Source organism: Xiphophorus hellerii, chromosome 9, assembly GCF_003331165.1.
Source record: "Xiphophorus hellerii strain 12219 chromosome 9, Xiphophorus_hellerii-4.1, whole genome shotgun sequence".
NCBI classification, from domain to species: Eukaryota; Metazoa; Chordata; class Actinopteri; order Cyprinodontiformes; family Poeciliidae; genus Xiphophorus; species Xiphophorus hellerii.
Window position 1 is genome coordinate 28,618,357 of NC_045680.1, and position 72,089 is coordinate 28,690,445.

General features: G+C 40.7%; 1 protein-coding gene and 2 long non-coding RNA genes across 4 annotated transcripts in view; 1 reads left to right on the top strand and 2 right to left on the bottom strand.

Annotated features, from left to right (window-relative positions):
* The first annotated feature begins 2,208 nt into the window (after positions 1-2,208).
* rfc4 (replication factor C (activator 1) 4) lies at positions 2,209-21,880 on the top strand. 2 transcript variants are annotated; one of them, XM_032572563.1, is made up of 11 exons: positions 2,209-2,351; positions 2,527-2,654; positions 3,850-3,928; positions 11,942-12,021; positions 12,126-12,245; positions 12,431-12,574; positions 12,653-12,773; positions 14,699-14,824; positions 14,932-15,012; positions 15,220-15,333; positions 21,547-21,880. In XM_032572563.1, the coding sequence occupies exons 2-11, from the start codon at positions 2,539-2,541 to the stop codon at positions 21,637-21,639; spliced, it is 1,074 nt and encodes a 357-aa protein (XP_032428454.1). In that variant the 5' UTR covers positions 2,209-2,351; positions 2,527-2,538; the 3' UTR covers positions 21,640-21,880. The 2 variants fall into 2 exon arrangements, with proteins under 2 accessions (XP_032428454.1, XP_032428453.1); XM_032572562.1 differs by having other exon boundaries at positions 2,217-2,351; positions 2,531-2,654.
* A 34,168-nt stretch (positions 21,881-56,048) lies between these two features.
* On the bottom strand, positions 56,049-56,792 carry LOC116726083 (uncharacterized). The gene is made up of 2 exons (XR_004340542.1): positions 56,564-56,792; positions 56,049-56,479 (listed from the first exon to the last, which is right to left on the bottom strand). It is a non-coding gene; the product is annotated as an uncharacterized LOC116726083 (long non-coding RNA).
* Positions 56,793-62,807: 6,015 nt separating this feature from the next.
* The window catches only part of LOC116726080 (uncharacterized), a 13,952-nt gene continuing 4,670 nt past the window's right edge, over positions 62,808-72,089 (bottom strand). Inside the window, exon 3 of the long non-coding RNA XR_004340540.1 lies at positions 62,808-62,966. This is a non-coding gene — a long non-coding RNA (uncharacterized LOC116726080). The remainder of the gene's footprint in view (positions 62,967-72,089) is intronic.

The window sequence follows — 72,089 nt, forward strand, 5'->3', positions numbered from 1 at the left end:
GGTGCATTAATAACAATAGAGAACAATAAACCCAAATTAATATAAAAATAACCTTAGATACAGAGGGACTGTAGAGGTCACTGTACTTAATGACAGAGTAAGCGCTTTTAGAGAGAGCACAATCAACCAGAATGCAATATTAAAACATGTAATTAACTCTACATATGTGTGTAAACTGGTTTAATGTAAATATTAAAAGATTAGAACTAAGAAATTCTATGTTACGTTTTACGTTTTATAAATGTGTAGGTTTGTAAGTGATAATCTGATTAAGTATTATTTGTTCTCCTTAAAGAGACAAAACCTGAAACCTTGATTATGAGAAGATTATCTCAAAGAAAACAGGCTGAGATTTAATGAGGATCTCACTACCACTAACAACGCGCTGCGGAGAAAGCTATTAACTGAGGTAGCCAGGAAGGAAGGAAAAAAGCCACTTTACTAGAGAGTGGAATAACTGAACGAAAAGAGATACGGCCTCTGTCTTCCTCATTCTCTTTCTCCTCCTCCTTCTTCTATAGCGTTTTCTGGCAGTTTACAAACTAAGTGCATTACCGCCATCAACTGCACGGAGATGTAATTGAGAAATTCACTAAATATATTATATATATATATATATATATATATATATATATATATACAATTGCCCACGCGCGCGCACACACACACACACACACACACACACTAAATCCTCTCACCTAATTTTGTGTCTTTTAAGTATTTCACACCTGTCCTTTTGTACTTCAATCGTATATATGTCTGATGTATGGCAAGCCGTTTTAACATAAATTCGGTTTTGCCGCCCTTACATTTCAGATATCTCAAATTGTTTTATGACTAGACGTTTTAGCAATTTAAGATATCTCTAATTATATTTTGACTAGACAAAATGCCTATTTGAGATATCTCTAAATACATTCTGACTAGAATTTATGTTAAAACGGCTTGCCATAGTCTAGTCGAAATAACGTCAGATTTACCATTGAGTTGTATTGAGACTTCAATTCAAGATATCTACAGTGAATTACTGACTATCTGAAATACACATTTCAGACATCTACAATTAAATTATGACTAGTCATAAAGTAAATTCAAGATATCTCGATTTTAGTTTTGACTAGTCATAATTCTAACTAAGGATGTCTCGAATGACAACATAATTCAAGATATTGTAAATGTATTTTTGGATAGGAGATATGTAGTTTTGACTAGTGAAAACTAAATTATAGATATCTTAAAAGCAAATAATGACTAGACAAAACTAAAATAAAGATATCTTGAATTGTAATTTTGACTAGTCAAAATTCCTTTTAACTAGTCAAGTTAATTTAACTCTAAATTAATTAGAGATATCTTGAATTACACAGCTTTTCTATTTAAGATATCTTAAATTAACATTCTGACTAGTCAGAATCAGATTACTGATATCTTGAATATGTATTCTATATAGTCAAAACGTCCCTCACTTACGTGGCAATTTGAAAGTTTAATAACACAATGAAAAATAGAAAAAACGAATGTTTGAAAATGCACAACTTTCATGTTGAAAATGCTTTGACAATAGCAATTTTAGCTTTTCAAAGCTGCTATTAAGTGCATTCGGTTTGTCGGAAATGAATAAACAGGAAATTCTTTGCAGATTTGAGAAGCAGTCTTATAGTTGATGAAGTTTTGCGTTCTCCGCATATCCAACATCAAGTACACCTCCGAGCTCTTTCTACGTTGTGGCATTTACTGACAATTTTGTGCAGGAAACATAAAATTCTGCAGGCAACTATTTGGACAGTACAAATGGCCTTCCACACAATTCTTAATTCAGATATCTAAAATTGTCATTTTGACTAGTCATAATTAAGTTCAAGATATCTTAAATTGTAATTACGGATGTGTCCCATCAAATGACGTATCCAGTGTCGTAATTTGAGATATCTCGAAAGGAATTTTGACTCGTCAAATGTAATTGAAGATATCTTGAATTATTATTCTTACTAGTCAGAATGTAAATGCAGATATCTTAAATTACCATTCCGGATAGTCAAAATGTAATTTTGTCTAGTCAAAATGCATTTTTAGATATCTAGGATGTAATTACGGATAGTCAGACGAAACCGAATTTATGTTAAAACGGCTTGCCATATCGGTGTGCTATACGACGCTGACGTCAGCAAGGAAGCGAAAAAGTTTCGTAGGCTTTGATTGGAAGTTGGAAAGTGACATAACCGGAAGTTTTGTTCAGCGCCGTCCGGAGCGGGAACGAGGAGTTGTTTTAGCATAGAAACTGCTGCTGCGACAGGTCGTTGTTTTAAAGCCAACAGCGTATTACATCTTCTGTCCGGTCTGAAAATCTATTGGTAAGATTAAAGGTTATTTCTGGTCTGCTTACTAGGTTACTCGTTTGGGTACTGATACGACTGAAACAGTCAACAAGCTACCAGTGCTCTAGTTAGCAGGCTAAACGTTTGTTAGTATGCTTAGGGATCTGGAGGTCGGGTTTATTTCACAATATCCTGTCTGATTTTACCTGAGTCAGAAGGAATCATGCAGGCCTTCCTGAAAGGAGCAACTATCCAGAGCAGCAGACCACAGAAGGATAAGGTGACAGCGGGACCCAGTGCTGAGAAGAAGGCGAAGGCTGTACCCTGGGTGGAGAAATAGTAAGTCTTCAACTTCAAGGTTCATATTTCACTCTGGGGCTGAATATATCCCAAAAAAAATTACTTTTAGTTGTTTCAAAACAATAACGTGTAGTGACACATGTCAAACTGCAGTGTACATGTGTCAATACCAGAATTTTACATATACAGTACTGTACAGGAGACAGAACGTTTTATTTTCTGACTGACAGGATGGGCAGGATGTGTTGCTTTGTGTTTTCTAACGATCTGGATTCGTTAGAAAACACGATCCCTATACAGACTATCTAGTCCTACATAGTCTGTATAGGACTAAATCCATCCATCCATTTTCTTACACCCTTGTCCCTAGTGGGGTCAGGAGGGGTGCTGGTGCCTATCTCCAGCTAATGTTCCGGGCGAAAGGCGGGGTACACCCTGGACAGGTCGCCCGTCTGTCGCAGGGAAACAGAGACAGACAGGACAAACAACCATGCATACACGCACTCACACCTAGGGAGAATTTAGAAAGATCAATTAACCTGACAGTCATGTTTTTGGACTGTGGGAGGAAGCCGGAGTACCTGGAGAGAACCCACGCATGCACAGGGAGAACACGCAAACTCCGTGCAGAAAGACCCCGGGGAAGGAATCGAACCCAGGACCTTCTTGCTGCAAGGCAACAGTGCTTAGGACTAAATTATCACGTTTATATTTTGCACATCTGGATCTTACTCATCTGTTGTTAAGTTTCTTTCTGTCTTCTAATTCCCCATTCAAAAAGACTGCAACCTCTTTAGTCAAAAGGTTATAATCTTTTAACAAACAGATTGTGCAAAAAGTGGACAATAAAAACTAGTGGAGCCCAAGCTTGTTTCTGAGACTAAAATAAAGGAGTTCCCTCCATCAGCTGTCGGTAATTCAGATTTTGTAAGAAAATTTTAAATGGTTGTCTTGTCACTAAACATAGGTATTGAGTAAATTAGTTTCACCTTCTGAGACATGGTTTACTGCTAAGTGAAAGTCTTTAAATTCCACATATCTGTTGCAAGCTCTGGAAAACAAAACTGAGCACATTTGGCCGCCATGGATTAAATTTGGTCCTTTTTAGATTTAACATAAGGTAGCTGGAGCAATCTAGTTCCACTGAGTGAATTGCAAAAGAAATTAAATGAGTGTAACTAATTGGGTGATTACATATCAGTAGGTTTGTTTTTGTGTATTTTTCTAACTCCAGCAGACCCAAATGTGTTGATGAGGTGGCCTTCCAGGACGAGGTGGTCGCAGTGCTGAAGAAGTCACTGGAAGGAGCAGATGTAAGTGTCAGCCTAGCCCAGTGGTGTCCAAAGTCGGTTCTCAAGGGCCAGCATCCTGCATGTTTTAATTCTCTCCTTGGTTTAACGCACCTGGATCAAATGATGGCTCATTAGAAGACCTAAGAAGAACATTGACATGCTGAAAGGTTGTTGTTGTTGTTCTTCTTCTTCTTCTTCTTGTTTTATGGCGGTTGGCAAACAACTTACAGGTGCATTACCACCACCTTCCAGGTTGGAGTATGGACCACACGCTTATACCCTCCCCATAATATCCGTCCTTCTTAGAAATCTAAAAATACTCTCAAATATTATATCTCCTGATGATTTCTGAAATATTTCTTCTAAATCTAATTTACAATTATTCATCTCATTAACCAACATCTCTCTCTCCCTTACATACTTATTGCATTCTAAAAATACATGCTGTATTGTTTCCATCTCTCCACAATATTTACAACAACCTGTACTGTGTTTATTAATTAACTTAAGAGTACTATTCGACCTTGTGTGCCCAAATCTGATTCTGGAAATAATATCTTCTTCCCTTTTATTCCTATTACCTTTTCTATACCCCCCAACTCTTTTTTGAATTTTATAATAAAATCTCCCTTTTTCTCCTCTATCCCACTGTTCTTGCCATTTTTCCTTCATGTACTCCTTAACAACACTTTTTATCTCATTCCTACTTATTTTAATATTTAACTCAACAATTTCCTTATTAGAGGCTCTCTTAGCAAAACTATCCGCCAATTTATTTCCTACCACACCGATGTGAGCAGGAATCCAAATTAATTTAATCTGAGATCCTTTCGTCTTAACCCTGAAAATTATCTGAACTATATCCTCTATAATATCTTGCCTAACTTCCGATTTCATTCCTTGTATACTAATTAATGCACTACTGGAATCTGAACAAATTACAAACTTTCCTTTTCCTATTCCCTCTATCCATTCTAAGGCTATTAAAATTGCCATTAATTCGCCTGTATACACTGTTAGTTTATCACTAATTCTTTTATGTTCCATAATATTTAAATCTGGAGCAATAAATACTATCCCTACTTGATTATTTGACATTTTTGAAGCGTCTGTATATACTTGGATATATTTTGAATATTCTTTATTAATATAATTTTCCACTTCATTCTTTTCCATCTCTCTTCCCTTTTCCAATAATTTTAAGTCAACTTCAGCCTGTTCTAAAACCCATGGTGGGATGGCAGGAGAGACAACTACCGAACTAACTTGAACTTTATCAATCCCAATTTCTTTTATTTTATTTAAAATTACCCATCCAAAACTATTCGTATTCTTCTTTTCTTTTTCCTGACAAGGTTTTAGTGTTAAATATGGAGGATAATTTTTACTATGACCTTTAATATTCGCCCAATATATTACTGCTATTTGTTCTCTTCTAATCTTCATTGGCATCTCACCCATCTCAACCTGTAGAGCCGAGACTGGAGTTGTTTTCATCGCTCCGCAGCATAATCTTAACGCTTGATATTGTATTTTGTCTATCTTTTCCAATAACTTACTTGAAGCTGAATTATATAAAATACATCCATAATCAAAAATAGATCGAATTAGACCAATATAAATCGTTCTTAATGCTTTCCTATCAGCTCCCCATTCTCTGCCTACTAGACATCTTAAAATATTTAAAATTCTTTTACTTTTTACCACTATCTTATCTATGTGCATTTTCCATGTGAGTTTTTTATCAAACCATATCCCCAAATATTTAATTTCATCTCTCCTTTCTATTATACTCCCATAAAATTTAAGTTCCACATTACTACTCACTCTCTTATTTGAAAAAACAACAAATTTAGATTTAGATGTTGAGAACCTAAATCCCCATTCTAACGCCCATGCTTCTATATTATTTAATGCTTCCTGCACTTTCTGTTTTATAAATTCAATGTTCCTTCCCCTTTTCCAAATGACACCATCATCTGCAAATAGCGAAACACCCAAGGATTTATCTATATTACTAAAAATATCATTAATCATTATATTAAATAACATAGGGCTTATAATACTCCCTTAGGGAGTTCCATTTTCCACTTGATACTCTGAACTAATTTCCCCTTCTATTTTCACTCTTAACTTTCTTTCAGTTAAGAAATTTTTAATCCATCTAAACATTTTAACCTTTATACCTGTTAGTTTTAATTTAATCAGCAACCCTTCTTTCCACAACATATCATAAGCCTTTTCCACATCCAAGAACACTGCTATCACACTCTCTTTATTAATTTGAGCTCGTCTAACTTCATGTTCCAAACATATTGCTGGATCAATCGTACTTCTTCCTTTTCTAAATCCAAATTGGTATTCCTTTATCTTCCCCTTGGATTCTAAGAAATATACTAACCTATTATTTACAATTTTCTCCATAACTTTACCTAAACACAACGTTAGGGCTATTGGTTTATAACTTTCAGTTATACATGGATCTTTCCCAGGTTTGCATATAGGAATAATAATAGCTTCCTTCCAGTTATCAGGCAAAACTCCTTCCTCCCAACTTTTATTATACAGTTTTAACATTTTTTCTTTACTCACCACACTAAGATTACTCAACATATTATAAGTGATTTGATCATTACCAGGTGTCGATTTTCTAGAATTCCTCAACCCATCCATCCATCCATCCATCTTCTTCCGCTTATCCCAGGTCGGGTCGCGGGGGTAGCAGCTTCAGAAGGGAGGCCCAGACTTCCCTCTCCCCGGCCACTTCTTCTAGCTCTTCCGGGGGAATCCCGAGGCGTTCCCAGGCCAGCCGAGAGACATAGTCCCTCCAGCGTGTCCTGGGTCTTCCCCTTGGCTGCGCCTAGAAATTCTGTCCATGAAAGTGATGAACAGAATCGGTGACAAAGGGCAGCCCTGGCGGAGTCCAACTCTCACCGGAAACGAGCCCGACTTACTGCCGGCAATGCGGACCAGACTCTGACACCGGTCATACAGGGACCTGACAGCCCGTATCAAAGGGCCCGGTACCCCATACTCCCGGAGAACCCCCCACAGGGCTCCCCGAGGGACACGGTCGAACGCCTTCTCCAAGTCCACAAAACACATGTAGACTGGTTGGGCGAACTCCCATGCACCCTCCAGGACCCTGCCGAGGGTGTAGAGCTGGTCCAGTGTTCCACGACCAGGACGAAAACCACTCTGCTCTTCCTGAATCCGAGGTTCGACTATCCGACGGACCCTCCTCTCCAGGACCCCTGAATAGACCTTGCCAGGGAGGCTTAAGAGTGTGACCCCTCTATAATTAGAGCACACCCTCCGGTCCCCCTTTTTGAACAGGGGGACCACCACCCCAGTCTGCCAATCCAGGGGAACTTCCCCCGATGTCCATGCAATATTGCAGAGTCGCGTCAGCCAACACAACCCTACAACATCCAGAGCCTTAAGGAACTCCGGGCGGATCTCATCCACCCCCGGAGCCTTGCCACCGAGGAGCTTCTCAACCACCTCAGCGACCTCGTCCCCAGAGATTGGAGAGCCCAACCCAGAGTCCCCAGGCTCATCTTCTTCAAAGCTGAGCCTGCCTTCAAAGGAAGGCATGTTGGTGGGATTGAGGAGGTCTTCGAAGTACTCTGCCCACCGGCCCACAACGTCCCGAGTAGAGGTCAGCAGCACACCATCCCCACTATAAACAGTGTTGGTGCCATACTGCTTCCCCCCCCCCGAGACGCCGGATGGTGGACCAGAATCGCCTCGAAGCCGTACGGAAGTCTTTCTCCATGGCCTCTCCAAACTCCTCCCACGCCCGAGTTTTTGCCTCAACAACCATCCGAGCCGCATGCCGCTTCGCCTGCCGGTACCCATCAGCTGCTTCCGGAGTCCCACAGGCCAAACAGGCCCGGTAGGACTCCTTCTTCAGCCTGACGGCAACCCTCACCGAAGGTAATGGAGTCTGAGTGGACCGTGTTCCGTGCCTCCATTGTCGAGGCGGCCGATCGGAGCTGTGGCCGCAAGGTTGTCGGTGCCTGTCGCGGTGGCAACCCTCGAATTCCTCAACACTTTATCTAATTCAGCTAAGGAAAATTCCTTATTAATATAATCATCATAATCCTCATCATTTTGAATTAATTCTATATTCCGCTGTTTGGTAGTTTCACGTCCTAATTTTTCCCTATTACTTAGATTCTCTGTACTATGTATCTTAGCAAACATCTTCCCTAATACCTCAGCCTTACTTTTATTATCCATAATATTATTTCCATTCTCTTTAATTATTGGGAAAAAAAATTCTTTTGAATTCCCTGACATTTTTTTAATAGTATTCCAGACTTTATCTAATGCTGAATTCTTCCCCAAAGATTCACAATACTTTCTCCAATAATTTCTTTTAGCACTTTTAATAACTCTTCTAACTTCTGCCTGTTTTCTTTTATAATTTATCAAATTCTGAAAGCTTATCATTTTTTTCAATATCTTAAACGGTTTGTTCCTCTGTTTAATAACTATTGAACATTCTATTGTCCACCAAGGAACTATTTTTTTCTTTTTCCTATTCCCATTACTTTTGGGAATACTTAATTTGGCCGAATTTATTATACCCTTGCTAATTTCAGAATTAACCTCATTAATTGGATTATTTATACTGTATCTACCTTTTCCAAGCATTCTTCACTCATAACTCCAAACATACCCCAATTTGCTCTCCCAAACTTCCACCTTCCCTCAACTTTTAACTGCTCCTGCTTCATAACTACCCCTATATTAATGGCGATTGGGTAATGATCACTCCCCATTGTATTTTCTTTCATTATTTCCCATCTGCATACATCAGCAATAGATTGAGACACCAATGTCAAGTCAATAGCAGACTCTTTGCCTCTAACAATATCCACCCGAGTGCCTTCTCCATTATTTAAAACAATCAATCCTTTTTCTTCTATGAACTCTTCTACAATCTCTCCATTATAATTATCTTGATCACCCCATAATGTGCTATAAGCATTAAAATCCCCACACCACACTGTTTTCCCTCTCCAATTTTTTAGGACTGCTACAAGTTTTGATTTTTCTAATTGCTTACACGGGTTATAGAAATTAATTATTTTAATACTCCCTTCATTTGTCCATACTCCAGCAACAATAACTTCTAAGTCTGACACTATTTGTATTGGTATTTGAATAAATTTTATGTTAGTTTTGATAAAAATAGCACACCCTCCTCCAGTTTTACTTTCCCTGTCTTTACGTAGAACTGAATAACCGTTAATACTAAACTGTAATGATGGCTTGAGCCAAGTTTCTTGAACACATACTATATCCGGTTTTGGATTTAAATTACTAATGAAACCTTTAAATTCTTGACCATTTGCTATTAAACTCCGAGCATTCCACTGTACTATTAAAATTATGAAATTGTTTGAGACGCTTCAAGATCAGCTGACCCTTCACCTTGTCTTAGCTCATCATGTATTTTTTCCCAAGACAAATCTTTTACCTTAAAAAATTTAGTAGCTGCTTTCACTATAATTTTAATCTTCTCAGTTTTATTTCTTGCTGGAATTAATTTATCTAACGTAATATTTCCCTGATCATTATTTGTCATTACTTCCCTTTCCTGACTTACATTGAAATTACTATCATCACTTCTCACCTGTTTCACAGCCTCAGCATAAGTTACTCTCTTTTCAGTTCTAATTTTTTGAACTTCAGCTGCCTCTTTCCTTATATTGCATCCTGCATATGCTGCAGTATGATTTCCTCCGCAGTTGCAACACTTGACAGGATTATTTCCACATTCCCCATAAGGGTGTTCTCCTCCACATCTGCCACATCTCTGCTTCCCTCTACAAACATTTGCAACATGTCCATATCTTTGACATTTATAGCATCTAACCGGTGATGGAACATATTGTCTTACATTATAACTCAAATATCCAACCATTATCTTATCAGGCAGAACCCTATCTTTGAAGACCAATAGTACAGATGTACTATCCAATTTCTTTCCATCCCTAAAAGCTTGTAGTCTCTTAATTTCTGTAATTTCTCCTCCTTTAATCATTTTCTTCAACTCTTCCAAGTTTTCTCCTATAGGGATTCCTGAAATCACCCCTTTTACCCCTTTTACCTCCCCCACCACCTTTCTTTCTATCACTTCCTTTTTACACACCATTTGTAGCTTAAGAGCTTTATTTCTTTGTTCAGCATTTTTACATATAATTAGTAGACTCCCATCTCTTATCACCTTAGCCAGCTCTACCTCTCCAATAGCTTTCATAAGCCCATTCGACAAACTAATAGGACTTACCCCCATCAAATCCTGTCCAGTTTTAAATTTTAATATTACTTTAAATTCTTCCATCATTGCTTTCTTTCTTATTTCAGTTGTTTCTTCTTCATCTTCAAAAGATCTTTTCCCACTACCCAATCCTTTTTTTCCTTTATCTCTCCACCCTCCCCCTCTTCTATTTTCTACCATTGACCAACCTGTATCCATATTATCTTCCTCCAAACTTCCCCCACTACTACTAGCCATCTGATCCACTCACAACCCAGACTATGCCACAAACCGCTTCTTTTTCCAAACGTCAGCGTTTCTTCTCCAGAGCTCCTGTCCTTCTCGTCTGTCGTCAGCTGACCTCCTATCAGCAGCTTTACAGCAGCAAGCTACACCGAAAGAGTGTCTTTTCCTCCTGTGCCGCTATAAAGTCTTGCGATGTAATTCCGATCAATTTAAATCAGTAAAATGTCGGTAATCAGTTTTTAGTTCCTCTTCCGATTCCTCGCCAAGAACTAACGGAAACCTCCTCTGGCGTCAAGGTTGTTGTTACCAGCAGAGAGGGAACTAAAACATGCAGAATGCCGGCCCTCGAGGACCGACTTTGGGCACTCCTGGTCTAGTCTTTTACTAATTTCAGTCTTCCCAATAAAAAGCTAAATCAAGCTTTCCTTTTGGTATGCAGTGAACTTTCTTTTTTTAATTGACATTGGCTTATTGATAGCTTTATCATCTGACTGTCACCTCACCACTCAAACTTCATAGAAATGAATGGAGAGGGAGCAGCGCTGTCTCTGGTCACTGTGTGACCATTACCTTATTTACCTGCCAGGGTCCTGGTCTAATACCACAGAGCGAAGCATAAAGCCCGGTGAGGAGGAGTGAGCCAGAGAAAAGCTGTTTTAAAAGCTGAACGTGACAGCTTTTATTTCCCAGCTGCTGTCTGGCAGGGCTTGGGATTTGAACTGAATGACCATGGTGAATAAGTGAACCTGTGGGGGCGCAATATTGTAAAACAGTAGCAATTAAACAATAACCAACATATCTGCACCTAAAATGCACCGATGCATGTTTGCTTGCTTGGGGGTGTTCCTATTGACACTCACTGGATTGCAGTGGCGTTTCTGATATGGGCGACAGGGGCAACCACCCAGGGCAGCATGTTGTTGAGAGTGGCATCCTTTACCCCCTGCCGTCAACTGGACAGTCTGAATGTGAACAGTGCCTAATGCAAACCCAGTAACCCCCCTGCCAATTTTTTATATTTAAAAAGTCTTCCAGTTTCAGTGTTAAATATTCTTTCAAAATTAGTTTATTGTTCTCTAAGAGGGTGCAATTGCATTATTATGCAATTTTTATATTATTAATAGCAATATTATCGTTTATCGCAATAATTTCTGGGACAATCACCCAGCAAAATTTGTTATTATGACCGATGTATTTATTTATTTAAAAAAAAAATAAAACCCACACATAAAACACATTTTCAATTACTTTGAACTCCGATGGAGAACCTAAGGCTCCTGGGTCCTCCTCCAGTCTGGACATGCTTGTCTTGTGGGAACCAGTCCTTACTCTCAGTTTCTAGTACAACTTGGGACAGAATTAGCTGGGTGTGATAAATTGATTATGTTGAATTAAAAACTTGCAATTTGCCACCAAATCCATGAATGTTGACTGAAAACCACACAGTGGTGAAGGAGCACATGTCTCAGGATTAGCTTTCATCTTGAAGTCACGTGATTTCTGCTTCATTTTAGCTTCCAAACCTTCTCTTCTATGGTCCTCCTGGAACAGGAAAGACTTCCACCATCCTAGCTGCTGCCAGAGAACTTTATGGGTGACTGATCTGTTTTTTTGGTTTTTTTAACTCACTGCAGTACCGGAATGTTCTTTGTTCTGTTGTTTTGATTTTGAACTCCTTCCTGTTGTGTCTCCCATCAGGCCAGAGCTGTATCGACAGAGGGTGCTGGAGCTGAATGCTTCGGATGAACGAGGAATCCAGGTCATCAGGGAGAAAGTGAAGAACTTCGCTCAGCTCACTGTGGCTGGGACTCGTCCAGAGTGAGTCTGAACTCCTGCAGAATTTCATCTCTGTGCTTGTTTCTTTGTATCAGGCACTTACTTGAATTTGAAGAGTCTGTTACTTTGTCTGTGTGTCTATCACGAATGGTATGAAGGTTTTCCCATATATATTAAAAAGGCTCAAACCCATGACATTTCCAAGAACTATGATCTTCTGTTTGCAGCGGAAAGCCATGTCCTCCTTTTAAGATTATCATCCTGGACGAGGCAGATTCCATGACGGCTCCAGCCCAAGCTGCTCTCAGGCGGACCATGGAGAAGGAGTCCCGCTCCACCCGCTTTTGCCTCATCTGTAACTACATCAGCAGGTGTGCTGAAGGTCAGCCCTCTGCAGTGCTGTGACCTGGCCCACCTGACTCAAATGTGTTCCTCTCTTTATTCCTCAGGATTATTGAGCCTCTTACCTCCAGATGTTCCAAGTTTCGTTTCAAACCTCTGGCCAGTCAGATCCAAAAAGAACGTCTGCTGGAAATCTGTGATAAGGAGAAGCTCAAGTACACGAAAGAGGTAGGAGATGAAAGCTGGATTTGTTCTGGGTCCATGATTTGAGAGCAATCAGACTAGCAGATAGAGGTGCTAGGATTTTATTTACAAACTCAACCATTTCCTGAGCTGGTATTTACTTGCATAAGCACACTTCCGCTTCCAAAGGCTTTTCCTGTTAGTGTTACATAAGACCTTATGTATTTGGATGTATAAATGGATTCATGATGGGGTTGTGTTTCAAAAGAGAAGAGGATGCTGCTATGTTTTACCCTTGCACTGACTTGATCGGCATTTGCACAGAAATCAATCTTAAACTGTATTAATTACATTTTTTTATACGATACCTTTTCAAAAGAAGGCTGTTTTATTTTACAACTGCAGGTTGTGTTTTATTGCACTCCGTTTGTTGCCCAGATAAGGGGCACGTTAAGCACGTTCCGTGTTGGGGTTTTTTTTCGATCACACACTTTACTGTGATTATTTACAACTGGGAGCAGATTTTTCAAGTTCCAAAAGAAAAAATATCTTTCCCCGTCGAATCTTCATAATAAAAATGACATCAAAATCAGATTTTTTTTTTATTGCATTTATTTAATTTTATCAATGCAACGAAACATAATACATTCATATTGTAACGGGAGGTAAACTTAAAGCACCATCGTACAACAGAGTAGTCACGTGGTGCGTCATTCCGTCCAGGACGCACTGCAGGGAAAATAAACATTTAATTATGAATACTCATGAATGTACGCATTTAGTCATTTTGATAATAGGCTAATATAAACACTTAAAGCCTGTTTTGCCTTCATTATAAGGCTTTTAATTTTTTGCAGCTCCAGACAGATTGTTTTTTTGTTTTTCTTGGTTCAATATGGCTCTTTCAACATTTTGGGTTGCCGACCCCTGCTCTAGGCCTTAAAAGCAATCTTTCTTGTTTTTCCATTTGTTTCAGCAGGCTGAGGAGGTTGGTTATGCGGCATTATTTTGGTCATGTGATAGAAATGTATCACATTCTTATGGGTAGAGGTGTTTAAGTAAAGCAGGATTTTTCAATGTAGATGTAGATGAATGTAGATGTTGTGTCCACATTTACACGGCGGGGAATGTGCACGGAAATGTATATGGTATTGATAAATATTGGTTATCAGTGACAACAACAGTGCGAATATCGGATATCAGCCCAAATTTCCATATTGGTCCGTCAATAAAAATGACACATATTCAGATTTATCCGGGGAGTTTTTTATCACCACCATATACATCAAAGGTCACCTTGTTAGCTGTTGTGGTAGCCATCAGTGCAGACCCAGACATCTTGACATCTCGGTCATGGAGCAGCAGATGAAAATGGCCTTTAATAAATTATTAAATTAAAAGCTGAGTTACTGCAGTTACTGTAGATGACTAGAGCTCAGCAGCACTGCTGTTATCTTCAGTTTAGTTCCACAGTGCTTACTGCAGATTCCTGCTTCAAGCTTTTATTAGCTTATTTCATGGACTCAAATTACTTAATTGCTTGTTTTGTTGCTGCTTGTAAGCTTTAATCAAAACGGGTCTCTCTTGTAAATAAAGATCAAAAAATTAGAAATAAAAAAACTCAGCTAACGCTGTCTGGCGTGTGGAAGCCTCAAATGTTGAATTCATGCTGTTATGCTGCGAGAGTGGACCAGCTCTTCTTATCTGGCTTCTCCCTTATTTGATAGAGACCTAAACTTCCCATAGTTTTTCTACTTGCATTCTTCTGTCTCTTGATCGCAGCTGTTGTAAATAAGAGGATGTTGTGCAACCGCAATAACTGTGCCCTGGAAATATGTGATTGTGTGTTGGGAAACAATTTGGTGATTGAATGTGTGAAGTGATATAAAATGAACATCATGAGTAAATTTAATATTGAATGTACATCAAGACCTTCTCTCTCTTTTTTAACATGGCTTTGCGTGGTGTAGAGCATCGCAGCGTTGGTGCAGCTTTCTGAGGGGGATCTGAGGAAAGCCATCACGTTTCTTCAGAGCGCAGCACGTCTCAACGCTGACAAGGAAATCACTGACCAAGCTATAATTGAGATAGTGGGGGTGAGTCACAGAGGAGAGAAATGATGGACACCTTCATCAGCTGTACTTTAAACATTATGTATGATTGAAACATGATTGAATGGTTCCTACACACATCACTTTTATAGGTCGTTCCTTCCAAAATGATTGATAATTTGCTCCAAATCTGCTTCAGAGGAACGTTTGAGAAACTAGAGGTCGCAGTGAGGGTAAGTTATTGCTTTGTCATCACATTTGTGTCCTAAACACTGTGCCTTGTTGACACAGACAAGTGCTCCAGTTATTTGACATAACCAAACCAGAATGTTTTTTTTTCTTCAACAGAACATTAGGTTCTATTGTTTGGTTTTGTTCTGCTGTCTTTCTGTAATGCACTTGCTTTGTGTTTCCTCTTCTGTGTCATACTTCCCTATTAGAACATGGTGAATGAAGGATATGCAGCCACACAGATCCTGAGTCAGCTCCATGACTGCATCTTGGAAAAGGACATTACTGACAAGCAAAAGTCAGCCATCTCTGAAAAGATGGCGGTGAGTGTCTTCTATGGACTTTAGTTCAGTTTGAAATAAAGATGAGAACTCCTTTATAGGGTTGAAACGATTCCTCGAGTGATTAGAGTACCTCGATTATTAAAATTCCTCGAGGAAATTTTATCTGCCTCGAAGCTTCATTAATTTATGTTTTATTATGTAATGCACCGTGTTCCGGCCGGGTTATTATTTGCGTTGCCCAGCGCTCTGACTTCCGCCTGAGTTGTTGACGAAAGCTAAGTGTTAGCAGCATAACATCCAGTTTTCAAGTACGGCCTGGGAGGATTTTATTGATTGATGATAATGTCCGGGTCTTTGTCGTTTTTCGGGGGATCAATAAGCATCCTTAAAATGACTGGCGCGATGCCTGGAGTACCGCAGCTTTTCTCCTCCCGGAGCTGCTGCCTGGTGGTGGTTCAGAGTGAATGGCGGGGACGAGCGCTGCAGGTATATTTATACAGGTGAGCAGATAGACTGAACACTGCGGGTGGTTGCGCATTAGATAATTAACGTTAGTGTAGCTTTACGGACGAACCTGAAAATTTATTTCATATCATCCCAGTCTCAACACATGGCTGGTGGAGCTCATCATGACGGCACAAAGTTGGTAAATGTGCTTCTGTGTGTGACGAACAAAGATGTCAAATCCCGTCGCTAACATAAACACAAAAGCTATAAATGTCTGGGCAAGGTGAGAGTTCATCTATTAAATTGACAGAAGATGAATACATAAAAAAAAGCTGGAGTATAGACATTTTTTATAAGCGTATTTGTGAGCCTTCCTCTTTATTATTGAATTGAATATAATTTCTGATTTTTGTATAACTTTTCTTCAGGTTAACTTGGAAAGTGAGCTGCTATTGTTACAAGTTAATTTTCTAAACTACAGAAAAGTTATTGTTAGGGAAGCTCAACTGTGAAAAATTGGACTGATGTTGATATGTGATAGTAATACTCCTGTTAAGTTAGATTTACCAATGTTTTATTTTATCTTTTTTTTTTTATTCGATTAATCGTAAGAATAATCGATAGATTACTCAATTCCTAAAATATTTGTTTACAACAGCCCTACTCCTGGTGCTGTTTCTTTATTATACAAATCGGTCATAATAATTAGCATGCTGAAATAAGATGAAAAATACACCAATTAAAGCAGGCAAATTTATTTGTACGGCACATTTCAGCAACAAGGCAATTCAAAGTGCTTCACATGATGAGAACATAAAACATCAAGCACATAAACGTTTTACAGTGACATAATAAAGGAAGGTAATAAAAAAACTGTAAAAGTTCCAGTTATTACTAATCAAATGCAACTTTCAGTTGAAGAAAGTTCTGATATACCCACATGGATTTCTTTTATGTACCCACTTGATGCTTGAAGTGGCTTTGGAGTCACCTGGGGCCTCATACATTAAAGAGTGCACAGTTTTCTCACTAAAACTTGGCATACAGACAAATTTTAAAAAGTGCGTCGCACAAAAAATCCAGATGTATAAAGCCGTGTGCACGCACGTGGCTGTGCACCTTTCCTTTATAAATCCCAATTTGCGGGAAATGGAGAGCAGCTGCTGGTCCGCCCTGTCGCCACCCATAAATACATATGTAAATTAGCATAAATACCCGGAAGTCTGCCACCAGGTGAAGCTATAACCATGGCAACGTCCTTGTTTGAAGCAGTATGAGTATTTATAATAATAATATATATATTATATATTTTATTTAAAAGGTTCTTTCAGGGCACATAATGTCACCTCACAAAAATAAAAATAATACATTTAAGGTGGCAGCCTCCTCCATGGGCTGCCACCTTATCGTGGTGGAGGGGTTTGAGTGTCCCAATGATCCTAGGAGCTATGCTGTCTGGGGCTTCATGCCCCTGGTAGGGTCACCCAAGGCAGACAGGTCCTAGGTGAGGGACCAGACAAAGAGCAGCCCAAAGACCCCAATGATGAAGGAAAACTTTGGACTTGGTGTTCCCTCGCCCGGACGCGGGTCACCGGGGCCCCACTCTGGAGCCAGGCCTGGAGGGGGGGCACGATGGCGAGCGTCTGGTGGCCGGGCTTTTACCCATGGAGCCCGGCCGGGCTCAGCCCGAAGAGGAAACATGGGCCCCCCCTCCCATGGGCCCACCACCCGTGGGAGGGGCCAAAGGGGTCGGGTGCAGTGTGGGATGGGTGGCAGCAGAGGGAGGGGACCCTGGCGGTCCGATCCTCGGTTGCAGAAACTGGCTCTTGGGACGTGGAATGTCACCTCTCTGGTGGGGAAGGAGCCGGAGCTAGTGCGTGAGGTCGAGAGGTTCCGGCTAGAAATAGTCGGTCTCACCTCGACGCACGGCTCTGGTTCTGGAACCAGTCTCCTTGAGAGGGGCTGGACATACTTCCACTCTGGAGTTGCCCAAGGTGAGAGGCGTCGGGCAGGAGTGGGCATACTTGTTGCTCCCCATCTCGGCGCCTGTACGTTGGGGTTTACCCCGGTGAACGAGAGGGTAGCATCCCTCCGCCTACGGGTGGGGGGACGGGTTCTGACTGTCGTTTGTGCTTACGGGCCGAACGACAGTTCAGATTACCCACCCTTTTTGGAGTCCTTAGAGGGGGTACTGGAGAGTGCTCCTCCTGGGGACTCCCTTGTTCTGCTGGGGGACTTCAACGCTCACGTGGGCAATGACAGTGAGACCTGGAGGGGCGTGGTTGGGAGGAACGGCCCGCCCGACCTGAACTCGAGCGGTGTTCTGTTGCTGGACTTCTGTGCTCGCCATGGATTGTCCATAACGAACACCATGTTCAAGCATAAGGGTGTCCATATGTGCACTTGGCACCAGGACACCCTAGGCCGCAGTTCGATGATCGACTTTGTCATCGTTTCATCGGATCTGCGGCCGTATGTCTTGGACACTCGGGTGAAGAGAGGTGCGGAGCTGTCCACTGACCACTACCTGGTGGTGAGTTGGCTCCGGTGGTGGGGGCGAAAGCCGGTCAGACCTGGCAGGCCCAAACGTGTTGTGAGGGTCTGCTGGGAACGTCTGGCGGAATCCCCTGTGAGACGGAGCTTTAACTCCCATCTCCGGCAAAACTTCGAACACGTCCCGGGGGAGGTGGGGGACATGGAGTCTGAGTGGACCGTGTTCCGTGCCTCTATTGTCGAGGCGGCCGATCGGAGCTGTGGCCGCAAGGTTGTCGGTGCCTGTCGCGGCGGCAACCCTCGAACCCGCTGGTGGACACCTTCGGTGAGGGATGCCGTCAGGCTGAAGAAGGAGTCCTATCGGGCCTTTTTGGCCTGTGGGACTCCGGAAGCAGCTGATGGGTACCGGCGGGCGAAGCGGCATGCGGCTCGGGCGGTTGCTGAGGCAAAAACCCGGGCGTGGGAGGAGTTTGGAGAGGCCATGGAGAAAGACTTCCGTACGGCTTCGAGGCGATTCTGGTCCACCATCCGGCGTCTCAGGGGGGGGAAGCGGTGCAGCACCAACACTGTTTATAGTGGGGATGGTGTGCTGCTGACCTCTACTCGGGACGTTGTGGGCCGGTGGGCAGAGTACTTCGAAGACCTCCTCAATCCCACCAACATGCCTTCCACTGAGGAAGCGGAGCCTGGGGACTCTGGGTTGGGCTCTCCAATCTCTGGGGACGAGGTCGCCGAGGTGGTTAAAAAGCTCCTCGGTGGCAGGGCCCCGGGGGTGGATGAGATCCGCCCGGAGTTTCTTAAGGCTCTGGATGTTGTAGGGTTGTGTTGGTTGACGCGACTCTGCAATGTCGCATGGACATCGGGGGCAGTTCCCCTGGATTGGCAGACTGGGGTGGTGGTCCCCCTGTTCAAAAAGGGGGACCGGAGGGTGTGCTCCAATTATAGAGGGGTCACACTCTTAAGCCTCCCTGGCAAGGTCTATTCAGGGGTCCTGGAGAGGAGGGTCCGTCGGATAGTCGAACCTCGGATTCAGGAAGAGCAGTGTGGTTTTCGTCCTGGTCGTGGAACGCTGGACCAGCTCTACACCCTCGGCAGGGTCCTGGAGGGTGCATGGGAGTTCGCCCAACCAGTCTACATGTGTTTTGTGGACCTGGAGAAGGCGTTCGACCGTGTCCCTCGGGGAGCCCTGTGGGGGGTTCTCCGGGAGTATGGGGTACCGGGCCCTTTGATACGGGCTGTCAGGTCCCTGTATGACCGGTGTCAGAGTCTGGTCCGCATTGCCGGCAGTAAGTCGGGCTCGTTTCCGGTGAGAGTTGGACTCCGCCAGGGCTGCCCTTTGTCACCGATTCTGTTCATCACTTTCATGGACAGAATTTCTAGGCGCAGCCAAGGTGTTGAGGGGATCCGATTTGGTGGCCTTAGGATCTCATCTCTGCTTTTTGCAGACGATGTGGTCCTTTTGGCTTCATCAGATCGTGATCTGCAGCTCTCGCTGGAGCGGTTCGCAGCCGAGTGTGACGCGGCCGGGATGAGGATCAGTGCCTCCAAATCCGAGGCCATGGTCTTGAGCCGGAAAAGGGTAGAGTGCCTTCTCCGGGTCAGGGGGGGTGTCCTGCCCCAAGTGGAGGAGTTTAAGTATCTCGGGATCTTGTTCACGAATGGGGGAAGAAGGGAGCGGGAGATCGACAGGCGGATTGGCGCAGCGTCTGCTGTCAAGCGGGCGCTGTACCGGTCCGTCGTGGTGAAGAGAGAGCTGAGCCAAAAAGCGAAGCTCTCGATTTACCGGTCGATCTACGTTCCCACCCTCATCTATGGTCATGAGCTTTGGGTCATGACCGAAAGAACGAGATCGCGGATACAAGCGGCCGAAATGGGTTTTCTCCGTAGGGTGGCTGGGCTCTCCCTTAGAGATAGGGTGAGAAGCTCAGTCATCCGGGAGGGACTCAGAGTAGAGCCGCTGCTCCTTCACATCGAGAGGAGCCAGTTGAGGTGGCTCGGGCATCTGGTCAGGATGCCTCCTAGACGCCTCCCTGGTGAGGTGTTCCGGGCACGTCCCACCGGGAGGAGGCCCCGGGGAAGACCCAGGACACGCTGGAGGGACTATGTCTCTCGGCTGGCCTGGGAACGCCTCGGGATTCCCCCGGAGGAGCTAGAAGAAGTGGCTGGGGAGAGGGAAGTCTGGGCCTCCCTTCTGAAGCTGCTACCCCCGCGACCCGACCTCGGATAAGCGGAAGAAGATGGATGGATGGATGGATTTAAAAGCAAAAAATCCAAATAAAAAATAAGGAGATCGTGCAAATGCCTGAACAGCAGAGTGTTCAGCCGGGATTTAAAGACAGACAGCGTGTCAGAGAGTCCTTTGAGTGGGGAATGTGGACGTTTATTTTGTAAATGTACATCTTATGCACATGATTCCACTATTTAGAATAGAGATGTTTTCTGTCCATAAAGCGTTCACAAAGCGGGTGGCTCGACTGAAGGATGACTGCAGCTGGACCGGTACCGCATGGCTCCTTATTTAAGTTCTGCTCAAAGCTCCAGGATTATCAGTCTGGATTAATCTAAATACTAATTAATCATCAACATTTCCCAGCAGATCATTATGATCTCTGATCAATCGCTCCCTCTGAATCCTTCCATTGGCGATGTTCTCCATCAAAGCCAAAGCGCTCCACAATTACGAGGTTCACCTCTCCTCAGCTACTTGAATACGTGTGATTGTCTACTTACCTTGATCACTTTAAAAATAATCAAACCTGACCTGTTTGGAGTTAATCTGCTGATCCAACCCTCTTTTCGTTTTTTAGTGAGAATGAAATTACCCCATAGATGCATTCCATGCACTTCGGCATACAGACCAATGCGTTACATCTTTGAGACAAAAAGTGAGGGAAAGTACTATTTACATTCAAATGAGGTTTTCACATCATTTTATTTTTATTTTCTTTATGTGTTATGTTATTGTCTGAGGAAAAATGCGGTTCAGTTTCACCGTTTACGTTTAAACAATAAAATAAAATCATGAAAAAAAACATCAGGTTTGATGCTTCTTGGTCTAAATAACACTGAATGTAGACAGATTTCACTGTATTTAGGTGAGTTTTGACGCTTTGTAATTTGATATTGTTCACAGAAAATGTGTACGTGGCTGCTGTACATATTTACGCAAACTTTGATGCAAAGTTCATTTTTATACATGCCATCTTGTGATGAGTTACTGTCTGGATATTCAGTAATCTGATTAAACTGTGTCATGACTGTACAATGAATTTAATTTCCTCTGGATTTATTGGTCTGTTTGCTCTGTTGCAGGTTGTAGGAAAGTGCCTTGCTGATGGTGCAGATGAATACCTGCAGATGCTGAGTTTGTGTTCGGTGATCATGCAGCAGGCTGGTCAGAGCTAAAACTCCACTGAACAACTTCTCCATACAGAAGGAAAAGTGTCATCTTGTTCCAAGGACCAACAGCTGAAGTTCCCTTGTTCTGAGTCAGTGTTTCACATGTTGGGCCAGATTTACCAGACTGTGGTGGTTAGTGTTAACTGTTTCTCTCTTCTTAAGGATATTCAGTTCAGACACATAACTTCTTCCCAACTTATTGTCATATTTTTGGAATTTAATAAATCATGTTTTTTTTTGTATTCCATATCCTCACTTTCTTTACATTTTCCCCTTACTAATTTGCTGCTAAAGTAAGGAAGTATTCCACAGTTTTGAGTAGGGACTTCATTTAATCATCCTTAGTTCAAACTAACCTTAAGTTTAGAAGTCTAGACTGAAATGAATTTTTTTTTTTTTTTTTTTTTTTTATATTGGGATCACCTCAGATTGAGATACTTGTTAAAAGCACAATATATAGACTAGTAAAACATCTACTGAATCTTTCACCACTGATCAGATTCTTTCAGAAATAGTTTGAAAAACTTTGTAAAACAAAAACAGGGATTCTCAGTGGGACCGTTGGTAGCACTGTGTTGCTACTAACTGTAGCAACAGTATTACAAGGCTACTGTTGCCTTGTAGCACTGTTGCTATAAGTTATTGTGTAACCTACAGAACTAGACTTGGGGACCATTTAAAGACTTATGAAAGTGTTTTGAATTAATTAGGTGATTAGAGTGTGGCACCAAGTGCTTTCAAAATATTACAATTTTCTGAGCTATTGAATTTGGGCTTTTCATTAGTTGTCACAAAATAAACATTTGAAATATATCAGTCTGTGTGTAATGAACAAATATAATATACAAGTTTAACTTTTTAAATGAAAGTACTTATTTTAATCAACTTTGTCATAATCAAATTTTATGGCCAGCACCTTTTGATATGTCCATTCTAATTCTGGGCTGCCTTTGACACAGCTGATCATACCATAGTGGCTTATAGACTGGGGACTATCTCATTTTGTGTAAAAGTGGTTCACGGGGCATGCTGTGGTGGCGCAGGGGGTTAGCACGCCCCACGTTTGGAGGCCTTAGTCCTTGACGCGGACGTCGCGGGTTCGACTCCCGGTCCCGACGACCTTTGCCGCATGTCTTCCTCATCCTCCTTCCTGTCTGCCTACTGTCGAAAAAATACGAGCCACTAGCGCCGCAAAAACTCTTAGGAGAAAAAAATAAACTGGTTCACATCTGAGTGGGCAAAGACAAACTACATAGTGTATTTTGGTAATTATAAATTTGGGGATCATCAAGGGTTTATTCTCAGAACACTTTTATTCAACTTCTATTATATGATCTGGATCCCTATCTCAGATTTAAGAGAACATCTACCATATAAGATGCGGCTGACACACAACTTTATACTGTGTGTTGTGATACCTACTGGCCATAACATAAGTATTTTTTTCTGACCACCAATTGTTCAGTTTATTTATTTTTGTGAGGATGGTGGAGAAAATACCAGAGAATTTGAATGTTTTCTCAGTTCATACCTCGGTTCTCGGCAGGCACAGAGCATCTGGAAAGTATTTACAGCACTTCACTTTTTCCATATTTTGTTATGTTACATCCTTACTCCGGATTGAAATTTCCCAATCCCATGTCGACCCCGCCGAGCTCACGGGAATAGATGTAATTTCCATTTAGTGCAATTCATTTTACGACCACTAGAGGCAGACAAAGTCCTTCAGATCGGCTTTTGGAGGTTTCGTGATTCTTCCCCGCTGCTATTTCCACAAACGTGATAGGCGTTGGTTTCTGCGAAAGATGTTTGTGCAGTATCTCCAGTCTTCTTTCTCTTAAAAGGAAGACTTTTGAAAAGGTATGCCTATTTAAAAGTTATATTCAGGTTTAATATTCATAGGCGCAGCAGATGGAAATAATATTAGACCAAAGATTGTGCTTAAACAAAATGTCTCACTTTCACATGAAATGTGGATGTAGATGTAAAACTGTATCTCATGGTTAAGTAAGTAAAACTGTATCTCATGGTTAAGTAAATGTAACTGAGTAAACGTAGCTAGTTACTAGTTGACGGTTGATTCAGAATGGACTAATTGTAAATTGTAGGTAATCACTTACCTGAAAAGACACCAGGTGGCTGTTTACTTTAACCAGCATGAGCAGGTTGGTCATGATAAGGGGCAGAGAGCAGAGGAAATTTCACCTGAGCTACAGTCCATGGGCTGGCTATGATGGAAAACAGTAGGACCCTCTCTGTGGGCTTCCAGCTGTACTTGCATCATGGTGTGAAAATATCTGGTCTTATATTGGTGTCAGAATCAAACCAAACAAGGTTTCCAATTATGGTTTTAAATTTGTCTTATTCTTTATCTTTTAATAACTAGTTGGAAATAATACAGTGGATTACTAATTATAATTAACTCATTTCACATTTGCTTTGGTATTATAGGTAGTAAAAACTATTTTTACAACATGGTCAGGGATAAGGTGGGCAGAAGAACAAATTGTGAATTGTTTCACCTTTCAATTCACTTAATTGAAAAGTGAAACAATTTTCAATTAAACAATTGGAAATTGTTTAATTAGTGAAACAATTAACAACTAATTCTTAGTTTCTAGTGAATCCTCACTAGAGCCTCCATTTTCACCTTTGGTTTTTAGCGCAACAGAAATGAATCAATGATTTTGAAATTCTCTGTGTATGTGTTGGAAGAGCTGCCCTCAGCTCTGCACCACCCTAACCGTATCTCATGCTGTGTAATTTGTTTAGAAATTCAAAGCATTCTAGCCTCCAGTGATTCCAGGCTTATCAGTCAGTGTCAGACAGTGTGCACTTTAATAAATAGATTACAGCCAGCGCACAGCAGCACCGTGGTTGCACAACTTATGTAAACACCTCATTATCTTACACACAAGGAAGCATCAACCATATCCCATAAATTACTGTGTGTTTGTATGCCATAAAGACTTATGGCATACAACCCAGGGTGCTTGCTCTCTGATTTTGATTCAGAGCATACACCACCAAAAGTCAACATGTTAACCATATTCAAAGCTATGAATCTTTACAAAGAACTGGTAGTTCTGATGAAAGCAAAGCAGATCCAGGAGCATCAGTAGGAAAGATTTATTCCTTCTGAGGATCCTGTCAGAATCAAAGATTGTGTAAAATCTGCTACAAATGTCTTAAATGCAGCCAGGATTAGTTTCCTTAAAGGAGAAGAGGGGTTTTACAATACTTCTACTTACAGACCCTTCTGCCATACTGTATCTCTTAAAGCTTATTAAGAAACACCCAAAAGATTTGTCAAAAGTTGTCCTGCACATTTAATGCAGACTATGAATTTGTATCGGTTTCCTCTTCTTGTACAGAGCATTCACAAATATTTATTAACATGGCAGTTGTGCCATCAAGTAAATATTTTCTTAAAGTTAAGATTTGGCTAATGATTTAATGAATGGCCATTTATTCATTCATTTTTTCAATGTTTAAAATAATATGTGATGTGTTTGGGAAAATGACAGATTTTAACAGATTTTTTTAAAATGGAAAATGGTGGATCATTAAGTCCTGTTGTCTGTATTTTTAGTATGCTCATGGATATTGTAGACAACTCCTGTAGATTTTATGAGCTATTCTTGTAAAAACCCCTATCCATTATTTTGTAAAGGTTAATAGTAAAATACAGCAAATTACAGCAGTAATCTATTCTGTATGCCCTCAGTGTCATCATACTTATGTTGAACATCAAATGCTTTAAACATGGTGTGCTTCAAAGATCAAACACTAACACATGTTGAATTGTCTTCTCTGTTAAATGCTCCCATGAATGAAGCACTTTACAGTCATTTGGTCAAATCCGCACATGCTTCAAAACAGGCAGTTTTTTTATTGACTAACTTCTCATAAGAGTCCCGAGAAAAGTCTGGTGATGAACACTGTGGACATGAAGTGTCTGTCGACTAAGGTCATTGTAACTCGCCTGGACTGACAAGCCACTGACATGCCCTGCAGCGTTCTGCATCTTCAAACACATCCTACTTTTAAAGTAAAGTTCCAAGGAGCTTGAATATTGACGGTGTAATTTGCAACACCTCTTCAGCCTGCATTTGCAGAGGATAAGATGTAAAGTTCATACCCAAATCTCAATCATATTTAAAATGAATAAAGACCAAACAGAGGAGAGGGTTCTCTTGGTTTCCTTTGTTTCTCTCAGCCGTATTTTTGTCACATCCCCGACATGATCAAACACATTCTATTACTGAAAGACTGCGAATCCCAATTTACATTCTGGGTTCTTGACAAATAAAAAGGGGGGCAAAAAAATCTAGTTAGGTAGAAAGCAACTGACATTTTCTGTTTGATGCCAACAAAACACATCTTGCTTACACAGGAAGCATGTCCAACACAAAGCATCACATGAAAAATTCAATCAGTTTTGTACAGTGTTTCTTGTTCTGTCAGCAACTACAAACTGTGTGTAGTGTTTCAAGTTGAACGTAAATCTGGGCCATCAGATCAGGGTGAAATATAGTTAGTGAATATTATTAATGATTCAGTTTCTTTTTAACCATCCCATCTAGATTCACAGTGAATGTGATTTTTGATGGGATTGAATTTAATTGATTGTATTGGTTGATACACATTTACACCAAAACACATTCATCTCTGGAAATCAAGCACCTGGAAATTACACCAATAGAAATTACAGATCAGCATACAGCTCTGGAAAAGATTAAGAGACCACTTAAAATAATCAGTTTCTATGATTTTACATTCTATAGGCATAGGTTTACGTAAAATGAATATTCTTCTTTTATTCTATGAACTACTGATAACATGTCTCTGAAATTCCAAGCAAAAATTTAGCATTTATTTGCAGAAAATGAAAAATGATAAAAATAATGAAAAAGATGCAGTGCTTTCAGACCTCAAATAATGCAAAGAAAACAAGTTTATATCATTTAGAAACAACAATAGTAATGTTTTAACTCAAGAAGAGTTCAGAAATCAATAATTGGTGGAATAACCAGGTGTCATGAAATGCGATGTAGAGGTGGTGAGGCAGACGCTGTAGACCCAGGATGCGATAAATAAATGATTTTAATAATGAATGTCCAGAATAACACAGTCCAACATGGTCCAAATGACGGACAGCACGGCCGAGCGGAAGCCAGGGCTCAACACCGGTAGCAACCGTTACACAACGGACGAGACAACGGACTGGGTACACAGACGACAGGCTACAAGCCAAATGAGATGATGACCCGACACAGGCACAGGTGACACTAAATACCCAGGAGATAATCAGGGAATGAGACACACTTGGGGACTAATCAAAGGGAGACAGGACAACACGGAGACACAGATACACAGGAAACTCAAAATAAACACGCAGAAAAACACAGATCCTGACACCAGGAGGTTTTCAATGGGGTTTAATGCAGTGGTCTATTCATTGTTTATACAGCTGTATATGTGTGCTAACTATGAAACATTATGATGGTGACACCACAGAGAAAGGGACATATATGTCTGTTATTTTAATATTTAGAGTAAAAATAGCTAATAATATTACTTGTAATTACACTTGCCTGTAATTGTAGTTACTTGTGATTACAACTAATTGTAATTAACACAATTACTTGTAACTACAAGTAATTATTACATTATTTCTTGTAATTACTTATTATACAACCAACTTGTATAATTACAAAACTTATCCATCCATCCATCTTCTTCCGCTTATTCGGGGTCGGGTCGCGGGGGTAGCAGCTTCAGAAGGGAGGCCCAGACTTCCCTCTCCCCGGCCACTTCTTCTAGCTCTTCCGGGGGAATCCCGAGGCGTTCCCAGGCCAGCTGAGAGACATAGTCCCTCCAGCGTGTCCTGGGTCTTCCCCGGGTCCTCCTCCCGGTGGGACGTGCCCGGAGCACCTCACCAGGGAGGCGTCCAGGAGGCATCCTGACCAGATGCCCCAGCCACCTCAACTGGCTCCTCTCGATGTGAAGGAGCAGCGGCTCTACTCTGAGTCCCTCCTGGATGACTGAGCTTCTCACCCTATCTCTAAGGGAGAGCCCAGCCACCCTACGGAGAAAACCCATTTCGGCCGCTTGTATCCGCGATCTCGTTCTTTCGGTCATGACCCAAAGCTCATGACCATAGATGAGGGTGGGAACGTAGATCGACCGGTAAATCGAGAGCTTCGCTTTTTGGCTCAGCTCTCTCTTCACCACGACGGACCGGTACAGCGCCCGCTTGATGGCAGACGCTGCGCCAATCCGCCTGTCGATCTCCCGCTCCCTTCTTCCCCCATTCGTGAACAAGATCCCGAGATACTTGAACTCCTCCACTTGGGGCAAGACACCCCTCCTGACCCGGAGAAGGCACTCTACCCTTTTCCGGCTAAAGACCATGGCCTCGGATTTGGAGGCACTGATCCCCATCCCGGCCGCTTCACACTCGGCTGCGAACCGCTCCAGCGAGAGCTGCAGATCATGACCTGATGAAGCCAGTAGGACCACATCGTCTGCAAAAAGCAGAGATGAGATCCTTAGTCCACCAAATCGGATCCCCTCAACACCTTGGCTGCGCCTAGAAATTCTGTCCATGAAAGTGATGAACAGAATCGGTGACAAAGGGCAGCCCTGGCGGAGTCCAACTCTCACCGGAAACGAGCCCGACTTACTGCCGGCAATGCGGACCAGACTCTGACACCGGTCATACAGGGACCTGACAGCCCGTATCAAAGGGCCCGGTACCCCATACTCCCGGAGAACCCCCCACAGGGCTCCCCAAGGGACACGGTCGAATGTCTTCTCCAAGTCCACAAAACACATGTAGACTGGTTGGGCGAACTCCCATGCACCCTCCAGGACCCTGCCGAGGGTGTAGAGCTGGTCCAGTGTTCCACGACCAGGACGAAAACCACACTGCTCTTCCTGAATCCGAGGTTCGACTATCCGACGGACCCTCCTCTCCAGGACCCCTGAATAGACCTTGCCAGGGAGGCTTAAGAGTGTGACCCCTCTATAATTAGAGCACACCCTCCGGTCCCCCTTTTTGAGGGTGTAGCACTTCCGTCATTGACGTTACAGCAAACCCTCATTCATGTAGGGACAGTGGAGAGGAAAAACTCCCCTTCAACAGGAAGCGACCTCCAGCAGAATCGGAACCAGTCGCAGTGTGACCTACTGGAGGCTTGAGAAGACAGAACAGAATGCACAAGAAGAAACAGAAGAGCTGATGTATGTATGTATTTTGTGGATTTCCTAATAGTAAAGAATTACAGTAGTCCAGCCCTGATATAATAAATACATGGATCCAATCCACATTTCAGCATCACACCTGGACAGGATATTGCTAATTTGTTCATGAAAGTAAAAAAGTTAATAGCAGGAGAGGGAGAACAATTAGTTGATGGCAGCATTATCTCTACTGATATTCTCCTCCAGGAAAGAATCACAGCTTCTAAGGAGACATAGTAAGATAAGTCAGAGAAAACAAAGACAATTGAAATAACAAATAATGCAAATTATTCTTCTTCTAGAAGAAGAAAGTGAGTGTCCTCCAGTCACCTAAGCCTCAAGCAGCATAACTACAGGATTAACTAAGTCAGTCTAATTATCAGCTTTATGAAGAAAAAAAAACTTTTTAAGCCTAGTCTTAAAAGTTGGCAGAGTTTCTGACTAAAACTGGAAGCTGGTTCCACCGGAGAGGATTCTGATAACCAAAGGATCTGCCTCCACTCTACTTCTTGAACCTCTAGGAACGAGCAGTAAACCTGCAGCCTGAGAGATCTCTGTTAGGAACATATGAACCAATCAGAGCTCAGGTGTATGATGGAGTTTGATTATGAAGGGCTTTATATGTCAGAAGGAGAATCTTGAATTCTATCCTAATAACTAGGAGCCAATGAAGAGAAGTGTCATGATTTGCGGTGTGAGGTGGTGAGGATATGCAATGAACCCAAGCTGTTGAGTGAGAAATAATGATTTAATAATCCAAAAACACAATAATCCAGGCAGCACAGATGAGTGGAAGGCTAATGCTCACAACTGGTAGAAACTGGAACTAATGAATAACTGACAGCAGACGAAACGACAGACTTGAGTCAACAACTAGACAGAAGGAACAAGGAACACAGGTGGGATTAAATACACAGGGTAATCATGGAACGAGACACACCTGGGAACAATCAAAGGGTAGACAGGACAACACGGAGACTCAAGACACAGAAACCCAAAATAAACACACAGAAAAACTCAAATCAACACAGAGAAAACCCAGTCCTGACAAGAAGCTAAAATAGGAGAAATATAAATTCTGCTTTTAATTTTCATCAGAAAATACTACAGCAAATGCTGCCGCATTTTGGATCAGCTGAAGCCTTTTAATTGTATTTTGTGGATTTCCTGATAGTAAAGAATTACAGTAGTCCAGCCTTGATATAATAAATACATGGACTAGTTTTCAGCATCACACCTGGACAGGATATTGCTAATTTGGCAATATTCCAGAGATTGTCAGAGAAAAGTAAGCCCTAGAAATTTGATTAATATGGGAGTTAAAGGACATGTCCTGGTCTAAAATAACACCAAGATGATCTACTGTATTACTGGAGGCCAATTTAATGCCATCCAGATCAAGAGATTGAATAAGAAGATTCTATTTCAGAGGTTCTGGTCCAAAATCAGCAACTTTTATCTTGTCAGAATTTAAAAGAAGAAAGTTTAGTCATCCAGGTTTTAATGTCCTCAAGACATGCCTGTAGTCGTCCTATTGGGTTGGATTCATCAGGTTTTATGAACAGATATAATTGCGTTTCATCAGCATAACGGTGAACATTTATTCTATGTTTGATGATTTTTCCAATTCAATGCATATATATATAATAAAGAGAATTACGTTCCCTAGACACTTAAATGTTCACGCTGTTCTAAGAGAATATTGTGATCAACTATGTCAAAAGCAGCACCAAGATTTTCAAAACCAGAACAGACACAAATCCATTTGCTGAGGCCAACAGAATATCACTTTTTACTTCCAGCACTTGTTTCAGTGCTATGCTGAGCTCTGAAAGCTGACTGAAACTCTTCAAACAGGTAATTAATATTTAAATTCTCACATACTTGATTAGGAACTATTTACTCAATGATTTTAGATAGGAAAGGAAGATTAAATATAGGTTTGTAATTAAGTCATCTTGACTGAGAAAAACTTTAAAAGATTATGGTATATGTCCATGTACTACAGATAGGTTAATCATATCAACAATGGAGGCAGTAATCAAAAGAAACACTTCTTTAAATAATTTAGCTGGGAACAGGGTTCAACATGCATTTTGAAGGTTTGGAAGAATTAATATTTTTGACAACTCAGAAATCTCAGCTGATTCAAAACAGTTCAAACACATATCAAGTTCTATAGTGACATTTTGTGCTGCATCACTTACTTAGGATGAAGCAATCGTGTTTGGGAGGATGCCAATAATTTTATTTCTAATAGAATCAAATCTATTTAAGAAGAATCATGTTGCTGAGAGCTGAGGGAATCGATAGCTCACTAGAAACAACCAAAGTGATTTACCATCATGATTTACTGAAACAAAGGTAAATCATGGTGGAAATCTCTCTGAAATTGTTTTGCTGCAGTAAGTTGCAGAGAGAATAGTAGAAGGCCATTCCATGCATCAGGTTGTCATAACAACTTGTTACTTTGCAGGGGCTATGGTCAAATGCAACAGAAGCAATAATCCTTGCGCACAGCTTTCTTACTCATTACATATGTCTGGTGAATGCAAAAAGATGTTGAGCCTCCAGCCATGAAGTACAACAGCAGGCTGGAATAAATATCTGATTCAACGATGCTCTGTCTTTACCAGCAGGAAGAGGAGGAACAACAGGAAGGAAACACTGTGATGTCATGGGGACCTTATAACTGCACAACTAGGACAAAATCATTCTCTCTTTTCACCTACAGAGGCAAATGCTCAAACAGGCCTCCACCTTCTCTGTCCATCCTCTTCCCTCGGCCTCGAAAAAAGAATGCCTGCTGCTTGCTCAGTGGCTCTCAACATTGTGTTTAACAACATATCGTTGAACACTATGATGACGGCAGTGTCAGTATGATGGTGAGTACAGAAACCAGACTGAAAGACGTCAAAACGGTTGGTTATTGTTAAGAAGCCATTTAACTGTTGAAACAGATTTTCAGTCATTTTGCTGATGAATAGAAGGTTGGCGATCAGTCTGTAATTCTGTAGTAGTGATTTGTCCAGATTCCCTTTTTCTTTTACCAGTGGTTTGATAACCACTGTTTTTAAAGCCTGGGGGGAAACACCTGATGAGCAGGTTGAATTAACTATTTAAATAAGATCAGATGCAATGACAAGCGGGAGTTTCTTAAGGAAAATTCTGGGTAAGATAAGACAGTTGAGGGATGAGTTTAACTGGTGAATATGTTCTAAGCTTTTATGGTTAAGTTGGTGGAATTGTGTCATTTTCTCTGTATTTGTTTTGACTAAACACAGGATTGTTGTTGGATTTGATGTTGATGTGCAGATTAACCCTCTAATCTTTTGAATATTTTCTGTTTAAAAAGTTGGCAAATGCATTACAGGCCCTGCTACAGTGAAGTTCAGAAGCTGCAGTCAGGAAGGTTAGTCAATCTGTCAACTGTGGCAAGCAAGCACAAGTATTGTTAATGTTTTTGTAAATGATTAAAAAAATTCCTTTTAATGTTTTAGTGTTGGTGATATCTGCTCATTCCCTCTTCTAAGATTTCTAATGAACCTGGAATTGAGTTTTCTGCCATTTTTGTTTAGCCCATCGACAATGGCTACTCTCACTTCTTTTAGTGGCTCACGGCTCCACAGAGATTTCTTCCTACTTTAGTTTAATTGGAGCAATAGGATCAATGACATCTGAAATTTGTGAATAGAAGCTATCTATGTCAGTGAGTTTCAGGATTAAATTGCAGCTTTCAGGCAATCAGCCGAGATATAATGAGCAATATTACTTTGCATAACTCATTCATATCTCATTTTCCGAATTAGTAGGTACATTAGATTCAGTTGATGATGATGTGGAAATTTCATTAAACTGACTTGTTTACTATACGCACCATCACCAGCAATGTTATCAGTCAAAATGTAGAGATGTGTAGCCTGCCAAGTAAAAAAATGGATGCAAGTGTAGAATTTGGAGAAGAAGGGTCCAAGCAGAGTAAATTTTATGAAGTACCTCCTGGGTGTCTTAAATTAAACCCAGTAAGGCTGCATGCAGATTTGAAGTGAAAGTGAAGTGAAGCTGTGATGATAGTCCTGATAGTCATGATAGACGCATGTGAGAGAGAGATAAGGAAATGAGAAAACCTGTGAAGCAGCAGAGGAAGCAGGCAGGAAGAGAGTTGGACATCAAATTTTTTAGACATCTAGTTTTGTTCCCCCAAAGTTTCAGACTGCGAGGCCAGACGACGTCTTTTCCTGACGTCTACTTTAGGTCTACTTTCCACCTCCACACGGCCGCTAACTTTAGTGCAAATGTGGTGGTTGTAGACATCTTTTCTACATCAGATTTAAACTAATTTCAGACATTGCAATTACAAAACTGTAATGTGCAAAGAGACATGGACTTCTCAGACACTGACATTCTGTGTATTATTGACACAGATATTTAACTTTGAGAGATGAACTAAGGATTTTGAGGAAGAAACTGGCTTTTATCCATGCAGGTTTGATGTTTGTATGAATTGTTTTGAGAAACGCACTTTTTGTTTTGCAAATGTTGAAAATTAATTGAGAAATGCACCAAATCGGCTGAGAAAAACTGTAAAAATAAATTTTACAGCCCACATTGGATCTATACCTCAAAAACAAAAATTCACCCAAAAATGTATTTGCTTCTTTTTTATTGATATCACAGTTGATAAGTTATCTTATACTAGCTTTGTTCTTGGTTGTTTGAATTGTTTTGGAGTTTTTCAGTATTACTCTGTGTTCCTTCTCTTAGACTCATCTGACACCTCACAGCACTCTATGAGGTGCTGTGAGGTGACATGGCCTACATGTCAATGTCATGTAGGCCACTCTTAGCATCTGCACTGGATCAGCACTGTGATGTGGTGAGCCGGTTGAAAAAGCAGAATGGTTGCAGTACAGTTCAGATTTTCCCTGACTGAAAGCAAAGTCCTCCACAGCAACAAATGGGACGACATCAGCGATTTTAGCACAGTGATACAGTATCATAGGTTTGTCTGTGGGGTTGAGGGCCTTCATGGACCCAACGATCCCCCTACATGGGTGTGATTATACAATCCACCAAAATGTTTTGGAGTGGAACAAGCGGATGATGGCTCGACAACCACAATGACAGTGGTGCAGTGGAAGAAAGCTTTCCCCAAACCACATCCTGGCGAGGAAGGAGGGTGACATCCTGTCTGAGCCTAACTGTTCCAATCTTGTCAGGTAAAGAAGAGTTTGACCACCAAGAAGCACAGTTCAGCAGCTGTAGAAACTCTTCACACTCTGGGTTTGCAGTGTCTGATGTAATGAGTTCCCAGTACCTTGAATCAGTTCTCATTCTTTGAATAATATGTCGAAGCACATTGCTCCCAATGTTGAATTCATCATGCTGCCCAGGTATAAAAAATGTTGGCATTGTAAATCTGAAAGCATAGATCTCAATGTTCAACTCATAGATGCTCCAAGGCTGTGTGAGAAGGCCACCACACCCAACGAGCACCACATTCTCTGGGACTGCAAGAGGGATCAAATCAACACTGGGGCTCATAGTTTGCTCTCTGCCTCCACACTCAATGTGCATGACATACTCCCCGAGTCCAACATGCCCCTTTGTGTAGATCAGCGACTATCTGAGACTGAGGCATAAAACAAATCACTAGCCCTCTGACCTCTCTGTGATCCCAAGAAAACATATAAAAAAAGCACCCCTTCACTTCCGGAATGCAATGGTTCAATTTCCAAATAAGGTATGAGACTGCCAGTGGTTTGTCACCACCCTTTTCTGTTTGCTGCAGCGAGGTGGACTTGCAAGATCCCAGCTCTCTGCTAGCGGGCAAAAAACCTGCTTGCCAATGATGGCGACTTTATCTGCCAAGTTGTCTAAATCTTAAATGTACACAAAACAAGCACAATGCTTTGCTGACACTATAACTACTAAACCAGGCCCAAAGTTTCACAGGTCAGTAAAAAGTTTTAATTTTAAAATATATCAAGGGAATTGGAAGTAGGTCAGTTATACCTTTCTCCAGAAACTCTGAGTCATTTATACCAGCAGAACTGACAAAGGCTCCAACAGCTGATCTTTACTTTAACGAGCTAAAAATAAATGCCCTAAGCTATACTGCCTCAGGTACTGACACCACTGATCCGGACCGGACCCATGGACTCCCTAAACAGCAAAGCTCTTGCCAAACCAGACATGTTTCATGGAGAAACGTCAAAGACGAGCAGCGCTAACGGAGCTATTACTACATGAAATAGAATACCTGTGAATGTGAAACCACAAGACCGGATGAAGTTCGGACACTATGCAGCTGTTGCTGAACTGGTCACAGAGTTATAGAAGTACTTATTAAACAGTCCGACCAGAGGTAAGTGTCTTTCATTGTTTCATTTACAAAGGCAGCAGCAGCAGCAAACACCACTTTCTATGGCCAGCTCTGTCCTCTTCCTCTGTTTGGTCCTCCTCATCATCATTACCTCTTGTGATTTATATAGTGTTGCCACCTTTCAGAAATCAAAGTAAGGGACACCCACCATGCACGTGTCGCCTATATACTCTCATGGATGGGACATCCGCTGCAGTGATAGACATTATTTTATGGCAGTTTTTTTTGCTTTTAAAAAGTGATCCATAGAGCAATTGTTCATGCATAGAGGTCGGTTAGAGTATCCCAAAATTGTACTCTAGTCAGAGTAGCATACCTTACATACATTTAATTAAGCAAGTGTAAAAAGTATTTGGTAAACTACTCAAGTACTGAGTAACTGATCATAACACCTGATTTAGTATTCAACATGTATCCTCAGACAACCAAAAGTATAAAAGTTATGTGCAAATTCCGGTATTGTAAAGAGTTAGCTCCCATCTAGATCGGCCCCTGGGCTGCAGGTCTGTGTCTGGTGCATAAATGACCACTGAACACTGAATTCATAAAATATATCAACATTTCAAAGTAAAACATACAGAAAGTCCTAACAAACCTTTTAAAGTAGGAAATATTTATGTATTTACTGTTAATCTATTTGTATGATTTGTTCTTTAAATGGCCATTTATATTATTTTGGCTAATACTACTATACTTTAAAAAAGCAAATAATCGACCATAACAGTCTACTAAAAGCACAATAAGAAACTTTATCATAGCTAAATGTTCTGCACCATATCAGCCTCAGGAGATGATTGGGGGATGAAGAGACTGATGTCTGGTTCTTTAGGTTTTGACGGGTCTGCAGTGTTCCTCTCTTGATCCATTCTGTCTGATATCTTACAGCACACCGCGCCAGGATGGACACATTTGTTTTAATTGCCTGTATTCATCCTCACTAACATTGTTGAACCTGCAATTGCATCTTCCCTCTCACATCTGTGTCTTTAAGAGAGGTTTTGCTTCTAAAAACAGTGGAGTATCGGGTCGAGGATGTTTTAAAAAGACGCGGGTTGATAGCAGCTCACCGCGGCTGCGTAGTGTCCGTCTCTAGGCAACCACAACAGCGTCGGTCCGTAGTGTTCTTGAGATCCTTTAGCTCCCGCCAAAGGATCCCAAAGGATCCTTTGGACCTCCCTTGGACCTTACCAAACTCCGCCCACAACCGACCTAGAAAATCCCACGTGGCCGCAAGTCTCACAAACAAAGCCTCGCGGCGTGTTGTTTCTATGTAAACTGGCGTCTTCCACTTCGACTGATTCTCTGCAGTGTATTTCTGACTCGATTAGTGCATCATTTCTACCGGATTTTCACAATATATCAGCTACTACAATGGACAGAGGAACTAAGAACTTCATGTCATCTTTTTTGGATGAGATCAAGGTGTTTGAGCCGCGCGATGCCTCCAACATTGTTCATGTCACAGCAAAATGCTTTCGCTCGATGAGGAAAACGGCAGATCCACACACCCTCTACATCAATATAGCTGCGGACAAGATCACTGATGACTATTGTTCTTGCAAGGCTGGGTAAGTCGGGCATTCATCATTTTGTAGGTTACTTTTGAAATCAGTGGGTGATTCCTGTGGTTTGTTGGCAAATGTTTGAGTGTGCCTAGGCCTGATACACTGTACTTGGTGCTAGAGTGGCTAACACGAGTAACAGTTTAGTCCAAAGCCTTTTCTGCTAAAATAAAATCTTTAGTGTATGTCAGATACAGTACACATTGCATATTGATCTGTTTAGCTAACGTAAGACTGTGTAGCAGACAGGCTTCAAGGTGTAGAAGTTGTATCAGTACTGCCATTATGCTTAATTTTTTGACATTTTATTGTAAAGACAATAAACTTCAATAAATCAGTCATTGTAAAACATTAGCTATGTATTTTTATTTTACTTTTTTTCAGAAAAAAATATTACAGTACAAGTCAACTCTGCTATGGACAGCATAGACAGAGTGAAAATATTCTAACAGAGTAAATTATTTTTATTTCATTACATAAGCTGTCTTAATACACTAATACTTCAGATTGAGATATTGCTCTTAAAAATACACAAAAAGTGAAAGAATAAAAGTGTGCAATAAAACACAAATTTATTTATTTATATTATACTGTGAACACTGGGCACAGGCCGAGGTTCAATCTGCTAGTCAAACTGGAGAAGTCCAATGAGTTCTGAGACGTCCTGGTACACAGGTTAAACCCAAGGATGAAAGAGAAATTATCAAAAACTCTAATAGAAAATACATATACGTTTCACATTCAGCAAAACCATATATTTGTTGGGTTTCTGACTTGTAGCATCATCTTTATAGCAGTTAAATACTGGCATTGTGAAGCTGAGCTGTGAAACAAAAGTACAGCAGCTCCAGCTCTGACTAACCTTAGCTAACCTTTCCTCACAAAATCCTCTGGTCTTTAATGCACTTTCCCCCTAACTGCGGTTTCTAATCAGCTGTATCTTATTAGAAAACACAGTATGAAAACATTAACTACACTAACAATCAGCGGTTACTTTGGGCCAATTTATCTACATAGGAAATATTTCTCTGTTGTTTAGAAGCTAGTTTCTGGCTGCAAAGCCAAGTAATTCTGCTCGCAAAAATTACGCTATTATTTCAGTGATTCTTGAGAAGTGGGACAAAATGGGTTTAAATTTTCCCCCCAAAATTTTACTTATTCCTCAAACTTATGTATTCAAATATGACAAGTCATGTTTTGGAAATGTAAAGAAGTTAAGGTGCAGGCTCCCAGTTGTAAAATTTTTTTGAAAATTACATTTTTAATGGACCTCATCCAGAACTTTGTCAACACCATCTGACAAAAATAAATATAAAATTATTTTTTAATGACCCTATTAGTGATATTTTTACTCCGTTTTACAGACAAGTGCTTCTCAAGAAATACAAGAAAAATTATTTAAAACAAAAAACGACATAAAGTCCATCTGACAGAGTTGACAGTTCATGACGGAGTTGACAGAACTGAAGGTGGTGACAAACTAGTGAGTAAAAATAAATACTTGATACATGTGAAGTAATGCCATTTATGTAAAATACATTAAAATGAATTAACTGCACATTTTAAGTGAGATTTGTCAACACTATCACTGAAAGAGTCAGACTGTCAGTTAAAAACTCTGATGAAGTTGACATCTGATGGAGTTGACAAAATGCCAAACTACCTCAATTTATATGATGTTATTCTGAAGGAGGCCATATTGTAGCTCATCAGGTCCATGAAATCTTTACAGTATACCAAAGTTAAGCATTTATTTCACAAAATGTCATAAAAAGTTTGTAAATTGTCAGTTACAACACATCATGGTTGGGACGAACAACTTAGGAATAAAACAGAAGAAAAAACTAAAGAATAACATATACTAACCAGAGTTGCCTAACCCTCTTGGCAAAGGAAGAGAAAGGACGAGATAATAGGGTCCTCAGAAGTTCTGATACCCCCCAATAATGCCTGATTTTGTTTACATTCTTTTTATATCTGACGGTGTTGACAAAAACGGGGCAAATTTCAGTTGGGTTGGAAAATATATAAAAATGATTTTTTTATAACATTTATTGATACTCTTATAATTATTTATTTGAATACTTATTGTTGTCATTGTCAGGATCTGTGTTTTTCTGTGTTTATTTAGAGTTTTCTGTGTCCTTAAGTCTCTTTGTTGTCCTGTCCTCCTCTTGATTGTTCCCAGGTGTGTCTCGTTTCTGTGATTACCCTCCCGTGTATTTAACTCCACCTGTGTTCCTTGTTCCTCGTCGGGTCCTCGTCAATGTCTAGTCTAGTCGTCGTCAGTGTTTCCATGTGCCTGCTGCTCGTTGTTTGGACTGTGCTTATCATTAAAATCATCATAATTCATCTGACCTGGGTCCGCTGCGTCTGCCTCACCACCCTTCACCGCACCACTCCATGACAGAAGGACCCGACCATACCGATCGGTGAGGCTGCTATTATGGACCCAGCTGGAGTGAGGTTACCTCCTAAAGGGCAGAGCGGCCCGAGGCGGAGGTCCGGCAGGGAGGACAGGGCGCTGGCTGAAGCTCTCGCCGACCTGCAGCGGGAGCTTTTCCGGGGAACAAGACTGGTGTTGGCACCCCCCGGATATGGCCCCCGTCGATACCTCCGTCCGGGAAGCCAGCGACCTGAGCCGCCGGTGGAGCCGGCCCCTCGTCGTTTTCCGGAAACTCCTCCTCCGCTGTCTGCCCGGAGACAGCGACGTGAGCTGCCGGCAGACCCGGCCCCTCGTCGCTTTCCGAAGCCGCCACCTCCGCTGCCAGCTTGGAGACAGCGACGTGAGCCGCCGGCAGACCCGGCCCCTCGTCGCTTTCCGGAGGCGCCACCTCCGCTGCCCGGTCGGAGACAGCGACGTGAGCCGCCGGTGCACCCGGCCCCTCGTCGCTTTCCGGAGCTGCAGCCGGTTCCCAGGCTTCGCCCCCGCTCGCCTCCGCAGCCGGTTCCCAGGCTTCGCTCCGGCTCGCCTCCGCAGCCGGTTCCCAGGCTTCGCCCCGGCTCGCCTCCGCAGCCGGTTCCCAGGCTTCGCCCCGGCTCGCCTCCGCAGCCGGTTCCCAGGCTTCGCCCCGGCTCGCCTCCGCAGCCGGTTCCGAGGCTTCGCTCCGGCTCGCCTCCGCAGCCGGCCCCGAGGTTTCGCTCCGGCTCGCCTCCGCAGCCGGCCCCGAGGCTTCGCTCCGGCTCGCCTCCGCAGCCGGCCCCGAGGCTCCGCCTTGGACTTCCTCCAGAGACTCCCTGTGTTCCTCCAGAGACTCCCTGTGTTCCTCCTGAGACTCCCTGCATTCCTACCGAGACCCTGACCCTCTGCGTTCCTACCGAGACCCAGACCCCCTGTGTTCCTACCGAGACCCAGACCCCCCAGCTCTGCTTTGACTGGGCTGATTGCTCATTGCCCTCACCTGCACTGAGCTGGTCCCTATTTAAACAGCTGCTCATCACCAGCTCAGTGCGAGATCGTCTGTTGCCACTGTCACAGCTTTCAAGCCTTGTTGTCTCATGTTCCAAAGAGTTTTCTGGTTTCTGATTCTGCCTGTTTTTGACCACAGATTTTTGCCTAATCCTTCTGCTGTTGAAAGTCCTGTTGCTGAACCCTGCCTGTCTCTGACCCTGCCTTCTGGATTCTGGATTTTCATTGCCTGAGACCCTCCCGTGCATGACCCCGGACCGTTTCACGACTCAGCCTCTGGTTGGTGGATTTTGTCCCTGTCTCTGTTTCTCCCCTGAGCCACCCCAGACCTCCCCTTGTCCCTACCCTACCCTCCCCCAGCTGGACTCCTGACCTCTGTGGATCCCCCACCCCTGACTCCACGAGTGTGACCACACCCTTCTACACCAATTACTTTTGGTGAAACATCCTCTTGTTGTGGCTGCGTTTTGGGTTCTGGCAGTGTTGTATAAAGTACTGAAATCTCAGAGTCAAGTAAAAGTATAAGTACCTCTCCAAAATACGACTTTGGTAAAAGTCCAAGTCACTGACTGAAATGTTACTTGAGTTAAAGTCTTAAAGTATCTGAAACTTCTTGTACTTAAGTATGGAAATTACTGTAAAAATGGATGTACTCAAGTAATGTAATGAAAAGTACAAGTAAAAAGTAAAACAAGGCAAATGCAGTTTGAATGACTTTTTTTTATATTTTGGTAAACTTGTCAAATACACTTAAAATAATGTACACAACCAAGTGCAGGCAAAATTAAACCTGCTAATAAATTGTTCCAGTTTTAAAGAGTAGCACATGTTAATGGTTTGTGGTTTTGAACTTGCATGCCTTTCCTATATTCGTTAAATTTAGTCTAAATTGCTATCGCTATGGCTTCTGTCCCCCCTTGAACAGAGGAGTCTAGGTAGCCTGCTACAGTCAACATTAAGCCTAAGCTAAATACACCACGTGTGGAACTGAAACAATGCCAAACAAAGTTCATTTATACAGGTAACGTTATGCTCAAGATTTCACAATAGTGCCTAGTGACCAAGCTATAGTTACTGAAACAGGAGGATTATAACCATTTCATAAGAAGTTACCTCGATGTGTTTCTTCAAGTTGGACGGGGAGTTTTTGTAAGATAGAATTTCCACATCTTCGGGCAGGAATAACATACACTGCATGCGCTAGGACGAATCTTTAACACCCACAAAAGAGTGTATTGTGTTTAAATAAGGCCATGGGCTCTCATCACCAGCTGGTGGTTCCCCTGGAGCCGTGTCCGACGTAGTTGCAGTCGTTGTGGTCTCCGTCTCCTCCTCCATGTGGCTGCTGCTGATTGCGAGACTTGCTTTGTGTTTAATGGGAGAAGCAAACAGGTGTATCCTATTGGTGGTGATGAACAAGCACAGGCTAGTAGGCTACCGACTTTGTTGCAGTCAATCAGTAGGTGGGGTCAAAACACTTGCGTTTCTCTCTCTCGCTTTTTTGTAACGAATAACTAAACCACACATTGAAAATGTATCGGAGTAAAAGTATGCGATTAAGTTCGGAAATATAGTGAAGTAAAAGTGAAAGTCATCAAAAATTTTCATACTCGAGGAAAGTATGAAGTACTCCAAAATATACTTAAGTAAAGTAGTGAAGTATTTTTACTTCGTTACTATACAACACTGGGTTCTGGCTGATTCTGCTTTTAACATTACAAAAACAGCTGAAACAAGTCCACACAGCACATGACTTGGGGAGCTCTGATCGCTCTACTGTGATCAGAGCTACTGCGATCAGCCAAACAAGATGGCGGTGACATAACGTAGGACTCAGCGCTCAATGAGGCATCTATAGTACTATTAATGTCTATGCCCGCCAAGACAATTTAGTTGACCTTAATAATTCCTGTGTTTTATTTTGGTCATTATTGTTATAATTAGTGTGGATATGTGTGTAATAGGCGTGTCTGTCAGACATTTATAGAAATACGAAACAAGTCGCGTTCTGTATCGGTTCAATACAGGACGCAACATTTAGCAGCCAAATACAGGACGATTCTGTATTTTACAGCAGTGGTCCCCAACCACCGGGCCGTGGACCGGTACCGGGCCGCGGACCAAATGGTACCGGGCCGCGCAAGAAATAATGAACTACTTCCGGATCTTTTATTTTGAAAATCCTAAACCGGATTTTACCGGTTACGTCTTGCGCGTCAAAATTGAGCCAACTTGCAGCAGAATGAGTAACTAGAAAATTTCGGAAGAAATTTAGCCGGGGCCTGCCAAGGCGCGCCCGTCGGGTTTGGGCCCGGCGTCGTTACGCCACAAATTGGCATCGACGCTAAAGAACGCCGCAACGTAATCAGTGGCACGCGGAGAACCACAAGAACGTTAAGTAAGGCGGACGTGCACCATTCAGTACGATTTAAAATGTTGTCAAGGCTTTTATTTTGGAAGTTTTGTTAAACTTCATTTCAAAGGGCCAAACTAATCCCATGCGTAATAGTCCTTGGGTTAAAATAGTTATATAATGCTCAAAACACAAGTAGCTGATGTAAAAATATTCAAGGCTTCTATTTTGAAATTTTCAGTATGCTTCATTTTAAAGTTCTGAACTAATACCACGTGTAAGAGTGCTTTGGATGAAAAAGTCAAATAAAGCCAAAAAGAGCAATTACGTCATGTAAAAATATTCAAGGCTTTTATTTTGAAATTTTCAGTATGCTTCATTTCAAAGGGCCAAACTAATACCATGTGTAACAGTGCTTTGGATGAAAAAGTCAAATAAAGCCAAAAAGAGCAATTACATGATGTAAAAATATTCAAGGCTTTTATTTTGAAATTTTTGTTAAGCTTCATTTCAAAGGGCCAAACTAATCCCATGTGTAACAGTTACTGAGTTAAATCAGTTATATACAGCCCATAGCAGCAATTAGTTCTAAAGGCCAGTTCAGTCCTGATCTGTTTCACCTGAGCGGTCCACTATAGTTAGAACTACAGTGATGCGTATTTGTAGTCCTAACCACCAGCCAATAGCCTCTTGAGATCCGTTGCTATGTTAAATAAGTTTCACACCAAGGTGTGAAGTGTTAGTGAAAGAGCCTGAGAGCCTCAGAAAATCCTGTCGCATGACTTTGCTCTGAAGCACCGTGACAGAAAACCGTACGGTCTAGATAAATTTCGAAAACATTTTACCGGAGCAGACAGGCGTATCAATGTCAGGACCGATTTTGTTACTAATCGTGCGATATTTGTGGGCGTGATGGCGATTTCAAAATTATTTTGGGCTCAAAAAACCTGTTCATTTCTCACTCAAGCCGAGATGGGCTCTCACTCTAATTTTAGGAAAAATGAGAAACTTTGGGTCGCTTAGAGACAAATTGTGGACAAACCGTAACTGGTATCGACGAGCCGTCTTCACTTTCGAAGAGATCACAGACGTATCTACAAAATGAAATTTGAATGGCATTTCTAGGTGAATTTGTGACGACACAGAAAATCCTCAAAAATAGGGTATTTCTAGGATTTTTCCCATTGACTTATAATGGGGTTTTTTTCGTAGTTTTTTGCGAATTATGTCGCCACGTTAAGCCCAAATCCCACCAAAAGTAATAGCTCCAATGGCGTGAATTTTCTGCACGTTTTGATACCTCATTTGTAGGTGTGCACCCAGCGGTATGAGTTGGACCAATTTGATGTCATTTACCCAGAATGCATTGAAACGTGAACATCATGGCGACTTTACTGTGACAATATTTTATTAAAATTTATAAAAACTAAATAACCTACAGTATTATTACTGTATTGCTTTTACATCTAAAATATTTCCCAAATAAAGTCTATTGTTACAACTAATCATGGATCCGTTCAAAGTCACATGGTAATGACGGAGTTCTCAAAGGTGTAAAGTCACCTTTAAAGGGACAATCTGAATAACAAAAAAAGTGTGTTATAACAAAAGAGAAATACAACCCTGTTAAAACAGGAAAGCAACAGTGGATTAGACCTATTACAAGCAGGGTATGCAGAGTTCTGTCTCTAAATGCGCATCATGTTGAACCTGGGAGAAAATGGGCTACACCAGATTACATTTGGTTGACACACTTTGTACCAAACTTAAATAATGTCAAACTGTTTCCTTGGACAATGAATTCACAGTACCTCAATATTCACCGCCATCACCAGATCTCAATCTCAATCCAATAGAGCACCCTGGGATGTAGTGAAATGGAAGATGTGTATTATGAATGCGCAGCTGACAAATCTACAGCAACTGCAAGATGCGATCATGCCAATAAATATGAGGATTTCTTTTCTAACACCTTTAAACCCATGCCAAAAGTACATGAGAGAGTTCTGAGTACATAATGGTCCCCAACCCAGTAACACAAAGAAGTTATAGAAGATTTTTTTTGGAATTATAAGCCTCTTTTACACAATATTTTTGTTATTTTTCTGTTATGATTGCATGGCGAGTTGCATCGTATCAGTCAGACCATCTGTTTGAACCAACTGTATAGTTTACTGCAAATCTGCCTGGCTGACTGGGCAGTCTCGCAGCTTGACTGATTAAGGTGTTATTCTAGCTACAGCTATGGGAGCATGGACTTTTTGGCATAAAATGTTTTAGTCTTCATACACACAACCGCACACTCCACCTCTTATTGCCTGAGTAAGATTGATAACCAGGTTGGCTTTGTCTGGCATGTTGGCTCCAGTCAGTTGCCTCTGGCAGTGTGTTTGTGACCTTGTTTTTGCTACAGTGCAAGGGTCATTTTACTAACAAATCCTACATTGTCGGAAACGGCCACTTATGTGGCCAAAAGCTCAGATTCCAGAAGAAGAAGTGCTGTTTTGGGGATAGGGGTTAGGTTTAGGACTGAGGTGTGAGTAGAGTAGAGCTTTAGGGTTAGGCATGCACTGGTAATTGATTTTAAACACGTGACCCTTATGACACGCAAAATTCAGAAAGGGGTCCAGAAGTGGATTTCTATTAGAACAGTTGGAACAACTATACATGACACAGACTTTAGGCATTTGGAGCTGGACCAACAGAAGTAAACAGGCTGTATTTACTTCTTGCCCCACGTCTGCATTGGGGCACGTCAGTGCTACGTCATCTGAAACCCAACAATAGTTAAGCTTAAGGTTAGGGTCCGGGTTAGGTTATAGAAATGAATGAATAATGAATGGAAGTTAATACAAACTCCATATGAAGATAGAAAAACATACTGTGTGCGTGTGTGCGTGTTTGGATAGTGATGGATTGCATTGTTTTAAATTAAAATAGGAGCTGGTGGGATAATGGTTTGATCAAGTATTTCTAACTGGGAATAAAAGCTGCAGCAGAAAAGCTGAACCATGTAACTTTTTTCTTTCTTTTCTATTCTGTTCTTCCTTTCCAAATACCAAGAATATCTACCTGAACCGTAGAGATTTTGTAGATAAACTTTCTTAACTGTTACTCATGTCTGTGAGGGATTCTGCAAGTAGGTCAGGAAATTATCAACTGTTTTAACATTATTAAAGATTAATATGCTAAACTGAGCTCTTGTTTCTTCAGCTGAGAGCAGAAGAAGCGCAGTTATAAACATGACAAAGACCTAGATTGTTGTTAAAAGTACAGACTCGTTTAATCAGCAAAATAATCTCAATGACCTTGCAATACAACTTTGCAAGCTGTGCACATGAAACTAGCCCTTGAGTTTTAAAAACTGGACCCATAACACAAACCATGCTGTCCACTTGCTGACACTATGTACCATTTTGTGTCTTTTTTTCATTGACTTTTTTTAAATAATTTTGCGTTGATTATGGATGCACAGTTGATAGCACTGTAGCCTCTCAGCAAGAAGGTCCTGGCTTTGAATTCTGGCCCAGTGTCTTTCTGCACAGAGTTTGTGTGTCTGATGGACAGATGACCTTTGGGTTGCCCTGGAGATAGGCACCACATGTACTGTAGTTAGATGCAGATTTACTGTTGAAAGTGTTTTGTTTCAATCATTTAGGTAAAATTTTGGTATTACAACAACACAATTGGTTTTAGCAAGATTATTTAGCACCCAAGCTAGTTTGAAGGCACCTTTTAGGGTGATCAATCAGTTAATGTTTTTGAGATTTTTCTATGATTGTTCTTCTTACATAACAATAAACATTAAGTGTTTAGTTTTTAAGTATTACACAACAGATGCCACTGTATCAGTGTTATTTCTTTTTGCATTTCTACCATTGATGAAGGAATCTGGATTTGTTGAAACGTCTCTCAGGAGCCCACACACAAACATGCAGAGAAACAGAATCCCTGCTTACTGAATGGATCTGCACCTGACTACAAGGGAAATCTGACACTGCTACTGCAGTAACTAGGGAACTACACATGATTTGCACCAACGTCGGCTCACTAACCTTTCAGTGATGAGAAAAATTAATCTTCATTGAGGCTGAAGGAATGTATTTGGCCAAGTTACGTTTCCAGGTACATCAACAGTTCACTGTACTATTGGCTGTCCAGAAATAAAATAGATTTTTCTGTTGCTGTTCAGTTCAGTTTTTATTTGAAGCAAACAAACAAAAACATGAGAAAGGATTTTTTGATTGTTTTGAGTACTAAAGCACACCCCAAAGTCAACATGTGCGGTCAGACACTTCACTGCAATTCTAACACAGAGCAGAAAATGAACATCATCGTTCACAAATTCTTCAGTTCACTAATTGGGCCGTTGAAATTCCCCTTCAATGGGAGAAAGCCCAGATGGAGCACTGAATGAGAAAGAGAATTGAGCAAAATTGTGTATGAAGTTGATGACCAGGATAGCGGGGACAGCGTTGCATGAAAAAGTTGTAGGACAATGGCCCTCGAGGACTGGAGTTGATGAGCCCTGTTCTAAATAGTCATCAAGTAAAACTTTGCAACTGTAAAGTTTTTATATGTGGAAGAAATAAATGGTAACATACTCTGTCCTCTAGTGTTTTACTCCTGTTCATTGCAATATGATAGCTACAGCTTGTGAATCTGCTCCCAGTAGGATTACTGCTTGACTTTATTGTATTCTTAAGATTGTAACATCTGAACTTTCAAAATTCAAAAGATGTAAAGCTCTAAATATTGTAACTCAAATTCGTACATGTTAATTAGAATACCAGTGTCTTTTTATTTTAAACACTATGAGAATAGCTACGCTACTGTACAATAGAGAAGATTACATTTGCAGCAGAAGTCAAGGCTAGAGGACATACTAACTTTGTGGAATACTTTTGGCCCATCTCAACTCATAAATGATTCAATAATCTTTCTCAGTCATTTCCATTTCAATCCATCTTAAGCTGCATACCCAGACAAAAACACCCTATTATTGTTTTATGTCATTTTACGCAGCCAAGCTGAATCGTTATGCAAGCTTTTCAGGAATATTTGAGAAGGTTAGATCAATCTTGTCATAAGTCAGGCGTCAGATTGGCGCCACAGACTCAGCAGCAGCATTTAAATCTTCTTCTGTCAGACCTCACTAAATCGGTAAGACATCATTAAGTACCTGCTTTGAAATGCAATTATTACATGAGATCAAATTAGTCCAACAGACCCTAATGTAATTACATTTATACACCATTACCCTTATAATATCAAATTTGGCTCCAAGTTAAACATAGGTGGTTGCAGGTAATTACATCATGCATCTCTTTCAGCATTGTTTGGGATTACAGAAACAACCACTCTCTTCTGGTCCTAAGGAAACAGACATGAAATGATCCTCACAACAGCATCTCACTGCCTTGGTGAAAATATACAGTATGTACAATTTTTGCATACTTGAATTCAGATTAATCATCAGTATACTTCTGTCATGAAGTGCGGTGAAGAGGTGGCGAGGACCCAGGTTGGAGTGAAAGAATGATGATTTTAATGATGAATACAAAGTCCAAAATCCAGGCAGCACAGAATGAACGGAAGGCTAAAGCTCAAAACTGGTAGCAACTGGTAACAATGGACATCTAACAGGTTTGATGCGACAAGACAAGGACCCAACGAGGAACAAGGAACACAGGTGGGAACACGGAGGGTAATCAGGGAAAGAAGACACAGCTTGGACTCAATAAACACAGAACCCTAAAATAAATATACAGAAAAATTCAAATCACTACAACTTCAAGTTTGTTTAGGATTATTTAACTTAAATTTTTTTAAAATTTGGAACAACTAGTTTTGCACTTTGTGTGTATTTTAATTGTATTTAAATACTAGAAAATCACAATTTGAAGTGCATTAAGTACCACATGCTTTTTTGGAACTACTAAAGGTATACTTGGTATATTTTAAGTATACGGCTTTTTATGTAATATAAACGTGTTTGATTAATATATCTTAAGTGTACTATTTTTGTGAACAAATTACATATGAAAATATACTTATAATGTCTTCTAAATATGTAAGCATTATATATTTTATATAATAGTACTGTGTTCAGGGTATGTTCCAATTAAACCGGTTTATTATAATTGCTAATAAAGTACACTTTAGTTACTTATCAATGTCTTCCATTATTCTGCTTTTCCATTTTGTACATTACATGCTTCACCACACTACAGTACTGAAATTGTGCTAGGCTACAATAATATTGAAAGATAAATTACACAAGGAACCACTTAACACACTTTCTAGGTAAAAGTAATTTTTTTTTTTATTAAAAAAAAAAATTGCAGGATACAGGATAAAGTACAGGATACTTTATTCACAACTTTAGTCACAACTTTACGTATTGTAAATATATTAATAGTTCACTAATGAACAATTAACACAATAAACAAGAACATTCCAGTGTGACATTTGTCATTCAAAAAACAGAAACAATAAAAAAAAATCACTTTGAACATAAACTTAAATCCTTTTGCTTCGAAACCATCAGAAACCATTGAATTTGGAAATTCTTGAAGAACAACATCTGCAGAACAGAAACATAAACATTTTCTTCAATTTTGACCACGTTAGACCATCTGGCAAAGAACATTATATTTCAAAGGATTAGCAGGATCAGGGTGGCAAGCCAATATAACAAAAACATTTATGTTAATGTTATGTTACATTCTAAAAAAAAAAAAGTGTGTAGAGGAGCTATCTCCATGAGTGTAGTGTACTCTAAAATTACACTTTTTAGAGCACACTCTAAAAGTATATTTGGGCTGTACTTCATCTTATGGACTTATTTATAATAATCTCATTTAATTCTCTTTCTTTAATTATGACAACTTACTTTCATGTGTTCAATTAACTTATAAGTTACACATTTTTAATTTAAAAGCACTTTTTACTTTGACTTTACTTGAAACAATTCAATACAATGCTGTGTTCGTATCCTACGTTTGATGTCATGATTCAAGCTTCACCAGGGATAGATCCTGTACCAATCAGGGTGCTGTGGTGGTTCAGGGGTAGAATACAACCCACATAAGGAGGCCTTAGTCCTCAACACAGCCATCGCAGGTTCAAATACCCGCCTGTTGACTTTTGCTGCATGTCTTCCCCCTTTTTCTAGTGAAATGTAACTATGCTGCACACACCTGCACAAACTGAACATTTTGAACTAAATGCTAAAGGTTCAGTTGCAGACCCAGACTGATAAGCAAGTGCTTTTTATTTAGTTATTTAAGACGTCACTTCTAGTCATTATTTATTTATTCATATTTTGGAGGAAGATACAGACTTTTGTGAGTGAGGAGGAAAGCTGACAATGATGAAGAGAAATGCTTATGAATAAAACATTAAATTTACTGGGAGAACCGTGCATGCATGAAGATGATTTCTTGTTCTTTTTCTGAATGGAGGTCAGCTGAGTGAGGAATGACATGTTTTATTCCTTGCCTTTTGCAACCTTCAAAAATATTCCAACTATTAAAATGCAGTTTTAATATTGATAACAGAGTCCACAATGTATCAATGGCTGATTGGTACTAACCCAATTCTCTCTGAGATGCGTTCTTCTTCAGAACCTTTTGTTCCCCAATGTCTACAAAGAAAAAGGGAAAAAAAACACATTGAACTTGTGACTTCCAGCAGATAAGACAATCACATACTTTCAGAGCAGAATGACGGTTTGGGATTGATGAAATAGAATACAAGTGTTAGATGTGAAGATTCTGCTGAGTGAGTTCAGAAAAGCTGCAGAGCCTTGTCGTCCTCCGAGGCCGATGCCATCATGCCTATGGAGCATGATACGGTGTCAGGATCAGTCCCATTTAATCTTCCCAAGCAAAATTCAGCATTTTATGACTTGTGGCTAACTAATTTATTAAAATGAACTAGCTAAAGAAACAATGTGTGAATGGTAGGTTGGAATAGCTGCACGTCTTTTTAATATATATGTAGTTGCATTTGTTCATGTGCGTGTCTGAGAGGAAAATGTTAAAATAGGTCAGGCACAAATGTCTTGATTTGCAAAGCAAATGTAAGGCAGTCTTGTTTAACTGTTTAGAAATGTATCTCAGTGCTATTGTTCAGAATGAAGTCAATATTTTTAAAAAGTATTTATATGTGCTTTTTACATGTTTATAAGAGCATCTTTCTAAATGTCAGTGGCAGTGTGAAACTGTCAGTATTTAGAAAAACAAATTCATATCTGAGACCAAACTTTTTGGAGGAAGGTATTTAATCTCAATAGTGACTGGATTCAATATCATAATGTTTTTCCTTAAGGATAATGCCAAAAATATCCATACCTTACCCTTCGCCTTTCATACAGCTGCAAGTTTGTGTTAGTAAGACATACAGAAGTTTCAGCAATGGCCTTATTCATTTATGTCATTGACCTTCATTTGTTCTTTACCTAAACACTTAACTGCTTTACAAGAAATCTTTTTTTTGCCAATCCACTGTGGGGAACATCAGGTACTAATGAACTGCAAAACTGTCATCCTACTGTGCAGATGCTTGTTTGGTGTGAGTCTGTCTCTTGTGTGGGGCATGGCTGGCAGATCATTTCTGCTCAAAAGGAAAAAGTATGAGGAGCAACATCAAATTATTTTGTACATCTGAAGTGGTAATGAGTTTCAATTGCTGTTAGATTTTATTTTATGCTCCAAGTTACTTAACCTTGTCTCTCTGTACTACAGATCTTGAATCTCCACATCTCCCTCTATTGATCAAATCCGTCCCTCACGGATTTTTGTGCAATTCTATGGTACCTGTTAGTGTCTAGAATTTACAGGGTTTCCATTACACGCAATGACCCTCAGTCACTCGCCATTTTTCTTCCTGCACGGGGTTCCGTACACCTCTTTCACGGAATTTCGAGCAGGGACTCCGCCGTCCCTTACGGATTTTTGTGTGGAAAAATACATGCCATCCATAGCCGCGCTGCCGCAGTAGAACAATTCTATTAATTCAATGAAACTTGAAATGTAGGTATTATTAATTTGTGCTGTGCTCCACAGCACAAATTAAGGGGGAAAACCATTCAAGTACAACTCAAAACCACTTCTTTCTCGCTCTCTGCATTGGCCAGGCTACAGACTCGTTGCCATAGCAACTGACAACAACGCCCCTAAAAAAATACTGAAATATTTCCCACACAAAGAACATAACATTCAGTCTGTTGCAGTGGTATGGTTTTAGGCTTAATGTTTATTTTGCGATTATTAATAAGTGATTGCTGTGGTATGAGGAGAAAACTATAAATATATCGCTGTATGGCTAGCTTGCTGTTACTGTCTCTTACTCTGCAGTTGTGGAGTCACAATGTCTGGCATCATGAGTGTCCCCTGCCTTGAGGCAAGAAAACTGCTTGCCTCACCTAGCGTCTGTTCTCTGCCATTTATGATCGCTCCTCAGCACACAAAACACGTTACACACACAGTTGGTGACAAAAAACACTGTATATTATATACATAAGCTAAATTATGAAAAATCAGTTCATATATTAAATGTTTTTTAACCATTTCATTGGCAACATACAGACAGGAGAAACATGCTCTCATGGAGTGGCAGCCAGCACAGTTAGAGAGGTGAGGCTCAACCCCAGTTGAGGCTCAGCTTCCTGCTGCCTCACCAGTTTCACTTCCGAGCATTTGAATGCGAAAATTCAGCGATTTTGAAGAATCAAAATTTTTTAAGCTAAATAAAAAATAAATACTTTATTTTACAAACCACAGGGTGAAAATAGCAATATAAATTATTTTATAATTATATTTTCCATTATGACAGGTGAGGCTCTCCTTCACTTGCCTCCCCTGACCGCACATCACTGCTGCAGCGCTTTGGGATCCTGCAGACTTCATAAAGGCCATTTAGAAATAAACATTTTAAATCTGTCTACTGTGTCCAGGCTTGTTTCCACTTAATAGCCACAAAGTAAACTCAAGATCTGTCAAACTTTAAAATATTAAAAGCTTTGTTATAGAACACCTTCTATTAATGGAGTAGTACATTTTGAGTTTACAAACATAGAATGAAACATAAATGTATGTAGGTAATTTTCAATTGTGAGATGCGTGGGGATTTTCTGTAAGGGCAGCCTGGATCATTGCTCCCCACTCTTTAGTATCTCACCATTTTATTTTAGTGACCCAGCTTTGTTCTCCTCCTCCTATCACCGGATCAGAAGCTCTCCCCATCTCTGCCCTACTTTGTAGCTCCTTTATCTCTTTGCACACCATCTTTTTCTTATCCATTTCCTGGCTTTCAATCACTTTTTTTCAAGCCTTTTTCTCATCATGTTTTAAAAACCCACTGTGTCTCTCTTTCTCTTCATCTAACCAGATCTGACTTTTAAACTTTACTTTGCGCTTTATTCATGTTTTTCTCCCATCTACTCACTTTTTAATTTTTTTTAGATCATGCTCAATTCATTCTATCAGCTGTTTAAAACTGAGAAGTCTTGTTTGATTCTTGTTAGCCGATGATGATAAACCATGGTTTTTGTCGTAGAAATTATATGGTAATTTGATGTTAATTTGCATGATTTGCAAACTGGTGAGGGTCGTAGTCTCAGGGCACATGGTCTTTGATGCCATATGCCCCAAGACATATGGGTCATACTGTATGTCTCAGATATCATTCAGGGCTACCAGACAGTAATCATTTAGATTGTTGATGGGAGATTTCTTTGGCACAGGGATTATTGTTGTTGATTTTAGGCAGGGTGGGATGGCTGCTTGAGCCAGGGAGAGGTTAAAGATCCTCTGAGCTCTTTGCCAGGTACTCCATCTGGGCCAGCAGCTTTCTTGGGGTTTACTGTCAGAAGCACACGTCTGACATTGTGCTCCTGTACAATGGGTGTATGTCGAAGTATTTTGAGCAAATCTGCACTGTTAATAAGCTGTATTCTAGTCACTGTATAATGCAAGTGTTATATCTTCAGTGTTCTACCCCGCCTCTCACCCATTGACTACTTGAGCTAGGCACAAGCACCCTTACAAGCCCTCCAGGGATAAGCGTGTTGGACAATAGATGATGGATGGACGGATGGATGGATGGATGGATGGATGGATGGATGGATGGAAAAGAGGGAGGGGGGAGGAGATGTAGATCCAGGAACAGCTGTTACACTCTAAAAAGTGTTTTTGGGCTGTAGTTCATTTTGGGGGCTGATTTACATTAATCTCACTTAATTATTTTAGTTTAGTGATGACAACATACTTTTTTGTGTTCAATTAACCGAAAAGCTACAAATCTTTAACTTAAAAGAAACTTTTTACTTTGACTTTACTCGACAAAAATTGAGTTCAATGCCAGTTTCGTATCCTGTGTCTGACCACCTTAGTTTATTATGATCATCCAACTCAATTAATTAAGTTTATCCAATTCAATTTACTAAGTTTATCCAACTTTTGGGATCTGGGCTTGTTTGAGTTTGGTTTTGGATTTCGTCATCTCGTGACTTCTGTTTTGGTTTTGTTTTGGATTATTTTTGTGCTCCCCTGGATGTTCATGTTTGTAAGTTGGATTCTGGTTTTGTTTTATTAAATACCCCCAACTATGCCGTTTTTGACGTGCTACTTTTGGGTTCACTTCAACACAACATAACACCAACTCAACATATTATGATCATCCAACTCAATTGATTAAGTTTATCCATCTCAATTTACTAAGTCTTTAGAACGTAATTCATTGTGTTTAACATGACAAATTTAAGAAACTCTTACTCAAACCATTTTTTTCCCTAATAAATAATTCGAATCTTGATGACTATATATTTTAAAGGTTTTATTGGCTCTAGTGGTCTTTATTTGATAGTGAATTGACAGGAAATTGATGAGAGAAGGGGTAATACATGCAGCAAAGGTCACCAGGCCAGGAATCAAACCTGCAACAGCCACGTCAAGGACTAAGGCCTCCATATGTGGGTTCTGCTTAACCCCTGCGCCACCACAGCACCCCCTCTTTGACTTAATTCTACAGACAACAATTCAATTAAGTTTATCAAGCTTAATTTATCAAGTTGGTTTAACTTGACAAATTTAAGTCTGTTTTACTCAAATCATTTAGTTTATTTCAAATAAAGAGGTAAACTAATAAAGGACCTCTCTTTTAAAAGGGTTATTTTGCTCAGGCAGCCTTTATTTAAGAGTGCTTAGACAAGAAAGTGGGTAATGAAAGAAGGGGGAGACATGCAGCAAAGGTGAGAGTCGAACCTGCGACAGCCACGTCAAGGACTAAAGCCTCCTTATGCGGATTGTGTTCTACCCCTGAACCACCACAGCATCCTGGTTGGAAAAGGATCTGTCCCTGGTGAAGCTTGAGTCATGACATTAGACGTAGGATACGAACGCAGCATTGAACTGAATTGTTTCAAGTAAAGTCAAAGTAAGAAGTTTCTTTAAGTTAAAGATTTGTAACTTAAGTTAATTGAACACATAAAAGTAAGTTGTCATAACTAAAGCAAAAGTGTTAAGTGAGATTAATGTAAATAAGTCCATAAGATGAACTACAGCCCAAATATACTTTTAGAGTGTGCTCTAAAAAGTGTAATTTTAGTGTATGCTATACTCATGGAGATAGCTCCTCTAAATGCACTTCCTGATTGGAACCAGAAGAACATGTCCCAGCCTCACCTGCAGGAAGAAGGTGGGAAAAACACACATTCCCAGCACACAACCCAGTGGATATGACAACACATTTTTACATAAGAAAGTAAATACAAACATTGCAGTCTACAGAACACAGATTTTTACTTTAAAATTGTGAGCATCCAATGTGGTTAGAGCTGCTGAACAATTTTTGGTGCCACTGCTACTAAACGTGAAACAGCTAGCCTACTATTATGGCCTGCTGGGGCCACAGTACTAAATAATTAATGATTCCTAAGAGTTAAGAAGGCTATGTCTTCGCTCCAGGCTCGGTGCATTTATCTGAGAAAGAGTGGGGGAGGAATCTGAAACTTTGTAAGTTTTGGCTCTTCAAACTGCTCAGCTGTAGCATGTTCAGCAAGATATGTGAATCCAGTCAGACCAAAGCTTACAGAGTTCAAAGGAGCTCTTTGACCTCTAAAGCATCAGCCTGAGAAGAGTAGAGAAAGGATTTGTAAGTGAGCCATTGATGTCAGTGACACCTGTGTGAAATCATTGTATGACGTACTTATCTGTCTGATGTCAGTGTGTGATCTTACTGTTAGGTCATTGTGTCTCTGATGCTTGGATTGTATGTGTAAAGTCAGTGTTCAATGTTCTTATATTTGATGTCTGTCTAAAATACAATCTAAGTATTTGATATCAGCTTCTCCTCGCTGATGTTAGTACATAGCCTTTTATTGTTATATAAAAGTGTCATGTTTAGTTCCAACTGTCTTGCCCACATGCAGAACACCACACAGGAGAGACGAAAATCAGTAAATGATAATTTATTGAAAGACAGGAGGGATAAGGGTGAACCGGTCTGGTCGGGAGGGGGTAGGCTTACGGCGCAGTTAGCACATTGTGAGGATGAAGATATCTGTTTGGAGTGGGTTGCTGAGGAGTTCGGGGTCCTGGTCTCTTTGTCGGTCCAGGTGATCCAGCGCTTGGCCACAGAAAATCCGGAAGTCAACGAGGACGTGCGGCGGAGGGCGGACAGGTAAGTTCGGGTGGAGCGGAGACAGAGGAGCGGCGCGACAGCCAGTCGGGGAATCCAGGAGAGACTTGTAATTCAGCAGAGAAGGTGAGTGTGGGAACTCGGGCAACCAGTAGGTAAGTTCTACGGCGTCACGAGGGAGGCTTGGTCCACAAACCAGGCTAGATTTTCACAAAGGAGAATTCAGGGCGTCTCAAGGAAAACACCTGAAGACAGGAAACAACGAAAGAAATCACTAGGAGACAACTCTACGAGGAACACAGAGACTAGCTCTAAGGGGCTCAGAGTACCGTTAGTAGGCTAACACTCAAGCGTCGAAGTACTGGTAGTCCGCTCCTCTTGTACTCCAGGGTTGATGAGATGATTAAACTCTGGTGTGCAGGATGACGGCACACTTCTCTGAAAAGAGGAAGGTTTGGCGCCATCTAGTGGATGAATGGTGAGTAGCAGCAGAGGGAGAAAGGGGAAAACAAAACAAAGAAAGCCAAGAACCCCAGAACCCGACAAAAAGGGACAGACTTATCACATGAGATGGAAGGGCCTGATGATAAAAAAAAAACATAGTTATTGATGTTTAATATTAGAGAAAATGAATCAATGAATGTAAATTAAAGTCATATAGTCAGTTCCCAACTTAGAATAAAAATAAATTGGAAATTGTAGGTCAGGAGGTCGGTGTGAATTTTTAGTGTGAATGCTGTAGGCCAGTGGTCCCCAACCTTTTTATCACCACGGACCTGTCGAGGCCTGGCGACTTTACTGCGGCCCGAGGGGCGACAGGTGGGGAGGAGATCACATGACACAATTTTCAATTTTTTGCCCCGATTTCCCCCTAATGACAATCTTAGAACGTTCCGAGTTCTAAGATTGTCGCTTGTGATAATCGTACGATTATCCTGTCTGTGTGGTGTGTTACATGGAACGTCAGACCGCTCTCATCTAAAATCGGACATATTCAACATGTATGATTGTCTTGGCCCTTTTATCGCAGCGTGTGGGGTTTTTCCTGACTGGGAGCGAGAACGCAACCTGTTGAATGTGACAGGTAGCCAATCAGAAAGTCTGGTGACGTAAGCAAGGGGGTGGGGAGGAACGCTCTTGTACTTTCATGAAAATTTTAACTCATGATAAGGACAAATTAATGGGAGCCCTGCGTTTGTTTCTCTGCAATGAGACGCTCTCGTCTGGGAGTGAAGGGAAACCATAACTCCCGAAGTGATGCACAGGGTATTCATGATCTCTAAGTAGCGATGCAATTTGAAAGCTTCATTGCCTCATTAGCAAGCTGGTCACCGCATCATGCAGAGCGGGCTTGGACTGTAGGAATCACCTACCTGGATAAATCCATTCTCCTGTCTCTTCTCTGGGCCTTTTCCCCTTTGCAAAGAAACTTTCCAAAGACATTTGTTTACTCATTACTCATTTTGCTACTTGTGGGCTCAATGTTGGCGCGCAAGACGTAACCAAGAGAATCCAGTTAAAGGATTTTCAAAATAAAAGCTCCTCCAGACTCACATAATACATAAAACGGAAATATTTAATTATTTTTTGTGCGCCGGTACCAATTGGTTCACGGACCGGTCCGCGGCCCGGGGGTTGGAGACTGATGTAAGGTATACTGTATCTTGGTTGGGCTGGTGGGATGGCTTACAGCGAGCAGCAGAAAATTTATCTTATTTTTAAATTCAAAACTTGACAAGTATGATTATTCTCATTTTGGTCCTTAAAATACCAAAAATTCCACTTAACTTTATATTTTGGTCCATCTAATGATGTAACTTTTAAATACTGAATGACTTACAGTTATTCAGTACTTGAGTAGACTTTCTTCCAAATTCTTTTTTACTCTTAATTTCTTGGACTGCTACTTTTTACTTTTATTTGAGTAAAAATATTTTTGAAGTAGTGCTACTCTTATTTGAATACAACTTTTGGGTATTCTATCCACCTCTGTAATTATGTGAATAAGAATAAAAATGAGGATTATCAAAATAAAAGCTCCTCCAGACTCACATAATACATAAAACGGAAATATTTAATTATTTCTTGTGAGGCCTGGTACCAATTGGTCCGGTCCGTGGCCCAGCATTCAAATTCCTGTTTCTCTTTATTCTTTATTATTAGGCCTATTGTGATCGTACTGTTTCTTCTTTTTTTCCCCCGCCCAAATGAATTGGCTTGTTGGGGGCTTTATCATATTCAAAAACTCACTAAACTTCACAGCAAAAAATTTACATATTTTAAGGTCGTCGCAAAAATCGCACAAGAAACAGCTCAACAGTCCCACCTGGTAACTTTCAAAACACCCTCCGCTATGCCCTTACTTCATCGTAGAGAAATGGAATTTGGTACACTTGTAGAGCTACCCCCGACGCACAGAAAATTAAATTGATGTCATAGAGCAATTCAAACAGGAAGTCGGCCATTTTGCATTGAAGTTCTAATTTTGACCCCATTTTGGCTGTTTACAGCCTCCACATTTGATCAAACTCCTCCTAGGGATTTCGATTGATCGGCTTCAAACGTGGTCAGATTGTTTATAAGGCATGGCTTATTAAAAGTTATCAAAACGGTGAGTTTTTGTGCATGCCGAAGGGGCATTGCCAGAGGTCAAAATTCTCCATGAAACACGAAACTCATATCTCCTACACAAAAACTCAGAGGCATCAAACTTTCAGGGATTTATCATCATCGGGTGCCCTATAATACCCAATGGTCAAATGGTGACATCACTTAAGTCACACTCCCTGAGAACAGGAAGTGTTATGTTTTACTGTGAACGGTCTCTATCTGACCCCTTTGACCTAATCAACATGAAACTGTGTCCAGAGACAGAAGACATGTCGGTGTGATGTGGATTCCAACCGTGACCGGTTTCAATAGAGTAGGTGAGCATGGCGGCGTGACGAAATGACCTGTAACGCCGTTGCCATACGTTTGGCTCTGAATTCCACAGATTCTAGCCAAGCTGCACTAAACTTGCTAGGATCAATCCTTTCCACAGCAATCATTGGCGGGCATGGCCTAATTTCTCTACCGCGCCCCCTAGAATACTTTAAATGATGAGCCCCAAGCCATGCTTCAACCCAGAATTATGAAACTTGGTACATATGTTTTTCTTGTCAGGACCTACAAAAAAGTCTCTTGGAACCATGGTCCAAACCCAACAGGAAGTCGCCCATTTTGGATCAAAGTCACCATCATGTCATTTTTGAACATCATATCTGGTCAAACTCGTCCTACAGCTTTTGAGATACAGACTTGAGAATCTCTCAGCACACTCTTGAGCCATTAAAAGGTCGAAAGTTATCAAAAGATTTGTCATACATCAAAGCATGTGGGCGTGACTAAGTAAGTGTCAAACTTTGACCATTCGCCATGAAACATCAAGGTGCAATAACTTCTACATATAAGGTCACAGCTGCATCAGACTTTCTATGTCTCATTATAGACTGGCCCTCATCACATTCACATGGTCAATTGGTGACATCATCTAAGATCCACCTCCTTCCAACAGGAAGTCACCTGTTTTTTTCTGGTGGATATCTTACTTTTACTTTTTGATTCATATGGGTTTAAACTTGTGTCAAGTGACATAAATGACATGATGATGAAGTCTGTCAACGCTGGCTGCTGGCTGAACCTTGTGGGCATGGCCCAATGGCAAATTTCAATCCCTAGCCTTACCATACAATCGACTCTAAATCACACATGCATCATCGGATTTAAACCAAACTTGTTATGAATGGCTCTTGTGGATCTCTGAAGAGCCCAATAGCACTACATTGTAATTTGACTTCACTGTACCCCCTTGGTTAATATATTAATATATCTCCTCACTGCATCGGCCGATCTGCACCAGATTTTTCGTGCGTCATCAGGGAGCGCTGCTGAACGCATCTGTGTTTATCGTCTGGCGAACTGGTACAGTAACTGCGCAAGAGCGTCTGCGGTGGCTGGCAGGTGGCATTGGCAGAGCTTCCGCGGTCGCCAGGAGGCTGGAGCGGCGCTGAGCTGCAAGAAGCTTTAATTTTTATTCTGGTTGCTCACTTTTTCTCCGTGCTTCTTCTCCTGCATACTTCTTGTTATTTTCACCACTCAACTTTTATACTATTCAGCTTGCTCTCCTAAGGCCGGCTATATCTTTTGGTATTCATAACCTTCATACTTTTGATAATATTCAGCTTTTTATGAATTTTTCACCCCCAAAGAAATGGGGTCAACAGCTACATCCTGTGGCAGAATTAAGAATTAGAATATAAAATGTCAATTGTGTTTCACAGTGGCTGTTTCAGGTCATGCAATTAATTGGCAATGATTCATTGCCAATTAATTGCAATGAATCATCCAGTTTCAGAGCTGTCATAGAGGACACAAGGCAGTGGCCATTTTGAAGTTCGGCAGTTAAACAGCTTTTGAGCTGTTCACCACCTGGGAATAATTTGAGCTTTTGACATTGCTTTTTTTCGTGCTGCATGTAGCATGTTTTTTGTAGTCGTCATGTACTGTACAACAATGCCTCCAAACAAATGTAGATATCTCAGGAACAATAAAATGTATGGATTTCATTCACCCACCGTTTTCATCAGAAGGAATAGGGAAAATTTCTGTCCTTTTCAAATTTTAGGTTTTACTTTTTTTTCTTTTTTCTTTTACATTGCATAGAATATATTACTTCTAATACTGTTTGGGTGGAATTTTTGCATTTTTCAAAAGCTTTTATTTGCCATGTACGATGTTGTCATACAATATAATAATGACAAAAAAAATCATAGAAACTACATCCTAAGCGAGGCGCCCTTGTCATTCATGTTTCTGATTAGTTTCATGTTTCTGATTAGTTTGAAATAATATTACAATATTACTTTGTGTTGTTTTTGAAATTGTCTTTATGTGTTTATCAAGTTTAAGTTGGGGATCCTGCTAGCTGTCAGTCTGATCTGGAACAGGGTAGCTGCGCATGGTAAATCGCCATGGTAATTTATGTGTTACCTCTTTTGTGAAACCGAATCAAGGTTTATTTAAGCCAGCATATCCGAAAAATCCCAGTTTAATCATCAATCCTGGAGTTAAAAAATGCTACATTTCGGGGAAAAGAAGGTAAGACTAATTGGTTCAAAAACAAAAAAATAAATAAAAGTATATAATTTTTTAGGACGTGAACATTTTTGACGTGAGACAAAATGTGTTATGGGCTCTTTGCACCTGCTGCGCTGACGTCACAACCGCATGCGCAAATGCGGCTCTTTTTCCGCTTTGAGTTACCATGACAGCTAGAAAAGACAAAGTCGTATTTCAGACGCAAATAAAACAATACTATGAACATTGCTGTCTTCCTAATATAATGGGCTTTTAAGTTTTCATGGATTTCCAAACGGTCCTGAATTAAGAAGACGGTGGCTTGTAAATATTCGTCGCTACCAGTTAAAGCTAACGCCGCACAGCAAAGTTTACAGGCTTCACTTCACTCCAGATCAAGTTCTTCAGCCTAAAGAAGAACGTAAAGGAGCCTCCTGTGTTATTTCCATGGAATCACTTCTGTATTCAGCCTGAAAGAGAGTTTTGCCTGTACACACTGCTGTAAACACCGTCCTGCTTCACAAGAAACATGCAAAACTAATAAAGCGAAGTAACACGGAGACCGTAAGGAACACGGCCATATTTTTCTAAAAGCAACAACTTTGAACCTGAACCGTCAGCTGAACTAGAACTCCGACACCAGAGCTGCTCTACTGTTAAGTAGTGATGGGATTTTCGGCTCCTTTTCGAGATGCGGCTCTAATGGCTCTTCTTACTGTGGAGAGCCGGCTCTTTCGGCTCCCAAACGGCTCCCCATATATATTTTTGACATTATTAATTAATTAATAGCTTAAACCTAATTTTATAATATTTTGTTTCATTATTGACATTGTTAAGCACTGATGATGAGTAAAAATGCCGCATAACAATGCTATAGCAATACCGATGCGTGTGATGCCCGCATGTGCCTGTGCAGGTTGTTTGTCGAGCCTGCACGATAGGAAATGCTGACTTTGCACAGTCTGCACTCTGCCCTGGAGCTTGATGTAGCATTAAAATGAGTCCAAATCTTGCTCCGTTTTCTGTCACTCATTTATTTTCACCTATTCAGTTCTCACACTGACTCCCCTTCTTTCTGTGCTTCTTGACCGCTGAGTGAGTGTCTGTACATAAACACCTGCCGACGAACGCTATACAGCTTGGCCAATTGCCTGCCGTTTCCACAAAAAAAGTGGAAATAAACTTTTTTTTCAGTGTTTTCCCGCCACATTATTAATTGAAACTATGTGTGATTGGTCAGATGTGTGGAGCACACGCTTGACATGAGGGCAGTGGACCGACCGAGGGAAAAAAAACTCTCTGCTCTAGCACTGGCAGAAGAGCAAAACGCGCAAGGAGAGGGAGAAGGGAGAGGAGAGACAGCGAGGCACCACAGGGCAAAAAAAAATGATGTGGGGAAAAACTATCGGCTCTGGCACTTGCAGAGCACAAGCACAACGACAGGGAGGCGACAAGCACAACGACAGGGAGGCGGAGAGACAGCGATATACTGTAGAAAAAAACCCGGCTCCCAAATAGGATCCTAAAACGGCTCCCATTGTCGAGCCGGTTCCAATCGTTCACTTCAAAGAGCCGGCTCTTAGAGCCGGATCGTTCACGACCGACACATCACTACTGTTAAGCTATGGGCTTGTTGTTCCTCAGGCTTCAGAAGCAAAAAGCCTGAACCGTAAAATCCCCCGTTACTTGGTCTCTGACACTAACGACAATAAACGCACGTAATATACTTGAAAACAAGGTAAAAACATTGTCCGTTAATGAATGATGAAAAATGTTTAGATACTTAAATAGCACATTTTTACAAGAAAAATGTCTAGCATAAGCTAAAGCTAATGTTAGCCACAAAGTTTAAAGAAAGTAAAACTCACCTTCGTATCTGTGTATAACGAGGCGAACATCTTAAAACCTTTCTCCAGCTTACTTGTCGGGGCTTCGGATCGATGTACATCATTAATTGTTACCTTGGACAAGCCCTGCAAACACCCAGTGTAAAGTGCCTTTTTCAATAGGTCGGAAAAGATTGAGCCGCTTTTCCCCGAACGCGGAAGCGGAGGTGCAAAGAGCCCATTACAGAATCTAGCTGTGCATCCATAGCGCGAGGGTTCTGTACGACCAGTAGGCGGCGGCACTGAGCAGCAGGAGGGCGGGGGGTTGAGCCAGTACCAGCCTGGTTGGAGAGCAGCTCAGGCGGGGAGAGAAGTCTGTTAAAGGAGGGCCGCTCGAAGGAGGAAGGTGCGAGGGTTTTCTTGGATTTAAATGACCTGACGTGTGCGGTTATAGAAGGAGGAATTTTAACAAAGGAAATGAATATCATTTGGGTGTGGACGGCCATGGCGACTGTGGAGGTAAATGCTGTTTTTTTTTTTTCCATTTTGTAGAAAGAAGAGAGAGCAGCCGTAGCTGCAAGGGACCAGATAGATGCGCTCAGGGGAAATTAGGACAATGCAACTGAGTCTGAGTTGTTTTATTGGTTCTCCGCTGTTCGCGGTGATTCAGGACGGACAGACAGCGCATATCTCCTGCTGGGAAAAGATGCTGCTGGTTCCAGACCTGCCTCTGTGCCGCACTTTGGTCATAAACAAGACGAATGCAGGCGGTGCGTGACGGTTTGAAATGTGAGCTCAGAGTCTCCGTCAGTCCGGAGAGAGACAGTCATCCTTCTGTTCTGCGTTTTGGTCGTTCCTGAGCCTCTTCCTGACTGAAAAGGTTCGCACTCTTCTGTTGGGCTGAGTCAGGCTAAGGCGTTAGAGACTGAGGCTGAGGAGAAAGATGGCAGTTTTATGAGCTTCAAAACTGACGTCGCATCGATGTTTATATAGCTACATCTGCGTTTGTCTGACGGCCCAGCCGCCTCTTCTAAGGATCTGTGGCAGTCTTTCCAATGGAAAAATGTGGGAATCTGTTGGGGTGTGATCAAGCTGGAGTTATTGTCTATTGCAGTAGATATTACTAATAACAACCCGTAATGTTACCTGCTATGTGGTTCAGATAGCTCTTGCCTCACCAGTAATAATAACTTTGAAAAGCACCCCTCTCCAGGCCATCTGGGCCCCACGGTTATATTTTAACATTTTTACCAACCACGTTCTTGTTCCCCCTCAGTCTTAGTTGATCATATGAACACATGTTTGTATCCTCCTAAGGAGGTGATTTGATGAAATCAGCAATCAGCAGCATCATTTATGAGGCTCGGCTGGCAGTGATTGTATGCTGAGTAGAATACATTGAAGAAAAAAGGGAAAATTTCCCTGTGTGCACAAATCAATACAGAAGGTCAAAGGTCAGTTTGCTAGATGATTCAAACTGACTGCTGCTGGTGTAAAGCACCAGCAGCAGTGCCTTACCCTCAGAAAGACACAGTCAGCAGTCTTGAAGCTTTCCTTTTATCCAGTGAAACCATCAGATCTTCCCTCCAGCTAGAGGCAGTAGCTTTCTTTTTTACCCTCAAGGCCCTATGGATAATTGTCTTGGATATAAGGTGTCAGATATAAGGTCCCTTTTCCAAAATGTCTTGATTTGAACTTTTAATTTCTTTAAATTTTGCTTCCAATCAAGACTTGAAAGTTTTGTGTTGGTCTAGAGTAAATATTTTTTTAAATCCATCCACTGTTTCAGCCAGATCATTATGAATATATCCACATTCTGAGCACAGGGATTCCAAAGGTTTTCAGGATAACAGGAGTGAGTTGGGGTGTGTGTGTGGTGTGTGTGTGTGGGTGTGTGTGTGTGTGGGTGTGGGGTGTGTGTGTGTGTGTGCATGGGGGTGCGCGTGCGTGTGTCATCAGAGCAGTCTCTGTTCATTCTGGAAGTGATAAAAGCCAGCCCATCTACCCTGCCCCTCATACTCTCCATCTCTCCCATTCCTTTACGAACACACTCTGACAGACAAAATGGAAGAGACTGTTTCAAGTTTTTGGCTTAAGCAAAAGCAAAACAGGATCCTTACTTTAATCATACAAGCACATACCTCACGCACTCCAGCCTGCAGCAGATGATCTAGACCTCCCTGTGAAGCTAGCAGACTGCTGCTATGTTGTCCTGGCTGGAGACCGGTTGGTGGGTGGTGAGTGGGGTACATTCTGAGAGGTGTGATTCCAAATGTTTGCAGGAAAATAGGAAGCTATGAGATAAAATATGTCTAATCTACAAATCTTTACCTCTGCATGACCAATCTAATCCAGATCAGGTTTCTAAATCATGCTGCCTATCATGGTGTTGCTAAGCTGCAAAATATTTCCAGGACATTAAAGTTGGAAATATTCCAAATTGGAACCTCTCCATGGGAATTGTGGGATTTTATGGGGATTTACTGGAAATTTGGCATAATTTAAACAAATTGCATCATATTCAAACATAAATAAGGTTTTGTTTTGTCTTGGGCAAGCATAATTACACTGTAAAAAAACCATTACATTTCAGATTCAACAGTAAGTAAATTATTTGAATTATAGTATCAAAAAAAATCTTTTTTGGAACAACAAAAACATAAAAAGCTTAGCGGAATGTTACTAATCCCATCACCTCATATATCTAAACTCTTTTTTGCAATCCTTTTTAACATTTGTCAGCAGGCTGCAAAAAATTATTTTAAGATACATTTAAACGTGTTAACTCCCATAAATCCCCATTAATTCTCTTGGATTTTGAACAGTTCTAGAATGCTGTGACCCTAGTTGTATAATTAATTTACTGTCACAAACAATATTAAAAATTTTTGTTTGTAAAATAGTATTAAGAGATAATTGCAATTTAGTAATATTCTTAAAATGAGATATGGGTGTACAATAGTTTGTCAATAACAGTTTTTGTCACTTTATTATTACGTATAATTTAGTGTACTTAATTATTATTATTATTTCTTAGACTACAGATTCCAAAGAACATTGTCTATAAGCATCAGATAAAATAAACTTAAACGGCTCAAAATATTACAGAATTAATGTCACCCTGAAAATTATTTGGCAATAAATTCACCTAATTTAGACAAACATGCAAAATACTTGCAGGCACTATATAGCAGCTACTCAGTCAAAAGGACAACTGAACCTGCAGTAAAATAATTAACAGTAAGGTTCTCAGTACCATAAATTATGCATAAGTCAAATAAATCTGCCTATATCAAATAATTTTAAGAGAAAAAGAAACATTCATTTAAAGTCAAATGCAGGTTGCATCTAAATAAACAATCCTGAGTTACTGAATCATAACTTCCTAAGAGCATGGCTATTTTGTTTGGTGCTGGTTCTGATTGGTTCTTTCTGAATGAGCGGAATAATTCTGCAGAACACAGAATTATTCTGTGTGGAGATCTATTATTTTCCCCAGAGATTATCTGTCTTATGTTAGGACAGCAAAAGTTTTAATACATATGTAAAATCTTGTTTTTGTATAAGTTACATGCTGCAGCTTTAAGCAGACGTTTAGTGTGAGAGTTCACTGCTGGGTGGAGGAGAAACGGCGCTGTGAAATATTACTACCAGTAATGCATTCCAACAGCAAGAGCAGAACCAGTGTCTTCCACCTCTGGCTCGCTGACTTTAATTATTTATTGGGTTATTTGTTTAGCTTTCTGACTGCCTTGCCCTTCCGGCTGAATGTTGGTAGTTGTGCGCTCCTTTACCTGCTGTCTGACTGCTCCGTATGTCTTTTTTTCCTACAGTGAGCCTTGATATAGCCAAACTCCGTCAAGTGTTTGTTTTTTAAATGTCATATTAGATTTGTTGTGTTGATGTATTTTGACCTGCTTCACCCCCGACATAATTTTATTTACCGCAACTCGTAAACTTCCCCATTCACTCTGAGCGTTGAAGTTCCACACGATATTGCTTAAGATTTGTTGCCACGTGCTTATGCAGTGTGAAGGAAAGAGGAGATAAACTGCACAGCCAGGCTGTGAAGTGACATACAGGTGATCGCCAACAAAAGACAGTGATCAGCGATTTACCGATCATACACTTTTTCATGGGAATCAGCCGATTATGATTGGTGGCAGATTGATCGGCACACCTATAATTTCTATGCTTTGAGTCAGGACCATAAAAACAGACTGTTCTAATGTGAAATGAGCAGGATTCTGTCACAAAAATGGTCCTAGTGACCTCATTTTTATATAAATTATTACCAGATTTCTATAAAATATGGTTTGAATTAAAACTGAGAAAATTGCTGATTTTTGATATGTAAAATATGTATTCTGTCACTTTGAAAGTGAAGACTAAGCACATTTCTCTTTTATATTGGACAGTAATTTAAGTTTACATAACTGCTGCTGCTAAAATTAGTTTGTTAAAATTTAACAAACCATGGCTCCTATGCTTTATGAAATGTTTCATCCTATTTGATGATTGTTATGAATATTGGCAGGTTCTACAGACAAACAGTAGCTGATGGAAAAAGGCAAATTCTAAACGGTTCACCAAAAATGGGTAGGCTGATACTTCTTGTGCATTGTCTTGGTTTCTCACAATAGCCTATTGGTATTTTGGTCCTGACCTCTTGATAGAAACAATGTACCAGTGCACCAGTCCCTCCTGTAGCACAAAATTTCAAACATGATGTTGTCTCCCACCCCCATAATTTACGGTTGTGATCAGGCTTACAAGATTCCGCCATTTTCCTCTAATTATTCTAACAGTCATCATGGCCTAATCACCTTGGTGTTAGTTTATTCAGACTGCAGGACATGTCTCCAAAAACGAAGACATTTTTTCCTGTCTTACTGAGAGATTCATGAACCTTGGTGTGTGTTTTGCCCAAGAACAGACAAGCTTAAACTCTTGTAAACTGATTCCCGGTTCTAAAGTAATATCAGCAACTAGATGCATGGATTTTCTGTGCCTTAGCTTTGAGGAGGAGATGGTTCTGTTTTTTTCTGTGTCCTTTTGATCATCTTTTTCCCCTGCAATGTTAGAATTTCAACCAGCTGAGAGTTCCTGTCATGAAGTCTACACATCATCTTACCCACAAAGAGCAAGCTAACACGCTCTCAGCTGGGTATCAACTCACTTCAAACTAAAGAACAGTGCGTTTAACTCAAAGGCATTTAAATGTCTCACTTTATCCCTTTGATGAGCCCTCCTGAAGAGAATATCATTAAGATGCATTAAAACAGCATAATCTCTGAAAAACCTTCTACTCCAAGTTCTACTGATCGGTATACTTTGTTATGTAACTCCAGATGATGAAAGCTAGACTTTGCTGTAAATGCCTGTAGACTTTTAATTAAAGACAGATATATAAGAAGGCTTTTATTTTTTGCAGTGTTATGTTACAACTGGATTATTTTTAGATCCAAATTCTTTTCTCACTTGTTTCTTCCTGACTTCCTTGTTTTGTGATACATATACACTCCTGATCATAACCATATTGGAAGTAGAGCTTCAAAATGTAGACACAGAAGATAGAAGCAGAACATAAAGTAACAAAATAGGTATAGGTTTATCAAGACACAATGTGGAAAATTCTGAAAAAGGCACAGGGTAAGAGAAAAAGGGTTAGAGACCACATCTTAAAGACAGCTGCTCTAAAAACATTTATTACAGCCTATTTTAATAAACCAAACACTGCAATATTCATTAATATCAGTGAAAACTGTCTTGGCACTACTGAAGAAGCTGACATTTACAGTGTTCCCATCGTTACTCTTATGGGTATGACCAATCAGCACCAAGGAAAATGAATGGTGCTTCTAGATTGACTGCTTTGAAAATGCCAGCCAATAGCAAGTCATGTAGCACTGTGCTTAGGTATTTCAGCTACCCAAGTTGCATTTTTGAATATTTTAGACATGGTCAGCAAAAAATCTTTGAATAGGTGGATTTTCCTTGAATAATTTGGAGCTATGTTCTACAGAATATCTATAGTTTGAGTTTTTTTGCAATTTCACAATTTGGATATGATCCATCAGCACAGAATGTGTTTCTCATTTCTTCTGTTATCTTAAAAACTTGATCAGGACTAAAAAAAAAGCCAAGCTGGCTGAATTCTGGCCAAATGTTGTGTGAGTGTGTCATCAGAGCAGTTTCTGTTAATTCTGGAAGTGATAAAAGCCAGCCCTTCTACCCCAACTGCCCCACAACCTAATTTCTTCCAATCCCATATGAACACACGCTGACAGGCAAAGTGAAAGTGACCATTTCAAGTTTTTTGCGTAAGCAGAAGCAAAACAGGATCCTTACTTTAATCATACAAGCACACACCTCACACACTCCAGCCTGATCTAGACCTCCCTGTGGAGCTAGCAGACTGCTGCTATGTTCTCAACCAGCAACCCAGAAGTCCAGATTACTTACACTTATTTAGCAACCCAGAACAGGGATTAGAAAAAACTTAGTATCCAGAAAAACTACCTTAGCAACTACGTTTTAGACTCCTATTCTCCCAACCCAGAAAAGGAATTAGATCAGATACTTACTTATACTTATTATACAATATGCTTATTATACGTGACATAATTGACCCAGTTATCTGCTGCTGGTCCTGCTGATTAATAATGGTGTCTGACTGGATCTTAGCAGGATTTATGTTTCATGTCATTGTGCCTCAGTGTTGCAGGATAGAGGAATAAATGAAGAAAAAAAAATTCAACTAGGCTAACTTCCAGTTGCAGACGCGTTTTCATTGGCCGACATGTTTAGGTGAACTCTTTATAAGTTTTGAACAGAAAAAAAGATGTTTATCAGGTTAACAGCACATTTTGCAGCTGGAGGAATGATTTTCTTCCTCTCATCTCTGTCCTCTGTCTGCAGGTTGCTGTTCTGGCCGAGCTGTCATCAAGCAGGCAGGATCGGTTGCCGTGCACAAAGGGCTTTTCACAAGAGGAATACTACACTAAAACTGAGTCAGAGATGGCAGAGGGGCAGGCTGTGTTTAACGGTGAGCGCACCCCCACACACACACCCCCACATACACACACGCTTGAATCAACAGCTCCAGTATCGCTGCAGTTGGAGTATCCTGCTGGTTTTTGAATGACAATGAAGCTTTAATACCAACTCAGTGGGGTTAATGAGTGTGACGGGACATTCTGTTAGGTATGAACTCTGTCTGTGTTCCTCTGGTTTCAGCAATGTTCAAAACAAAGACCCATAATATGTGTGCTAAATTTCTGGTTGATGAATAATTTTTACAAAGCAGTCATTAAAATATTTGTACTTTTAGAGCAAGGTGTATGACAAGCTGTTCTATGAATGGTTGGTAGTGGGTCTCGTTTTTGCTCAGTGTCTTTATCCCATTTCAAACAAATGCCCTGCTGCACATCTGAGAGCTGAGGAAAACACGAGGCTAATTGCTGGTTTGAGCGTGAACATTACTCCTTCAGATGTGTGGAGGATAACTCCAACAGCTGCAGGTAATGTTGAAGCACAAGGGGTGTAAATTCTCTTATCTTTTCTGCAAAGAAAATCTTCCACAAATAAAAAAAAAACATAGAAAGACCAATACAAATATCTTCAAATGTATATACCATATACGTATATATATATATACATATATATATATATATATATATTTTTTTTTTAATTTTAATTAAAAAAATTTTTAAAGTATATATATACTGATATCAAAGTGGACCAGTCAACTGGCTCATCTGATTATGACCAGGCAGCAGAAAAACCTAAGAAAAGCACAGACCCTGTACTTGAGAAGAAAGGTGTGATCACATGTTTCTGTGCAGTCAGGTGATACAGAGGTGGAATCTGACACTTTTAGCTAAAACAAGCACAGTGTGGCTGGGAAATGCTTTGGATTCAGTCTGTTGGAGGAGGAAGTGGCACGCCTCACCTTAGCTGACTCCCTGCTGTTTACTCTCCTCACTAACAAGAGCCCCAAAACAACACTAACACTCTGAAACATTCAGGTCATTCTGAGAGCGAGCTGGAGTCTGTGCTCAGGATCTACTCAGGCAGTGGGAGTATGGATCATATCGTTGACCATCTCATTTTTATTCTTATTCACATAATTACAGAGGTGGATAGAATACCCAAAAGTTGTACTCAAATAAGAGTAGCACTACTTCAAAAATATTTTTACTCAAATAAAAGTAAAAAGTAGCAGTCCAAGAAATTAAGAGTAAAAAAGAATTTGGAAGAAAGTCTACTCAAGTACTGAATAACTGTAAGTCATTCAGTATTTAAAAGTTACATCATTAGATGGACCAAAATATAAAGTTAAGTGGAATTTTTGGTATTTTAAGGACCAAAATGAGAATAATCATACTTGTCAAGTTTTGAATTTAAAAATAAGATAAATTTTCTGCTGCTCGCTGTAAGCCATCCCACCAGCCCAACCAAGATACAGTATACCTTACATCAGTCTCCAACCCCCGGGCCGCGGACCGGTCCGTGAACCAATTGGTACCGGCGCACAAAAAATAATTAAATATTTCCGTTTTATGTATTATGTGAGTCTGGAGGAGCTTTTATTTTGAAAATCCTTTAACTGGATTCTCTTGGTTACGTCTTGCGCGCCAACATTGAGCCCACAAGTAGCAAAATGAGTAATGAGTAAACAAATGTCTTTGGAAAGTTTCTTTGCAAAGGGGAAAAGGCCCAGAGAAGAGACAGGAGAATGGATTTATCCAGGTAGGTGATTCCCACAGTCCGAGCCCGCTCTGCATGATATGCGGTGACCATCTTGCTAATGAGGCAATGAAGCTTTCAAATTGCATCGCTACTTAGAGATCATGAATACCCTGTGCATCACTTCGGGAGTTATGGTTTCCCTTCACTCCCAGACGAG

What these genes read in the sequence shown, in the direction of transcription:
- rfc4 (XM_032572563.1), top strand. Translation starts at nt 2,539, where the DNA reads ATGCAGGCCTTCCTGAAAGGAGCAACTATCCAGAGCAGCAGACCACAG. An exon ending in CTATAATTGAGATAGTGGGG is followed by an intron (nt 14,825 to 14,931) that starts GTGAGTCACAGA and finishes TCACTTTTATAG; the next exon opens with GTCGTTCCTTCCAAAATGAT. An exon ending in AACTAGAGGTCGCAGTGAGG is followed by an intron (nt 15,013 to 15,219) that starts GTAAGTTATTGC and finishes CTTCCCTATTAG; the next exon opens with AACATGGTGAATGAAGGATA.